General features: G+C 43.4%; 4 protein-coding genes across 8 annotated transcripts in view; 1 reads left to right on the top strand and 3 right to left on the bottom strand.

The window, feature by feature from the left end:
• The window catches only part of LOC125485907 (baculoviral IAP repeat-containing protein 7-B-like), a 22989-nt gene extending 3277 nt beyond the window's left edge, over positions 1 to 19712 (bottom strand). Inside the window, exons 1-4 of the mRNA XM_048611148.1 lie at positions 19675 to 19712; positions 15569 to 15873; positions 7519 to 7618; positions 1 to 7 (exon numbers count right to left, since the gene is read on the bottom strand). The exon at positions 1 to 7 is cut by the window's left edge and continues 75 nt beyond it. Coding sequence (XP_048467105.1) covers positions 1 to 7; positions 7519 to 7618; positions 15569 to 15873; positions 19675 to 19712 — 450 coding nt within the window. The remainder of the gene's footprint in view (positions 8 to 7518; positions 7619 to 15568; positions 15874 to 19674) is intronic.
• LOC109917340 (zinc finger protein 239-like) lies at positions 19634 to 22238 on the bottom strand. Of its 3 annotated transcripts, none has more exons than XM_048610775.1 (2): positions 22074 to 22238; positions 19634 to 20917 (listed from the first exon to the last, which is right to left on the bottom strand). In XM_048610775.1, the coding sequence occupies exon 2, from the start codon at positions 20574 to 20576 to the stop codon at positions 19902 to 19904; it is 675 nt and encodes a 224-aa protein (XP_048466732.1). In that variant the 5' UTR covers positions 20577 to 20917; positions 22074 to 22238; the 3' UTR covers positions 19634 to 19901. The 3 variants fall into 3 exon arrangements, with proteins under 3 accessions (XP_048466732.1, XP_020372735.1, XP_048466734.1); XM_020517146.2 differs by having other exon boundaries at positions 22100 to 22238; XM_048610777.1 differs by having other exon boundaries at positions 22141 to 22180.
• Positions 22239 to 24026: 1788 nt separating this feature from the next.
• LOC109917339 (zinc finger protein 239-like) lies at positions 24027 to 24953 on the top strand. Its single transcript, XM_020517145.2, has one exon. The coding sequence runs from the start codon at positions 24027 to 24029 to the stop codon at positions 24951 to 24953; it is 927 nt and encodes a 308-aa protein (XP_020372734.1).
• Positions 24954 to 34850: 9897 nt separating this feature from the next.
• nat9 (N-acetyltransferase 9 (GCN5-related, putative)) lies at positions 34851 to 48240 on the bottom strand. 3 transcript variants are annotated; one of them, XM_020517148.2, is made up of 6 exons: positions 48075 to 48240; positions 40651 to 40760; positions 39530 to 39670; positions 38509 to 38568; positions 36953 to 37047; positions 34851 to 35666 (listed from the first exon to the last, which is right to left on the bottom strand). In XM_020517148.2, exons 1-6 carry the CDS (start codon positions 48149 to 48151, stop codon positions 35553 to 35555), a joined length of 597 nt encoding a protein of 198 aa, XP_020372737.1. In that variant the 5' UTR covers positions 48152 to 48240; the 3' UTR covers positions 34851 to 35552. The 3 variants fall into 3 exon arrangements, 2 of the variants coding, with proteins under 2 accessions (XP_020372737.1, XP_048466731.1); XM_048610774.1 differs by lacking the exon at positions 48075 to 48240 and adding an exon at positions 47706 to 47936; XR_007264554.1 differs by lacking the exon at positions 34851 to 35666 and adding an exon at positions 37765 to 37890 and having other exon boundaries at positions 36951 to 37047; positions 48075 to 48218.
• Between the last annotated feature and the right edge of the window lie 23613 nt (positions 48241 to 71853).

Genomic DNA, 71853 nt, shown 5'->3' with positions numbered 1-71853 from the left:
TTCGCATCTGGCAAAACAGGGCATTAAAATTAGTTACAAAAACATCCATCAAATATCATCTAATATTCACCCCTCTCAACCACAGCCACTTTCTTCCCCATCTCTCCTGATCAGGCAAACTCCTGACATGATGACAGTATTCAGTAACTCTCCAAAATATTGTCGAGTGATTCATCTTCACAGTGATATTATCGAATAGGCTCAGCCAGGAGAGTGAACTGAACATCACAGACCCTGTCCTCAGCCAGTGCCTAAAATGACCGAGTAGTGATCAGGAGTAATTACTTGGGCTGATTCTCCCCTTCATACCCCTCTCCATGAGGTTATCAGAGACAGGGTCATTGTAACAGCCCCCCACTACTGCCCCAGGACAGAAAAAACAGACCAAAGCCCATATCCTCTTCTTGTCGCTGGGAGACAGGACGGGGGCAGAATTAGCAAAGATCTGCAACCACTCCCAATGTACAATACCCTCAGCTGGAGGTAGATAATGACAAACTTTAGCACTCTCCCACATGTACAGTTTGAAGGGAGTTTGAGGGAGATTTTAAACCTGTATGTGGCGGGCTTCTGGAAGCTTGTAAAACCAGGAGATGCTAAAATAAGCCCAGTCTGTTATAACAGCCAAGCCTCAATGACATATTGAGCAAGGGCTTATTAACAGACCATATTAATAAGACTCTGCTTGATATATCAATGAGGCTACTTAATTGGACCCCATTAACATATACATCCCCAGGCATCATTCATCAGGATGGCTACATTTTCATTAGTTAAAATCAGGACACAATGACTGTTGAGTGATTTAGGGCAAGGGTCTCAGAGCAGGGCAGTTGAAGGTGTGAGTAGATGGCCCGAGGGGCAGAATGGTCTACTCTTGTTCCTGGTTTTGGCATCACGTTATGACATCTTGTGGACAACATCCAGCCTGAGTTGGCAACTCCTAAAGACTCCCAAATATTGAAGACAGTTATAACACACTGTTTCTTTCTTCATTTCAGCCTTGCTTTCTTAAGAAGAACTGAACCAAGGCTTTGTTTGTCACAAGATCAGAAAATCCTCTATCCTGCTCTAACTGTTCAATGTGCAAAACAAGACTGATCTCCATTTAAAACATTTGTTTCCTTTCATTTCCACCCAGGCTTCTAACAATAAATGTTACCAGCCAGGAGCTGGATTTTAAACTGGTGAATGTGGGAGATTTGGATAACTCCAGGACCACGAGCAGGTAAATTTATGGTCTTTCAACAAGAAGTTTGGTTAAATGTGCTAAGGTCACTCTAACCCTTCCTCAGGCCAGCTGGTGCTTTATTGCTCGCTGTTGTCTGACACCCTCATCAAAAGCAGCTCATGGTCACTCACTGGCAATCACTTTTCATCACCCAGAGCGTGATGAATCACCCTGGCTTCCTGCTGCTCATTGTCATTTACCCCCATAACCTTAGGGTCTACCTCACTGCCCTATCTTCTCCTACATTCAACCGCATGCCCTCACATTCTTTCTCATGCTAGTCTCCCTCTCTCCCCCCTCCATCATCATAGAATCCCTACAGCATGGGAGCAGGCCATTCGGCCCGCTGAGTTCACACCAACCCTCCGAAAATCAACCCACCCAGACCCACGCCCCTGCCCCATCCTTGTAACCCTGTATTTCCCATGGTCAATCCACCCAGCCTACACACCCTTGGACACATAGGGGCAATTTCCCACGGCCAATCCACCTGGCATGCACATCCCTGGACACTATGGGTAATTTCCCATGGCTAATCCACCCTAGCCTTGGACTATGGGAGGAAACTGGAGCACCCAGAGGAAACCCACACAGACACAGGGAGTATGTGCAAACTCCACATAGACAGTCACCCAAGGGCAGAATTGAACCTAGGTCCCTGGCACTGTGAGGCAGTAGTGCTAACCACTGAGCCACCACTCCCGCTGTTCCTGTCCAACTGTCTTCCCTGCTAGTCTCCTCCTCTGCCCTGCCTCCATTCCTCACCCCCCCCATGTTCTCCCTCCCTGCCCTCTGACTCTCTTCCCCCCTGCAAGTTTCCCTTTCACCCCCACCCCTTCCCTCCCATTGCTTCTGTCCCACTGCCCTCTCACTTTCTTCCCTGCTCATTTCCCTCCCCTGATGCCCTCCTATTCTCCCCCCACCCCTCCACAACTGCCCTCTTATTCACCCCCACTGCCCTTCTCCATAGAATCCTCCAATGGCTGAGTAGAACATTCAACTGGAATGGCCAATTGGGAACATTGAAGGAGGAACTGATGTGGGCAGGAGGAAGGTGTCCTACACAGAGACACAACTGGCTCAGGTAGCTGCTCTGGGTGCCAGTGAGAGGTTCCCTATGTGTGTGGGAGTGTCCCAGTGCAGCAGCTCAATGTTGGCTCGAATTGCAGGTGTAAGCAGTAATTGCAGGGTGTTGTTGGATAGTAACTGGAACAAGGAGGAGAGGAAGATCCCGATGCTGTGTGAAAAGACGGAAGGCTGTCAGGAATCTCCAAAATGCTTCACACGAACAGGGAAAAAGCTGCAGACAGGGTCCCGTGAGCTATTTTGAGCAATTTGTCAGGAGAGGGGGACATTTAGTCCAAACTAGGGACGTCCTGGCCAAAGCTGGAAAGTCCTGTCATCGGATCATTAATACATTCAGCTGGGACTCACTAACATGTAGCCCTGAGCATCGTTTGTGAAATGTAGTTGAGGAAAGAAAAAAACACATCATGCCATTTGGCTCCACTTTAGCTCACCGCTGGATCACTGCAGGCAGGTAGTCAATGTCCCACAATGTCCAGGTCAGTACTGTGTCTGACAGGAAGAGCTCTCATAGACGATCATATCCCTGAGACATGGGGATATGTGTGAGATAAAGGGAGGGACAACTACCTCATCGGCTGGGGCCAGGAGAGAGATTTTCCCAGAACACTGCACACCACGGGATGAGGCCTTCTCCAAAATGGAATTTGAAGAAAGCAATTGGATCCAACTGCTCCAGACAAACATCAGAAATGCAGTTCCAGTCAAAGGGTTTCCAATCATCTGGAGTTAGGCAGGGCTGTCCTCAACCTGCTGTCTTGTTCATGCAGCATGTGGGCACAAAGTGGCGTATCAAGCCCAGGTAGTGGAGGCATTCAGTACAAAGTCTCTCTGGACATGAACACCATCACGGTCTTCTCTTTGAGCTCAGTGTCAGAGCACGGGCTGGGAAGTGTCTCAGTCTCAGGCGCCACAGTAACTCGAGGCAAATGTGAGACCACATTCTTCAGGAATCTGGCCAACTGATCCAATTCATCCTCAGGCTAGAATACTGAAGATGTTGAGGATTGGTCACGCATGAAGAACTGGAAGCAGTGCGTGGCCATGGGTAAGTGAAAGTGGCACTGCAGCTAAGAACCTGATCCTTGGGTCTCTCAGTGTGGCTGGATTTGGCACAGTCTGGTCCACACATTATTCCCGCACTGGGGTGGTCACTTTTCGCTTTCCCTGGAGATTGAAAATGAAGATGATGTACAAATTTCAAGAGAGATGTCGGCGGTGGGGGGGGGGGGGTTGGTGGGGTGGAGTTGGGGAGTTGCTTGGGTGGGAAAGTGCCCAACTGAGGCTACCTTTGCGTGCTCTGAGTGCAGAGTCTTAATACACCAAATCCACTTAATACATTAAATCCAGAGCACCAAGCACTGGATTTTCACAATCAAGGAGCCTTTCAAAGTGACAGACAGGCCCCAGATTTGGAAAGTCTACTCCAATTTCTGAGAGATCCCGTTTTCACCGGGGGAGGGGGTGTGAAGGGGGTGAACTATACACAAGGGAAAGCCAAGGGCAGCCAATCACACCCCATGCTGAATTCAAACATTTCTTTATTATAGCATGGACCTCAAGCAAAGGGGCTGTACATTCAGTTTAGTTGACTGCTCAAAGAGATTCTTCAAGGTTTAGCATCTTTGACGTGAGATGATGACATAAATATTTGTTTTGTAAAGGGATTAATTGAGGTGTTTTTTAAAGTCTGAAATGGGTTTCCATAAATTGCATTTTCTTTACTATAGTGAAGTCAGTAATGGATATTTGGACCTTCATTTTATTTCATTCCATTGTGGCTCCTGAAGTTGACCAATGCGGATACTCACTGAGTTTACAAAAAAACACTGAAACCCCTTCAACCACAAGTCAATGAGGCAGTGACCACCTGTAGGAAGCGGAGATGGGGTTTCTGTCACATGATTCCGAGGGGGTGGATGGTCAAAGGTATTTGGGACGACACCATTTCACTGGAACTTTGAAACAAGCAGCAACACCTGGTTTGGCTGGTGGTGAGAAGGGCCCTCACTTTTCGATCCTTCCTACGTGTCCAGAGATCCGCACTACCACCTGCACGTGGCCGTTGGGTTGGCTGTGATGGGGGAAGAATCAAGTGATCCATGTCCTTGTGGAATGTGCCGTTATGGAGGAAGGGCAGGATTGCTTTATAAGTTTCATCGCAGGCAGCTCCCGTGACACAGAGACACACATTAACTGTACCTGGTGACCCATTAATCTGGTGAAAGGTGGTCTTGGGTCTGCCCAATACACATTGCTTTTCCAGCTCAAGGAGCCTTCGATAGGTTAGTGTGGTTTTTATTTTGTCAAGGAGAAACAAAGTATCATTAGGAATTTACACCTTATTACTTCCTCAACAACTGTTCACACAGTTTTAAGTATGTAGTTAACCTGGTAGCATGCTGCAGTGTCTGGGGACCCAAATTGTACTTCTTGCAGAAAGCTAGTTTTGAACATTCCACGTTTATCACCTGAACAGTTGGTGAAATGCTGCTCATCACGTCAGCATCCGAGGTTGTTCATAAACCAGCCAGACATAGCAGCGAAGTCCAGTTCCTCTAGGGGGGCCTGATTCGCTCCACTGTTAATGTCAATTCCTTTCAAGTTGGTTAAAATAAAGTGGAGCCACTCACTAAACTTCAGCATCTTCCTGCTTGGAGCGCCTGGGTCAGCCCAGACCAGTTAATGCCAACTGGACAGATCTGCACCTGTGTCAGGGTTGGCACTGTGCCCAAGATGTCGATCTGCACCATGACATAGCTGATATTCGGCACCTGGTCCAGCTTCTCTTCCACATTGATCAAGGCCAGATCCACCGGTCACTTATGCAGGTCGATTGACATCTCATCGTGAATGTAGACTGCCACATTCCGAGATTCGGGGGCCATGTGCTGTGGGACACGCTGACGTTTATAGGGCAGTCACTGTAAAAGTCACAGTCTTAAAGTTCCTCCTCACCACTGTACAATGAATTTCACAAATTAATTGTAAATGTAGTGATTAACAGAAAATTCTGAAACATTTTGTGCTTTATGTAATCTCAACTATGAAGTAGAATGTATCTTTATAAATTTTATGAACAAGGTAGGACATTTGAGGCTTAACCTGCATCCCCCAGACAACCTATTGAAAGGAGAGAAGGAACAGGGGGAAAGGCCCAGGCAGTACGGTGCCTCAGTGGTTAGCACTGTTGCCTCACACAGCCAGGGACCCAGGTTTGACTCCACCCTCAGGCGACTCTCAGTGTGGAGTTTGCATGTTGTCTGTGTGGGTTTCCTCCCAAAATCCAAAGGTGTGCAAGTTAGTGTGGATTGGCGATGCTATATTGCCCATAGTGTCCAGGGATTAACCGTGGGAAATGCACGTTTACAGGGATAGGGTTAGGGGTTGGGACTGGAATGGCTGATCTTTGGAGGGTCAGTGTAGACTCGATGTGCCGAATGGCCCCCTACTTCCATACTGTATAGATTCTAACAGCAGGGCAATCTGATCTTGTCCGGGAGAATCACAGAAAAACATTACTCCCACATGCAAAGATTCCAATGGCTGCTTCCCATGTGAAAACGGCACAGTGATTTCTTTGGCTTTCACTCCACGTCTTAAGCGTGGAGTTTTGGCTCACAGTGAGTGTGCAGCTGCATCAGGCTATTCAACATCGAGAGCTGCACAGCCAGGTTTCTAGGTTAGAATCTGTCTCCAATCCTAATGTTGGGATGGATTACAAAGCCTGCTAGGTGTCTCAGTGCTAGGTGCTCTGCTGACCCATCCCTCTAAAGGGGAGCAGAGGCCTCTGGAGATCCAATGCGCTGAAGAGAATTATTGGTGCAAAGTGTGCTGCCAAGATTAAAGTGAGTTTAACAGAACTTTCAAACAATCAATTGTCCAACATCTTGTGTAATGAAGTGATATTTAGAGAGCTGTGATTCTCTCTCACACAGTCTGGTGGTTTGTTTTGATCTACTTTTACTCTCCAAAATAAGATATGCCCATCAATCCTTCACAATATCACGTTTTGTGCATAATTTTGCCATTAAACTTGTTGCAGTAAGTTAGAGCTGATGATTAACAGTGTAAGTAACTTAAACTGAGATTTCTGTTCTTACTTTAGTGGTCAACCCAGAAAGGGAATGATCTATGTGTTCCAGATAGGCAATGTCTGCCACAAATGTGAATAAGATTCTTTCTTTACTTAACTTTTCTTTCTTGCTTCTCTCCCTTAATCCAATCTTTCTTTCCCTCTCATTGGGAGGAATTTTATGGAGGTGATGGGGTCTTGGCTACTAGTTGCAGAGCCATTGAGAGACCCACATTAGACTTTTGGGGAAAACAGCTGAATTATGAGCCAGACACTTGTCAGGTCACGGGTGGACGATCCCGGGATCCGGACACCACAGGCAAAAAGTCCTGATTGGCTGGCAGCTCTTTTTCTCAGCAGCACCAATATCAGGGGTTTCAGGGCAGGGGTAAAGGGGGGCTTCTTCCCAATTACAGGTGCATGGATCAGTGCTTTTGAATAGTGGACCCCACTCCGTGGCAGAATGCACTGTCATCACCATCCCACCTGAATAAGTGCCCAAGACATCATGGGGAGAGGGGAAAACTATAAGACACTTTTATTTCTCTTTCTGTGTCTGATTTGACTCCAATTCACCCAATTTCCTTCTGTCTTTATGTTTCCATTCTGCTCACAATACTCCAATGTGGTCTACAAGCCTTAGGACAGCGGAAATATGACCCTCTTCTGTTCTAGTTTGAGGTATAAAGGCCAGCATTTTATTGTGGTGAATTGTTGAGGCCGAACAGATTCCGGTGAGTCACCTCTCATCACATCCTGCCAATTAGAATAAAAACAAAATTGCTGGCAAAGCTCAGCAGGTCTGGCAGCATCTGTGAAGGAGAAAACAGAGTTAACATTTCGGGTCCAGTGACCCTTCCTCAGAACTGCCAATTAGAATACCCATCTCCACTGCTCAATGAATCTTTAAATCATGTCAACGATTTGCCTTCAGTTCCATGGGCTTCAGCTTCAGTTAATGGTCTTGTACAGGTCCCACCCCATCAACTAGACCTCTCACACAGGCCTCAAACATCCCGTGGCCTCTTAGGCCCAAAACACAAACAGTCAGAACACAGGTAACACGGAGTGTCACACCTCAAAAACACAATCTGCCGCACGCTGTTAAGCTGTTGGTAGTCAGTACCGTGGAAACCATTTTGCATGCTCCATCCATGGATCATCTCCCAGCTCCCAGTTTCGGAGTTCTCCATCGCAGTGAAAACATTTCACATTGTCACGGTGACCTGTCAAGCAGGAAATCTCCAAAAAGTAACTTGAGTGGTTTAATGATGAGCCTGATCTCTAGGGTGACAGCCATGCTGGAAATACCAAACACTGCAACTCAGATCAGCAAAGTCCATCTGACCATCACTGGGACCCAGACAATGTAAAGTCAAAACCTCCATTCACACCACTGCACATCCCACTCTCCCCTCAGCCACGTCAGAGCAATGTCCCTCCCAGATGTGACCATTCTTCAGGCAGTGACTGACTCTCAGCTATTCAACCTCAGGGTGAATCACATATAAGACTGAACTGTTCTCATGCAATGTGACCCTTGTCCACCTGCCAAGGGTAAACTTGGAGCATAGTTTGGAGAGGAGGTGGGGTAAAGGAAGGGATGTTTCTTCCTTTATTTTTTCTTTCTTTATTTATTAACGGGATGAGGGTGTTGCTGGCTAAGCAGCATTTATTGCCCATCCCTAATTGCCCACAGGGCAATTCAGAGTTAACCACATTGCTGTGGTTCTGGAGTCACATGTAGGCCAGACCAGGTAAGGATGGCAATTTCCTTCCCTAAAGGACATTAGTGAACGAGATAGGTTTTCCTGACAATGGACAATGGATTCACAGTCATCATTAGGTTCTTAGTTCCAGATATTTATTCAATTCAAATTCCACCATCTGTTGTGGTGAGATAAGAACCCAGGTTCCCAGAACGTCATCTGGGTCTCTGAATTAACAGTCTAGTGTTAATACTACTAGGCCATTGCCTCCCCTAAAGCGTGGCACTTTACCCATTAAAGTTGGATTATGTAGCCAAACATAGCTGTGACAGAAGACAGAAAGAAAGAATTTCCTTCAGAGAGAAAGAGGGACTCAGAGAGCATGGGTGTGTACGCATCAGGGTGAACATTCTTTTTGAAATGGAAATGAAAAGCTGGAAAAACTCAGCAGGTCTGGTAGCTTCCATGGGAAGGAAGCAGAATTAACGAGCTCCAGTTAGCAGAGTTGCGATCCTGGTGACTCTTCATCAGAACTGGAGAGTCAGTGAAACATTGACACGCTGGAAACATGAAGTGTGCTTCCTTCCCACACATGCTGTCAGACCTGCTGAGTTTCTCCAGCTATTTGTTTTTGTTTCAGATTTCCAACATCCACTGTTCTTTATTTTATTTCTGAGAATTATTTTTGTGCTGGCAAATCTATGTTGTTTGGTCTTGTATATGTCAGCATGTTTATGTCTAAGTCTGTGCATGTGTCAGGATCATGTGAACATGTCAGGGTATTTGTGGATGAATGTGTCAGGATGTATCGGAGCATGGACATGTGCATCTCAGGTTATGTGCACGTGTATTGGTGTATACACTTATGTTAGGATGTGCGCGCACACGCACATGTGGTACATCAGGAACTATTTGTGTGCATGTCAAAGTGTGTCTGCTTCTGGCACAACTTATCTCAACTGATACACAGAGACCACATACTTTTATGTTTTGGGATTATAAACTGAAACAACAGGAGTGTTTTGCAAGTGAAAACCAGGTGCTGCACATTTATTGAGCTGCTCAAGGCAATGTTTGCTTTTTGAAGCAGTGAGGGGGAAAGATTGTTGATTTGCTCGTCGAGCTGGCTTCGTTCTCCTTCAGACATTTCATCACCATGCTAGGTAACATCATCAGTGAGACCTCCAATGACCTCCAATGAAGCGATGTTGTTCTATTCCTCTCGGAATTTATACTGTCTGGTCCAATATGGTGAGTAGTGTCATTTCCGGTTTTGATCTGTATGGGTTTGTATTTGGGGTCCAATTCTACGTGTTTGTTGATTGCATTACGGGTGGAGAACCATGCCTCTAGGAATTCCCGTGCGTGTCTATGTTTGGCTTGGGCTACTATGGTTACCTTGTCCCAGTTAAACTGATGGCCTTCATTGTCTGAGTACTAATATTAAGGAGAGTTCATCATGACGTTTTGCTGCTAGCTGATGTTCGTGTATTCTGATGGCTAGTTTCCTTCCTGTCTGTCCGATGTAATGTTTGTGGCAGTCATTGTATGGTATTTTGTAAACCATGTTGGTTCTGCATGTTTTGGGAATGGTTTCAGACAGCATAAATTCCAAGCAGAGTAGAATAACATTACTTCATCGGAGGCCTCACTGATGATGTCACCTAGCATGGTGACGAAACATCTGAACGAGAACCAACCAGCTCAGCGAACAAGTCAACAACCTCACCCATAACCCAAGCTCTGTCTTAATGCGTGTATTTGGCATTTCTGAAGGCCACTAGTTGCATAATAATAGATGAGTAATAAGACCATAAGATACGGGGGGGTTAATTAGGCCATTCAACATGTCGACTCTGCTCTGCCATTTGATCATGGCTGAAACATTTCTCAATTTGATTCTTCTGCCTTCAACCCGTAACATTTGATTTCCCCTTACCAGTCAAGAACCTATATATCTCTGACTTAAATTCACTCAATGACTTGGCCTCCACAGCTCCCTGTGGCAATGAGTTCCACAGATTCACCAACTTCTGGATGTCGAGATTCTTCCTCATCTCAGTTCTAAAGGGTCAACCTTTCTCTCCTAGGGTCCTAGTCTCTCCTATGAGTGGAAATATCTTCTCCATGTCCACTCTATCCAGGCCTCTCAGTATTCTGTAAGTTTCAATCAGATCTCTCATCATCCTTCTAAACTCCAACGAGTACAGACCAGAGTCCTCAACTGCTCCTTATATGACAAGCTGTTCATCCCCAGGATCACTTTTGTAAACCTCCTCTGGTCCCCCTCCAAGGCCACCACATCCTTCCTTAAATACAGGACCCAAAACAGCTCACAATATTCCAAATGCAGTCTGACCAGTGCCTGATACAGCCTCAGCAGTACAGCACTGCTTTTGTATTCTAGCCCTCTTGAAAGAAATGCTAACATTGCATTTGCTTTCCTGAACGCCAACTGAACCTGCATGTTAACCTTAAGGAAATCCTGAACTAGGACTCCCAAGTCCCTTTGTGTTTCAGATTTCTGAAGGCTTTCCCCATTTAGAAAATAGCTCATGCCTCTATTTTTCCTGCCATAATGCATAATCTCACACTTTCCCACGTTGTATTCCATCTACTACTTCTTTGCCACTAGTTTGTCCAAGTTCTTCTGCAACCCCCACACTTTCTCAACACTACTTATCCCTCCGCCTACCTTTGTGTTATCTGTAAACTTAGCAACACAGCCCTCAGTTGCTTTGTCCAGATCGTTAATGTATAACATAAATAGCTGTAGTCCCAACACCAACCCCTGTAGGACTCTACTAGTCGCCGGCTGGCCTCCTGAAAATGATCCCTTTATCCTCACTCTCTGTCTTCTGCCAGTCAGCCATTCCTCTATCAATCCTTGCCCCTAACACCGTGGGCTCTTTTACAGCCTCCTGTGCGGCATCTTGTCAAAGGTCTTCTTGAAATCCAAATAGACAAAGATGAGCCAGTGGATGTGGTCTAACTTGCTCGATTCTTCCTCAAAGAGTTCTAGCAGATTTGTCAGGCATGATCTACCCATGATGAAGCCCCATGCACTTCCAAATACCCCACAATCTCATCCTTAACAATGGATTTTCAAATTTTACCAACAACTGCCTCGCTCCCTTCTTAAACATGGGTATTACATTAGACATTTTCCAAGTCCTCTGGGGCCCTCCTTGACTCCAGTGATTCCTGAAAGATCACCACCAACACCTCCACAATCTCCTCAGCTATCTCCTCCACATTCTGGGGTGTAGTCCATCTGATTCTGGTGACTTATCCACCTTCAGAGCTTTCACCTTCCCCAGCATCTGCCCCCTGAAGTTCTGGTAGGTAATCCTCTCTTTTGTCTGCCATTTGTTAAAGTTAAGTGTGTTACTTTCTGATGAAGGAGAAACCTGCTGTGATTTGTGTTTGGCTCGAATGGCTGTTGATCAAGCAAACTCATCACTTTGGTGGTCTGACTGGGATCGGATTCATTTTGAGATGACTTGCGGAATACTGCAGCACCATTATTGGGGAGCACTTCCATTTAAATTGTAACAAGTTACATGTGATTCTAGCACTAACCTACCCCCTCCCCAACCATCTGTCTGCCTCCGATTTTCCTTTTCTGTTCCCATGTGCTGAGTCCTTTTCACAATCACCTCCAGCTGGCATCTTTATTCAATTTAACAACTCCGTATATATTTCCTGTAAAATGTTTTCAACATGACTCATTCACAATAATGCGTAAGTATAGGATACTCCGGTAAACTAGGCTAGCTGATGGTCTGTTTATAATTGATTGAGTCTCCTAGTAAACATTTCACTCTGCCTTACAATTTAAAACAAATTCAAACAAAGGATTTCAGTACTGCAGCCCAGAAATTATTACTGAAGCCTCAACAGAAAATAAAAGCTCAAACCAAATAGCACGTTTTTCACACTCTCGAAGTGAAATACAAAGTGTCCCATTGTTGTAATGTGGGAAATATGGGAGTTAATATACACACAGCAAACCCTCACGTATCTGATGCAATGATCAAGTTAACTGATTAAGGGATAAATATTGACCAGGACACTGGGGACAACATCCCTACTCTTCAAACAGATCCTAGTGGGACATTTATACCCCTGTGAGGGCAGCAGGGGCTGTTTAATATCTCATTTGAAAGACACAACATCAGACAGTGCAGCATTCGCTCAGTACTGCACAAGGTGAAATGTTAGGGATTTAATAGCGAGAGCAGGAGGATTTTCTTCACACAGAGACAGTTGCTGAAGTTGTAGAATTTACCTCCAGGGTCAGTGATTAAGACAGTCGTTATTAGATATTGAAGATTAGGTTGGAGACATAGATGAGACTGAAGGAATTTGAATGTACAAGGGACGAGGATAGGTGAATGTTCTCATTGAATGAGAGAGCACAGAAAGAGGCCATTCATCCAGTGCCTGTTGTCATTTTTTTTTGTTGCTGCATCTGTGCCAGATTTGGTAGCAATCCATTTAGTGCCATTTGCTTGCTCTTTCCCCACTGGCCTGCAGTATCTTCCCCTGCATTTAATTATTGGATTGTTTCCACTTAATGCAGTGATTTAGATTACAACAACTAAATGTATTAAAAAATCTTTCTTTATGTCACCTCTGGTTACACACCCTTCATCGTAGAATCCCTAGAGTGTGGAAGCAGACCATTCAGCCCATCGAGTCCACAGTATCCATCCAAAGATCATCCCATCCAGATCATCCTCGCCTGCCCCCCTGCAACCCTATTGCAGTAACCCTGCATTGCCCATGGCTAATCCACCTAACCTACACATCCCCAGACACTATGTGCAATTTCCTATGGCCAAACCACCTAACCTGCATACCTTTGGACTGTGGGAGGAAACCCACACAGACACAGGGAGATTGCCTGTGTGGAGTTTGCACTGTTGCCCGAGGGTGGAATCGAACCCGGATCCCTGGTGCTGTGAGGAGGCAGCGCTAACCATTGAGCCACTATACCGCCTTCTGCTGATCAAAACAATTTCTTCCTCTCAAAACATTGAAAAATTTGAACTCCACCCTTAAATCTCCCTCAGCTTCTCCAGTGCCTCCACATTACCAAATTGCCTCATCCCTGTACCATTCCAGTAAATCTCTTCTGTCCCCTCTCTATGGCCGTAATATCCTCCATAAAGTGTGGTCACCAGAGTAGGGACAATGGTAGCAAAGCAGCAGTATCACTGAACTAGTAATCCTGAGGGGATTGCACTGGGGGCACAGGTTTGAATCTCAACAGCTAGTGGTGATATTTCAATTCAATTAATGAACCTGAAATTGAAAGCTAATCTCATGAAACAAATTTTCTTGGGTAAAAGTCCATCTGGTTCTCTAAGGCCCTCTAGGGAAGGAAATCTGCCATCTTTACCTGGTCTGGCCTACATGTGATTGACTCTTATCTACCCCCTGAAATGGCCTAGCAAGCTGCTCAGGTCAAGGGCAATTAAGAATGGATAATAAATGCTACCCTTGCCAGCGACACCACATCCCATGATAGACTATTTAAAAGTTTATTATGCTGTTGCTTATTCTTCTCATCAAAATCCATCACTTTAAATTTATTTGCATTATATCTTGCCTGCCATGTGTTTTCCTTTTCTTTTCACTGCTTACTGTGTTTCTCAATCCTGTTCATCTGCAAACCTTACCTACCCAAGTCTAGGTCAATATTATAGATCAAAGATCATTGGCCCTAGTAATGACTCACTCATTATAGCCACCACTCACTTATACCCTTTTGCTTTCAATCCCTTGGTCAATTGCAAATCCATTCTGCCACAGTCCCTTTTAATCCCAGGGGCTTTATTTTGATAACAAATCCATTATTTGATACTGTGTTAAATGCATAAGTCTGGGCCTCTGGATTACTCAAAGTGATATTCACATGTCACCATCTCTCCATGCCAGCATTGAAAATGTGTGGCACAGGAGGACATTCATCCCATTGTATTGATGCTGGTCAATAGAACAGCTTTCCAGCTTAATCCAATTCCCTTGGTCTGTGGTCCTATAAATTATAGCACTTCAATGCATATTGAAATGTTTAACTATGGAGTTCGTGGTTATCTCTACTACCTTTTTGGGCAGTGACTTTCAGACCCCCCAAAATTCTTTATTAACTCTCCTCTAAGCTTCTGTTAACTACCTTAAATCTATAAAAACCAAAAGAACTGTGGATGCCAGAAATCAGAAAAAAAAAGAAATTGTTGAAAAGGTTCAGCAGGTCTAGCAGCATCTGTGGTGAGAAATCAGAGTTAACGTTTCAGGTCCAATGACCCTTCTTCAGAACCATTCCGAGGGAGGGTCACTGGACCCAAAACATCAAATCTGATTTCTCACCACAAATGCTGCAGAGTGTTGAGACTTTCCAAAAATTTCTGTTTTGGTTCCTTAAATCTATGCTCCACAGGTATTGACCTGTTAAGAGTGGAGAGGAGAAAACCTGTCCAGGCCCACTACAATACACCTCAATTAAATGTCCACTAGCTTCCTTTGTACCAAAGAAAATAACCTCAGCCCGTCTCATTTTCACTCTTGGCTAAAATTTCTCTATGCCTGGCAACATCCTCCAAAATCTCCTCTGCACCTTCTCTAATACAATCACATCTTTCCTGTAATGTGGAACCTGAACTATATGCAGGATCACTAATCAGCATTAATTCCCTGCTCTTATGGTGTGCTTTGTCTGATGGGAGAAAGCATCCAGTTTCATCTTAACCAGCTCATCCACCTGGTATCAACGAGGATACATTTCAAAGTCCCTCTGAACCATTACACCTCTTCGTATTCTCCCACTTGTGTATTCCTTTGCCAAGATTGTCCTCTCCAAATGCATCACCTTACATTTCTCCAGGCTGAATTCCATTTGCCACTTCTCTGTCCACCTGACCAGTTTACTGATATCTTCCTGCGCTCTACAGCTTTTCTTCTCACCAGCAACCCCACAGCCAAAGTGCATATCCTTATATAGATACATGGGAACACCACCACCCGCAAGTGCCTCTCCAATTCACTCACCATATTGATTTGGAAATATATCACTGTTCCTTCAGTGTCACTGGGTCAAATTCCTGGAACTTTTTCCCCTAACAGCACTGTGGGTCAACCCACAGTGGTTTCAAGGCAGATCACCACCCGCTTTTCAGGAACTACTAAGGATGGGCAATAAGTGCTAGTCCACCCACGTCTCACAAGTGGGGAAAAAAATCCTTCCTATTAAAATCTAGGACAGTCAAAACTGCAGATGCTGGAGTCAGAGATAACACAGTGTGGAGCTGGAGGCTACACAGATATCTAGGTTCATCTGATAATTACACATTAATTCTGCAAAATCATTAACAGTTTTCTGCACTTTGCTGTTTAGTATTGCAGTCCTTCTCTGTATCTGCCCATCCACCATCACGAACACAAAGAGGTATTGAGCCTTACCAGTGTAGAAGAAACCAGCATGGGCCAGTTGCTGTGGTTGGATCGGGATACCAGCCGGCCAGTTCTGGTAGGTTCTCAGTCTCACCTCCTCTGCATCCATCTCTGTATTGAAAGGCGGCACTGAGTCCTCCACACTTATCCGCTGGAGCTGGCTAATGATTTGCCCATCCACGGTGTCAGCCTTTTGCTGCTTTAGGCTGGGGTCAACACAATTGTTCAGGTCGCAGGCAGAGGAACAAGGGGGGCAATGCCTCCCCGGCTCTGACCCAGAGTGTCTGACTGGTAACCATTGTCTCAAGAAGGTGCTGTGGAAACACAAGTTACTACCCGGCTGCTTCCAGAATATTCTCTGGGTCTTAGCTTCTGATCTCAGAGGAATGGGGTCTTGGAGTGGATTAGGAGCCCACTCACTCTTCAAACAGTCTGCTCTTTCAGTAATGGCATGACTGTTCCCCAGAAACTGGCACGTGAGCACTCCCATGGGATCAGCCTGCACTGAGAGCTTAGAGACTGCAGGAGGCTGACCTTGATCTCCAGAGGATCCTCCACCAAAGTACCAGATACCTACAGCTGGCCTAGCTTCCAGGCAATGGAGCTGGTCAGCTGGGGAGTGTGGTCCAGCCTTGGCCAGATCATAGGACAGTGAGGGTTCACCTATGCTGGGGAATTGCTCCCAAGTCCCAATACTACAGGGGTCAGAGGGGATTGCTCTGCCTCTTTCTGTACTCATCACTGCCGCAGACCCACTCTGAGCACTCTCCCTCCCCACAGATACTTGCTCTACACTCTCCCAGACTGCAATCGCCCTACCCATTCTCCCCCTCTCCGCACCCATCGACTCCTTTTTCTCCATCTTAAATATTTGGGACAGCTCTCTGATTTCTAACTTTAAATCAACATTCTTTGCAGTAAACGAATTAGAATGAACGACTAAGAGGAAAGTGAGGCCAGCTTCAAACCACTGGACAACCTTTTAACCATGGCAAATACTTTCGATAACCTCTCCAACATTCACATCAGTATTATTGGTAACCTGCTTTTACTAGCATCACTCTAAACAAAGGCAAAACAAATTTACAGAAACCCATAAACCAAAGTCACTTAACCTAAAATATTGCACTCAATTGCGCATCATCACTGGTCAGAATGGATTCCAGTCTAGACTCAACGTTGAGTGACTTTCTTTTTCGCACAATATTCACTGTTTGAGTGTGCTGGGTAACTGTGCAGTAGATTAGTTTACTGGACTGTTCGGTCTGTCACATTCTCTTGTTCCAGTGCAGTGAGTGTGGAGCTCTGTCTGATTCCATGTGATCATAATCAGCCTGGACTGGAAAGAGCCAGTCACATTATGCTGAGCTGGTCTGTCCTCACACAATCACCACCTCAGCTCTTTACCGGGTCTTTGTTAAACCATACCACATCACAGTTGAAATGCAAACTAACTAAATGCAAACTGGATAGTTAGATACAAGTCCTCTTGATTTCAGACACTAGTTTGGTCACTCAGAAGATACACATTGAAAACAACTCTTGGCTGGTCAAAACCAGAGTGCTAGTTATGGCTGTGGTCAGCACTTTTGCTCCTGAATCAAAACCTGTAGGTTCAAGTCCCACTCCGGGCATTTGAGCAAATATCTAGGCTGACCCAAGTACAATACTGAGGGAGTCCAGCGCTGCCTTTGGAATAACAAGTTAACCTGCCCTTTTGTTATCACCGTGCTGTTTGTGGGATCTCGCTGTGTGCAAATTACTTGCTGTCTTTCTCATAAGATGACCATTAGAGTTCATGCTTCACTGGTGCTTTGGAATATACCGAGGATTGGATAATGATAAAGAAACACAAGTTCTCGCTGTTCCTTTCCTTGTTACTCTAGTCGATTGCTTTCCTCTCTTCCTGTGAGGGTGCTGACCACTTTCTACACATCAGTGACTGCTCTAAGTCCCCTTCTCTAACCACCATTTTTAGAGTGATATCTCTTATCCAATCCACCCCAGGCTGTGTTAAGCAGACCTAAGTGATGCTTGGTTATTGTGATAGTTATTTTGACCCTTAATTGACTCAATTGAGTCTGTTAACAGCATTTACTGTTAATAAACGTGTTTCTGGACTCAATTTGATTATCTACCTTTAGTCTCTGAGAGACTGGGGTCTCTGTCTCTCTCCTCCTCACTACCTTTCTCTCAGTTCACAAAGTGTTGATATATATCAGAGGTTAAATGGTTAGATATAGTCTAGACATATACTTGTTAGGTCACAGTTTTATTTCTACTTACATATCACAAAACTCTGCACTCCTCCTGACTTGCCCTTCTTCATATACATTTTAATAATTTTAATCAAACTACTCATATGTTCTGGCACAAGTGGGACTTGAACCAGAACCTTCTGGATGAGGTGGGAACACTACCCCTGGGATACGGGGTCCTTTAAAATAATTATTGAAAATGTTTAATTAACCTGTTCATGCACGTTATGACATCTCTGGTTCAGCTGGGACTTGAATCCAGACACTGATCCAGGGGTAGGGACACTACCACTGCACCACAAAAGCCTTCAAAGACCCCATTGTACAATTAACTAATTAATTTCTAACACGCATTTTTCTTACTACTTTTGACTCCTAGGTATTTAGCACTTAATTCTGCTAATAGGATCCTAAGAAGTAGGGTCTCGCTCAAGCCTTATTACTGTCAGTAAAAATTGCCATTTAAAAAGGCATGGATTAATCAAGGACAGTCAACATGGATGTGATAAGGGAAGTCATATCTGATTAATGTGATTGAATTTTCTGAGGATGCAGCGAGGAGGGCTAACATGGCTAGCAAACAAACACACATCAATTAGGAGGAAACATAAATTGCTGGGAAAACACAGCAGGTCTGACAGTATCTGTGAAGAGAAAGAGTGTTAACGTTTCAGGTCCAGTGCCACTTCTTCAGCATCCGCAGTTTTCTTTTTTATTTTTATGAATTAGGAGGAGTACGCTTCTCAGACCCTTGAGCCTGCTCTGCCATTCAGTAATATCGTGGCTGATCTGACTGTGGCTCAGTCATGCATTCCTCCACACACCTAATAAACTCTGACTCCCTCCTTCGTCAATAATCTGACACCACCTTAAAAATATTCAATGACCCCGCCTTCGATGCTGTCAGGGGGAGAGACTTTCAGAGTCCCGATTCTCAGAAAAACATAATTCTCATCGTCATCGTAGATGGAAGGCTCATTTTTGAACTTTGTTCCCTAGTTCTAGTCTCCCTCAGGGAAACATCCTTTCAGCATTCACATTCAAGTCCCTTCAGGATCTTTTTCAATAAAGTTACCTCTTTTCTAAACTCCAGTAAATGCAGCCCAGTCTGTCCAACCTGTCGTCATAAAATAACCTTCTCTGTGCCAGGAATCTGCTGAGTAGATCTTCTCAGAACTACTTTAACACATTTGTAACTCTACTTAAACAAGGAGACCAAACTGTACACATTACTCCTGATGTGGTTTCATCAATCCCTTTACAACTGTAGTAAACTTTCCAGACTTTACATTCTATTGTCCTTGCAATAAGCAGCAACATTCAATTTGCTTCCTAATCACTTGCTGTATTGGCACAGTGCAGTTTTGCGATTCATGTACCGGGATACCCAGGCCCTCTGTTCCTTAGTTCTGCAATCTCTCCTCATTTAACTAATGCTGTTTTTCTATTCTTCTCATCAGAATGTACAAGTTCCCATTTTTCCATATTAAAGATCATCTAAATTTTTTGCCCATTCACTTAAACTATCTAAAATCTTTAGCCGATTCTTTATGCACTCTAGAACAATGATCTATTAGAGATTTCTCAAGAAGCATCTTTCACAACTGAGTGGTGAAAATGTGGAGCTCACTACAAAGGTGAGTTGTTGAAAGTATTTAAGAGGAATGTCTTACAGGAGAGAGGGAGCACGAGAGTGAGACAGAGAGAGGAATATTACGATATGCTGATGGAGGAAGAAGAGGAGGGATGGGTGCAGGCTTATGTGCAGCATAAACACTGACATGGAACAATTAAGCCAACTGGTCTGGTCATGTGCTGCCGAGCTAATAGAGACAGATTTATTTGTTTCACATCTACCTGGTGTGGCAGGAAAACACACACAGCTTAGAATACATTCACAGCTTTTCTGGATGATTTCAGTGCAAATGGACACTCCCAAGTCAAACAGCATCAGTCCACTGGAAACAATATCCTGAGGTCAGCCAGTCGAGCAGAAAGAAACCCTTTAACCCTTCCAGAATGAACATGGTTCAGTCCAGGATGTGATTAGCAGCAGCAATAACAACAGAATCCAACTCCTGTAATCACTTGTGAACTCGCTGGTGTGTCTGTAGGCTGGATGACTGAGTGAATCCCTTTCCACACAGAGAGCAAGTAAATGGCCTTTCCCCAGTGTGAACTCGCTGGTGTGTCTGCAGGTGAGATGCCCGGGTGAATCCCTTCTCACACACGGAGCAGATGAATGGCCTCTCCCCAGTGTGAACTCGCTGGTGTGCCAGCAGGTTGGATGACTTTCTGAACCTCTTGGCACAGTAAGAGCAGCTGAACGGTCTCTCACCAGTGTGGATGCGCTGGTGGACCATAAGTACCTGAGAGCTTTTAAAGCCATTCCCACAATTATCACATTTGAAAGGTCTCTCATTTGTGTGACTGAAATGGTGTCTCAGTAGGCTGGAGGACTGAGTGAATCCCTTGCCACACATGGAGCAGGTGAATGGCCGTTCCCCAGTGTGGACTCGCTGGTGCTTCCTCAGGGTGGATGAATCACTGAAACCATTCCCACACTCTGAGCAGGAGAATGGCCTCTCTCCAGTGTGGACTCGCTGGTGTAACAGTAAATGGGATGACTGAGTGAATTGCTTCCCACACTCAGTACAGATGAATGGCTTCTCCCCATTGTGAACACGTCGGTGGGTTTCCAGCTCAGATGGTGAGCGGAATCCTTTCCCGCAGTCTCTACATTTCCATGGTTTCTCCATGGCGCAATGCCCTGGTGCAGGTGAACAGCTGGAGTTTTGCCCAGACACCCATGTACTATGTCTCCCACTGTAAATGGTCCCTTTTCCCAGGCTGGGTAACTAGTTAAAGCTCTTTCCACATGCAAGGCACTAGAACACCATATCTTGGACTTGTATATCAGTGCTTTTGCAATCTCACTGAGGTCTGTAATCTTTTTACTGCAGTCAGAACAGACACACACTCTTTTCTCTATATTTAAAGGCTGATGATATTCAGGTCCTGATGAACTGAATGACGGTATCAGATTTTGATGTCAGATTTGTTTCAAGTTTCCTCTCTTCAATCCTCCTCTTCTATTACCCTGGGAAAAGAGTTTACAAGAGTCAACGATGGGTACAGGATAGAAATTCAGAACAGAAAACAGCAGTCTGCGTAGAACAAGTTTTCTCTTGTTCCATCAGAGCTGTAAATCCTCCATTCCAAGCACTCTTCTCTGGGAAATGACAATTCACTGTTAAGTGTTGAGTACAGTTTTGTTCACCCTGTTATAGGAAAGACATAGTTAAACTGGAAAGTGTGCAAAGATGATTTACGAGGATGTTGCCAGGCAAGTAGGCCTGAGTTATAGGGTAAGGTTGGCCAGGATAGGACTTTATTCCTTGGAACGTAGGAGAATGAGGGGTGACCTTATTGAGGTGCATAAAATCATGAGGAGCATAGATAGGATGAATATGTTTTTCCCAGGAATGAGGAATTGAAAACTAGATGGCATCAGATAAGGTGAGACAGGAAAGATGTAAGGATCTGAGGGGCAACTTCTTCACGCAGAGAGTGGTGCTTATATGGAATGGGCTGCCAAAGAAAATGGTTGAGGCAGGTACAATAACAACATTTTAAAAAACTTTTGGATAGGTACATGGATGAAAAGGGTTTAGAAGGGCATGGACCAAGTGCAGGCAAATGGAACTAGCTGAGTGGACACAATGGTCAGCATGGACCAGTTTGGGCCATAGGGCCTGTTTCCATGCTGTATTACTCCATGACTCTCCATTATTCCTCCCTGCTCTATTGCTGGGTGTAACTATCAATGATTATTTTTATTCTTTCAGTGTTGAGGGCTTCACTAGCAATCTCAGGATCTGTTGCCAAACCCTAATGGACCTCATGGATGGAGAAACAAAATCAAGAGGGGCTTTCAAAAGGGGATTGGACATGTACTGGAGGGGAAATAATAGAGTTGGGGGGCGGGGGTAGTGGGATTAATTGATCTGGGTGCTGAAAGTTCAAATACAAGTTCGATGGGCTGATTGGCCACATTCTGTGCGGCCAGGTGAATGGACACAGGGATAATGCTATCAGGGACAGTCCTGTCACTAGGATGGAGCTGTGTCACACCTTCTTGCCCCCTCTATCCCATCACCACACCCCCCAAACCCCGCTCTCGTCTCGTCACCCCACCTCACAAACAGTTTCCCCTTGACTCACTCCCCTTATCTTTCTCTCTCCCACCCCGCTACCTCATACACTGCCGGATCAGGCCTACCGCCTCTCTCCTGCTCCCGCTTTCGGCGCCCCTCTCCCCACCGGCATTAGCGCGCCTCAGCCGCAACACCAACACCAACGGCCGGAGCTGCGCATGTGCACGACGCCGAGGGGGCGGGGCTGGCGCCGTAGCTACTGGTCCTCCAGTATCCCAACGGCGTCAGCGCCGGATCCCATTCCACCCCCGCCAAAGTCTCACGCATTGCACCAGCGTCGCCTTCATGACCAATAGGAAGGGCTGGAGGACCGGAAGTCGCTATGGTCCTCCAGCCAATCCACAGCCTGCGCTGCCTCTCCCTCAGCCGCAGCTGTGTTCACACTGAATGAAACGCTCTCCTCAGGCTGACATCTGTGAATTTAACACTTACACCTTCTTCCCAGCTGTCCTGAAATTTGGATTAAAATGTTTATTGAAGGATAGACGAATCCAGGGAGGGTATAGGTTTGATAACGTTGGCGTATGTTTCTCATTCTACATAGAACATAGAACATTACAGCGCAGTACAGGCCCTTCGGCCCTCGATGTTGCGCCGACCTGTGAAACCAATCTGAAGCCCATCTAACCTAAACTATTCCATTATCATCCATATGTTTATCCAATGACCATTTAAATGCCCTTAAAGTGGGCGAGTTTTTTGCAGGCAGGGCATTCCACGCCCTTACTACTCTCTGGTCAAAGTCTAGTTTTAAAGGCTGACTTTCTCCAGCAATTTCTCTTTTTGTTTCAGATCTCCAGCATCCGCAGTTCTTTGTTTTATTTTACTGACACGTTATTCGACTGGCTAAAAGATTGGCCTCATTCGTAATGCTCACAATTAAAGGAGTGTTTTCTCCCAGCAGATAGCCAATAATTGATAGTGCAGTAATATAGGACATAAATATGTTTGATTCAAAGATAGTGGGGACTGCCAATGCTGGAGATTCTGAGATAACAAGGTGTAGAGCTTGTCCAGCTCTACACCTTGTTATATCATAAATATGTTTGTTATTTTATACACATTAGATATTTATGGATATGGCAAAGATAAACTAAATTAATTGTTTCTAGCCTTGTAATAGTGTACTGTAGTTACATGATAAATTTTCACTCTTGGAAGTAATTACAGAACACACTGAGAATCCATTCAGCAACATAAGTCCATGCTAACACTGTTCTACAATCCAGTCAGTCCAATACCCCTCTATATCTCTGCTGCCTTTCAAGTTTATATTGTTTAATTTCCCCACTCCATTTCATTTTGAAATCATTGCGCATCCCTATTTCAACCAGGCTGATAGGCAAAGAGTCCAGATTTTGACCATTCACTGCCTAAGTAAAGTTCTTCCTCACATCTTTCTCTCTCTAATTAAGTGCCTGCATGACGATTTTCAACTCTTTGTAATCTGGACAGCAGTGAGCATGAATTTGGCTGCAGCTTCAGGAGAATTGGAAGTGCTTATATTAGAGTGAGAATGGAGGGTATATGTGTGGAATAGAGATTTACAGTTCTGGGGAATAAAGGAGCCAAGAATGTTCTGTATAACCTAGGCTTGTCTGTTCTGTATTTCTATTCCATACTGAGTGATGACTTTTGTAAACACCTTTTCCAGGCTTGGGAGGCCAGGATTTGCAAACATAAATCTCAATCCAAACATCACCTCAAGATCTGACAGAGCCTGTCAATTTACCATGACCTGAATATCTCCAACTTTTGAATCTAGAAGGAGAAATGTTTGTCTGTTATGTCCACTTCAAAAATATTTTAAACAAATTGACTGGAAAACACCACAATACAATGGTTCTGAGAGAAAGTATTCCAGGGCACTGACTGTGGAAAGAGCGTTCATGGGGATTGTATCATATACAGCAGGGTGAACTGTAAATGCATTCAGTGGGTGATTGAGGCTTCAACTGGTGAAACCTGGAGAGTCAGAAGAACGCTGACATCATGGAGAAACAGTGGAAATGTGGGGATTGTGGGAAAGGATTCCGTTCACCATCTGAGCTGGAATCTCACCAACGCTTTCACACTGGGGAGAGGCCATTCGCTTGCTCCAAATGTGGGAAGGGATTCACTCAGTCATCCCATCTGCTGAGACACCAGTTACTTCACAGTGAGGAGAGGCCATTCTGCTCCTCTCAGTGCGGGAGGGGATTTAGTGATTCATCCCACCTGCTGAGACACCAGCGGGTTCACACCGGCGAGCGGCCATTCACCTGCTTCAAGTGTGGGGTCAAATTCAGTCATTCATCCACCTTGCAGAAACACCTGCGAGTGCACACTGGGGAGAGGCCATTCACTTGCTCCAAGTGTGGTAAGGCTTTCACTCAGTCATCTCATCTGATGACACACCAGCGAGTTCACAATGGGGCGAGGAGGTTTACTTGCTGTGTGTGTGGTAAGGCATTTACTCAGTCAACACACTTGCTGTTACACCAGCGAGTTCACTCTGGGGAGAGGCCATTCAGCTGTCCTGAGTGTGGGAAGGGATTCATTGATTCGTCCACCTTGCTGACACACCAGCGAGTTCACACCGGGGAGAGGCCTTTCACCTGCTCCGTGTGTGGGAAGGGATTCACTCAATCATCCAGCCTGCAGACACATCAGCGTGTCCATACCAGAGAGAGGCCATTCCACTGCTCTTTGTGTAGGAAAGGATTCACTAGATCAACCCACCTGCTAAAGCATAAACGAATTCACGCTGGAGAGAGGCCGTTCACATGCTTCGAGTGTGGAAAGGGATTCACTCAGTCATCCTGTCTGCTGAGACACCAGCGAGTTCACACTGGGGAGAGACCATTCACCTGCTCTATGTGTGGAAAAGGATTCTCACAGTCATCGAACTTGCAGACACTCCAACGGGTTCACAAGTGATTACAGGAGTTGGATTCTGTTGTTATTGCTGCTGGTAATCATATCCTGGACTGAACCATGCTCATTCTGTTTGGAGAAGTGGAAGGGTTAGAGGGTTTCTTTCTGCTCGACTGGCTGACCTCAAAATGCTGTTTCCCTTTGAACCTGGGAATTTCCATTTACAGTGAAATGATCTGCAAAATCTGATGAAGTACATTTATTCTGAGTTGCATGTCTTTTCCTGTAATGTTTTTCCTACCACATCCAATAGATCTGAAACAAATAATTTGTCTTTCTTCCTTTGACTCTACAGCCCACAGTTACACCACTCAGCTTAATCAATCTGTCAGTGTTTGTGCCTCCACCCACCCTTCTTCATTTCCTGCCATTATCATATTTTCCATTCCTTTCATTCTCCTGCCACCTTCCCCTTAAATGCTCTTTCTTCAACCATTCACCTTTGGAGCGAGTTCCACATTATTGGGGAAGAAGGTTTCTCCTGAAATCTGAAGAACTGTGGATGCTGTAAATCAGAAGCAAAAACAGAAATTGGTGGAAAAGCACAGCAGGTCTGGCAGTTCTGAGGAAGGGTCACTCGACCAGAAACGTTAACTCTGATTTCTCTCCACAGATGCTGCCAGACCTACTGAGCTTTTCCAGCAACTTCTATTTTTGTTTCTCACGAAATCTGTTTGGTTTATTGAGCCGCTTTGTAATCTTTTTAAAAAACCTTGATCAGGTTATCCTTTAATTATCTCTTTTCTACAGAGAATTGTCCCAGTGTTTCCTGAACATTAAGTGTTTGAGGTTCTAGTATCATGCTTGTAAATCCTTGATGCAGATCCTCTGCTGCCTCAGTTTCTTTCTTTAGATGGAAATCACAAAGGTTGATAGTGCTCCTGGTGTAATCTGACCTTGGTTCTAAACATAGTAACGTGACCTCCCTGCTTTTCAATTCTATCCTTTGGGAAAGGAACCCCAGGAATGAGAGTGACTGAAGATTAATAGCTTTGAATTTTTTTTGAGACATTGATTCTTTATAGTATGATCTGTAAAGACTAGAAAGATTTCTAAGCCACTTTGTTAGATGGAATTGGTGGACTTTGAGTGGGTAGAAACATTAGTTTTCTCTTTGGTCATTGTCTTGATGATGAAATAATGCATGCATAAGAAATCACCAGAGTGACCTTAATACGGCTAGTGCTTATAAATAGTGTCATACAGCACAGAAACAGGTCCTTCAGCCCACCATGTCTGTGCCAACCAACAAACACCAAACTACACTAATCCCATTTATCTGCAGTTGATCCACCTGGCATTTTAAGTGCTCATTCAGATGCTCCTTAAATGTTGCAAGAGTACCTGTCTCCACCACCCTCAGTGGCCAGAATAATCCAGACTACTATGCCAATAAAGGAGAGTTAAGGTATACTAGGCCAGTTGCAGGACCATGGACTGACTTTCAAATATACTACGTCCATCCTTACCACCCTCTAATAATAATAAGTATTTTCTGGTCATTGTGGATATTATGAACAAATGGCTAGATGCATTCCCCACTCGAATGAGCACTGCTAAAGTTGCAGCATCACCTACCATCATCAATCCAGCGGGTTTGTACAGAGGATGAATCATACCCTGAAAGGGATGCTGCGAAAGATCGTCCAGCAACACAACATGGAATATGGCTTTACTCTTTGTCCTCGTGCTCATAAGGAACTCACCCTCCAGTTCAACTGGATTCACCCCCCACATTCTAATGAACGGATACACCATGAGAGGTATCAAACCCTTAATAAGACAGACTTGACAGAGCCTGAGGTGGAAGCCCTCTGCCATGAGAAAATGTACAGGCTGCACACAAAGCAGAGGCCATCAGAATGACACAAAGGAGAAAGTGGAGCAAGTCGTGCTTTGATGGGAAGGTGGTCCCAGTACAGTACGAGGTAGGCAGTGTATGATGTAACATTTTCTAGCCAGGAACATCCTGTCCCCCAGTTATTGAGACCCCTACTCAGTGTTGGACAGGACCAGCCTGTCCATGTGCAGGATTTTACCGGGTACAGGAAAAATTGGGTGGTGTCATGTTAATCAGTTAAAGGTCTACAGAGCGCAAAGCAACAGTCAGCAAGTGAAGATGGTTATCTAAGATTACAAAGAGACCTTGATCACTTCGGTCAGTGGACTGAGGAGTGGCAGATGGAGTTTAATTTGGGTAAATGTAAGCTGTTGCATTTTGGTAAAACAAACAAGGGCAGGGCTTATACAATTAATGTTTGGGTCCTGGGCCGTGTTGTAGGACAGAGACCTAGGGGTTCATAATTTTTCGAAATTTGCATCACACGTAGACAGGGTGATGAAGAAGGCATTTAGCATGCTTGCTTTCATTGCTCGGACCTTTGAGTATAGGAATTGGGAAGTCATGTTGAGGTTGTACAGGACATTGGCGACGCCTCTTCTGGATTATTGTGTGCTGTTCTGGTCACCCTGTTATATTAAGGATATTATAAACTAGAGAGGGCTTAGAAAAGATTTACCAGAATATTGGCGGGAATGGAGGGTTTGAGTTTAAAGGAGAGACTGGATAGGCTGGGACTTCTTTCACTGGAGGTTGAGTGGTGACTTTATAGAGATTTATAAAATCATGGAGGGCATAGATAAGGTGAACAGCAAAGGTCTTTTCCCTAAGTTGGGGGAGTTTAAAATTAGGGGCCATATTTTTAAGGTGAGAGGGGAAAGATTTAAAATGGACATGAGAGGCAACGTTTTTTCCCACCAGAGTTGTTTGTGTGTGGTTTGAACTGCCAAAGGAGCTGGTGGATGCAGGTACAATTACAATGTTTATCAGACATTTGGATAAGTTCATTAGTAGGAAAGGTTTGGAGGGATATGAGCCAAAAGCAGGGAGTTGAGACTAGTTTAGTTTGAGAATATGATCAGCATGGAATATTTGGACTGAAGGGTCTGTTTCCATGCCAAATGACCCTATAACTCCACATGCTTCCAGGGGAACTGGGGGAATGTGGAGTTTAATTTGGATAAATGCAAGGTATTGCATTTTGGTAAAACAAACAAGGGCAGGGCTTAACCCAAGCCCTGATCGGTCAGATCCTAGACCAGTAGTTGATCCAGACCCAATGCAGATTCCTGATCCCAATCCAGGCCAGCGTTCTGGACCAGCTCTGGACACTGTCCCTCCTGAGGCCTTAACCTCAGGATTTGAATTATAGCTGGCTGTACCACTGCCGGTCAGAAGAAGCAGCGCTTGGTGTGCAGCAGCCCTGAAGTGAAAGGGGTGGTTAGAAACTTTCCCCCAACAAAGTGTCCTAGGCGGTGCTCTGGCTCAGAGACAGAGAGAATCCCTTTCTGAAGGCACTCGTTCCAATGCTCCCACCAAGACATGATGGAGGAACCCTACCACCACATACATACCAACACCATTACACCCCAATTGTGGATTTCCGCTAATCCATTCTGCTCATAGAACATCGTCATAAACCTCAGCTCCCACTATGGCCCAAATCTGCTAATTTGTCCTGGTCGTACAGGGCTACAGCACCATAGAGTATGATAGGTAGCCACCTTTAGCATTTACGTCTTTTGGGCATTTCTCATCGTCTCATCTTTACCTTACTCAAATCAAAGGTTAATTTGTCTGTTATAACAAGGTGTAGAGCTGGATGAACACAGCAGGCCAAGCAGCATCAGAGGAGCAGGAAAGCTGACGTATCAGGTTGGGACCCTTCAGAAATGGGGAGGGGGAAGGGAGCTCAGAAATAAACAGAGAGAAGGGAGGTGGGTCTGGGGAAGGTAGGTGGGATGATGATAGGTCAGTGCAGGTAGGGAGTGGTGGGGATTGGTCAGTGAGGCGGGAGGGGCGGCTGGGTGGGAGAGAAGACAGACAGGTTGTGTCAAGTCAAGGAGGTGGGGATGAGAGGGAAGGTTGGCCATGGGATGAGGTTGGGGGTGGGGAGATTTTAAAACTGGTGAAGTCCATGTTTAGCACATTGGTCTGTAGACTCCTGAGGCAGAATATGCTGCTCTTCCAGTTTGCGGGTGGCATTATTGTGACACTGGAGGAGGCCCAATGGCAGGACCATAAACAAGATCATCCGCGGAAAGACAAACAATGACACTAGGCAGCGAAATAAGAGCCTGTGCAGCATCTATGGCCAGTGGACGATCGAACAGTTTAGGAAGAACTTTATGCAGGCTAGGAGAGGCCAGGTCCTGTCCTGGATCAGGGCCGAGCAGATAGAGCACTTGTTTCATGGGAAGACATACCCCAATATTTCAAATTGTAAATTATGGAAACTGACCAAGGTCTGGTTTAATGACAATTGTGAGGGGATTCCAGGAATGGCTGTGGGGATGGTATCATTAATCCAATCATAACACCAAATCAAAATGGGTTATAAGTCTTCAAGGTGTATCAGACAGGGAATGTGATTAGAATATGACAATACTTTTCATACGCTGTTGATAAAGAGAGAAGGCTTGTAGGTGCCACTCTAGATAAATCTCAGCAGACAAGTAATTGTGTGGCCCCACCCAAATGAATGTGCCCTGTGTCGTATTCAGAAAAACACCATTCTAAATTGTATTGTAGAGATCTGGAGCCTGAACACAGACATCACCAGGGTAGAGTATAGGGGAAGGGAGAACACTGCATCACAACTTCCCGAAAACACTACCAGTGCAGAACCTTCATGTGTAAATTCCAAAACACAACCTTTTAGTAATAGGTCACACATACCAGCTGGGGTTGGCCTAATCGAGCTCACGGACATCCACATGAGGAATGTCAGTGACAACCTCTGACAAACTTTAGGGATTATTGGGAGAATGCAACACTGGCATTGAATTCTTGCCAGAAAAAAATTACAGTAGTTCCAGTTACTAAACAGCAAATGTACAATAGGTTTTTGCTGTTGTTTGCTACTTCGTCAGAAGACAGAGCAAATGTAGAAGGGTGTCAGGAGAATCAAAGTGACTAATTAGTGGGATGCTGTTTGGGACTGGGGCTCAAATGTACAGTAGGAAAGAACTTAAACAAAGAATTGGAAGGGCTAAAAGTGGTCATGAAACCTTGTTAGCAGACAGGATTAAGGAGAATCCCAACAAGGTAGCAAGGGAAAGCGTTGGCCCACTCAGGGATAAAGGAGGAATCTACATGGGGAGCCAGAAGAGGTAGGTGACGTCCTCAATGAATACTTTGTGTCGGTATTAACCAAAGAGAAGGAATTAGTGGAGAATGATCTCAGGGAGGAGAGTGTCAAATTTCTGAGCCAAGTTGCTATTAAAATGTTGTGTGTCTTAAAAAGTATTAAGGTAGATAAGTCCCTGGGTCCTGAATGGATCTATCCCAGAATATTGAGGGAGGCAAGAGATCAAATTGCTGGAGCATTGACAGACATTTTTGAATCCTCTTTGGCCGCAGGTGAGGTCCCAGAGGACTGGATAATAGCCAATGTTGTCCCATTGTTTAAGAAGGGTAGCAGGGATAATCCTGGAAATTACAGCCCAGTGAACCTCGCGATGGTGATAGGGAAATTAATGGAAAAGATCCTCAGGGACAAGATCTACACACATTTAAAAGTAAATGGACTTATTATTGATAGACAGCTTGATTTTGTGCGGGGAACTTGATTAGTTTTTTGAGGAGGTGATAAAGATGATTGATGAGGGAAAAGTTGATGATGTTGTCTACATGGACTTCAGTAAAGCCTTTGACAAGGTCCCTCGTGGCAGACTGGTACAAAAGGTGAAATCACATGGTATCAGGGCTGAGCTGACAAGATGGATACAAAACTGGCTTATTCATAGGAGACAGAGGATAGCGATGGAAGGATGCTTTTTGGAATGGAGGACTGTGACTAGTGGTGTTCCACAGGGATCAGTGCTGGGAGGAAAATGTAGCTGGTCTAATTCGTAAGTTTGTGGATGATACAAAGATTGGTGGAGTTGCAGATAGTGAGGAGGATTGTCAGAGGATACAGCAGGATATAGATCGGTCAGAGGCATGGGCAGAAAAATGGCAGATGGAATTTATTCTGGACGAATGAGAGGTGATGCATTTTGGAAGGTCAAGTACAGGTGGAAATTATACAGTGAATGGCAGAATGCTTAGGAGCATTGATATGCAGAGGGATCTGGATGTACAGGTCCACAGATCACTGAAAGTGGCAGCTCAGGTAGATAAGGTAGTTAAAAAGGCCTATGGCATGCTTGCCTTCATTGGAAGGGGCATTGAGTATAAGGATAGACAAGTTATGCTGCAGCTTTATAGAACTTTAGTTAGGCCACATTTGGACTATTGTGCACAGTTCTGGTCACCACATTCGCAGAATGATGTGGATGCTTTGGAGAGGGTAAACCAGAAAAGGTTTACCAGGATGTTGCCTGGTATGGGAGACTTTAGCTATGAAGAAAGGTTGGATAGACTGGGTTTGTTTTCTCTGGAATACAGGAGATTGAGGGGGGACTTCATAGAAGTTTATAAGAATGTGAATGGCATGGATAGAGTGGAAAGTATGAGGCTTTTTTCCAGGATGGAGGGGTCAATTACTAGGGGACACAGGTTCAAGATGCGGGTGGGGGGGTGCTAGTTTAAAAGAGATCTGCGAGGCATGTTTTCATGTTTTTCACATGTGGTGAGTACCTGGAACGCTTTTGCCAGAGGAGATGGTGTAAGCAGACACAATAGCAGGATTCAATGAACACCTGGGCAAATACATGAATAGGGAGGGAATAGAGGGATATGGATCCTTTAAGTGAAGGCAGTTTTAGTATGGAAGGGCAAATTGTGTAGGGCGCGGGCTGGGAGGGCCGAAAGGCCTGTTCCTGTGCTGTTTTGTTCTTTGTTTATACACCCATGGGTACATGTCCTATCACACCTGGCTGTGTTGTTCATCCTGTTTACTTTGATCCACCTCATGGTTAAATGCATTCACTGGAAGAAGGAACTTATCCAGAAACTAACAACGGACTCTGTGTTCCTACAGCAGAAGCCAAGAAACTAATGAATGTGGACTGTGTCACGAAAAGACTATATAAATTGCTGTGTGATATGAAATTCACTGTATATAATCTCTGCAGTGCAGATAGAGGCCATTCAGCCCATCAAATCTGTATCGACCCTCCAAAGAATATCCCACCCAAACCCACTTCCTCACCCTATCCACATTTCCCATAGCTAATCCACCTAGCCTGAACACTACGGAGCAATTTAGCATGGCCAATCCACCAAACCTGCACATTCTAGGTCTGTGGGAGGAAACTGGAGCACCCGGAAGAAACGCACGCGGAAATGGGCAGAATGTGCAAACTCCAGACAGACAGTAACCCAAGGGTGGAATTTAACCCGAGTCCCTGGTGTGTGAGGCAACAGTGCTAACCACTGTGTCACTCTGCTGCCTGAGGCTATCACCAGAGGTTTGAGCTTAAAAAAGCTCCAAATACTAAATTATGGCAGTTCTGAGGAAGGGTCACTGGACCTGAGATGTTAACGCTATTTTTTCCTTCACAGATGCTGCCAGACCTGCTGAGCTTTCCCAGTAACTTTGTTTTTGTTCCTGACTTACAGCATCCACAGTTCTTTTGGTTTTTAGATGGGAAGGCAAGTTGTGAGGATGACAGTGTCTACAGAGATACAGATAGTTAAATGAATGGGCAAAAACATGGCAGATGAATATAATGTTGGTAATTGTGAGGTTATGCTCTTTCATAGAAAGAAGAACTGAATATTATTTAACAGGGGGATTTGTGAGTCCTTGTGCACAAATCACAAAAACTAGTGGATGATAAGGAAGGCAAATGGAATATTTGTCTTTATTTCAAAATGAATGGAGTACAAAAATACAGTTCTATACATGTCATTAATAAGATCACACCTGGAATACTATGAACAGTTTTAATCCTCTTATCTAAGGAAAGATATACGGACATTGAAGGCAGTCCATTGAAGTCCACCACATTGATTCCGGGTTAAGGAGAGATTTTCTTGATAGAATGAGAAGTGACCTTATTGAACATTCTTCGGGAGCTTGACAGGATAGATTGAGAGAGATTGTTTTCCTTCAAGTGTCTAGGACCAGACAGCATCATCTCTGAATGGGTCATCAATTTAAAACAGAGATGAGGAATTTCTTTTCTCAGAGTAGTGAATCTGTGGAATTCTTTAGTGCAAAGGGCTGTATAGACTGTGTCACTAAGTGTATTTAAGGCTGGGATAGACAGGATTTTAATCAGTAAGCAAATCAAGGTAGTGGTGAAAAGGCTGGACGGTGGTGTTGAGGATTATTGGATCAGCCACAACCTCAACGAATGTCAGAGACTATTCGATGGGCTGAATGGTTTCCTTCTCCTATCTTTTATGGTGATGAATTGTTTAGTAGTGGGGTATGTGTCTGGGAATAAATAAGGTCACAATCAAAAGCATGAATGTGACATAAAAATGAATTCCATGTAGGGAGAGGCTTGAAATTGCACTCGTTGTGAATTTCAGCTACACTCTCATTTGCCTGTGCTCTTTTCCTTTGCGCATGCAGTTATAAAATTCTCAACTTTCAAACTTTTTCAAATTCTTCACATGCACAGAATCTGTTTTCATTTGGATTACCAAGACTTCCATCCTGTACATGGGCAGCTATGAAGGCATCACAACACAATGTGTTTTGATGACATCAGTGTGTGTGGTGCATGTGCTGCATCAGTGTCGTCATCAATCTCTGATACATGTGTGTTTCTCATCAGGTAGTCACACCATGAGTTACATCACTGCTTTACTGGTTGTATTAGTGCACACGTGCATTTCATGCAGACACAATGAGACTGTAGTGATGTAATCACACCATGAGGGTACAATATGTTGGCCAGGGGCTGCTCACACATTAAAAACAGTAGCTTGTGAATTCAAGTTACCCGATCCCCAGCCACAGTCTTGTGCTCAGAGATAGTAGAAACTGCCAATGTTGGAGTCTGAGATAACAAGGTGTTGGAGCTGGATGAACACAGCAGGCCAGGCAGCATCAGAGGAGCAGGAAAGCGGACGTTTTGGGTCTGGACTCTTCTTCAGAAATGGGGGAGGGGAAGGGGCCTCTGAGAGAGGGGGAGGCAGTGATAGAAGGTGGATAGTGGAGCAGATAGGTGGAGAGAAGATAGACAGTCGTCTTATGCTGGCTAGAACCAGGTCAGCTCAGAGGTAAACAAGGGAAGTGACGAAAGGTATAAATCCTTATTTGGTGGGAGATGATGAGGTAATGCTACCACTGTCCTTGGGCCGGAGCCAATAAAGAAAAGACACAGGCTGGCCAGATGAGCCAGAACCAATGAGGAAAAGACACCACAGTTCAGGAAGATAAGGTAAAAGGATAAAAATGAAGGATTTCAGGCAGGCTAGCACCGAAAACTCTGGAGATCAACCTTCAAAGGACCCTACGCTTAGAAGCGTGGAGACTACACCAGAGAACTGAGGGATCACCTGGCCATTGGGAACTCTTACTTTCGGGTATTAGCCTTTATTTTCATTGACTGTTCAAGGAACGTCCAAGAAACCTAGTGCATGCGCGCATAGATTTTAGTCTTGTATAAACTGCATGCCTGCTTTTAACCCTTTCGTAACCAAACAGTGTGAATTTCTGAAGAAGGGTCTTGACCCGAAACGTCAGCTTTCCTGCTCCTCTGATGCTGCTTGGCCTGCTGTGTTCATCCAGCTCTACACCGTGTTATCCTAGTGTGAACTGTATGTCTGTTGTAACTAAACGAATAAAGTTAGTTGATACAGATTTGACTCTTTTCCTCTTTGTGCCAAGCCAATAACTGTTGTCGAGGGAGGGAACCAGGCAACAAATGAAAACCTTTCAGTTTTGTCAGCAGAGACAACTTACAATAGATGGATATAATAATTACAAATTCAAGTTTAAAAGCAATGAATTTATTGTGATTAAACTTGTACTGGCAGCTGAAAAAGCGTCCTCTGCTTCAGACGTCCCAAATTGTTCTTCAGGTTCTCACAGAAGCAGATTTACAGTGTTCTCCCAGTAAAACCTGCGTAAATAAGACGGTGGAATATCCTTTCATACAGCTGTGGATCTTAATATAGAAAAAAAACACTGTGCTTTCCTGCAGCCTCCAGCACATAGATGAATACACACTTAGACTCAGATGCCAGGAGCTTTCCAGTACCATGGTAACAGGCCATTCAGCTTTTTGATTGAGCTATGTACAATGCAGTTCAATTCCACTGGAGTGAATCAGACCATGGAATCCAGTGTGACAGCCTACACTGCCCCTGAACATCAAAGCTCCAATCTCCCTGGTCTGTGCAGCATAACGTGGCTAATCATTACTTACAAAACCATGGCAGGTGAACTGCACAAGTCTTTTTGTACTCCTCTTAATATAGACAGTACCTGTGACTCAGCAACGAATAACAGGTTTTATTGGCCCAGTCTTAAACTATGTTGCTGGAAGTCACTTGGAACAATTTCATTTATCTCAGCCATGTTTCAACATTATATGCTTTGAACAGCAAAAATAGGCTTTTTAGATAGTCATTCCTCACTGTAAGGCTTCTCTTAATCAGTTGGCTGGTGAATCTCCCCATGGCTCCTCCAGTTGTTAACTATACTGCTTCTCCTCAATGTGACTCATTTGTTCAAGGAGCTGCTTTTTCCTGTAGTTGTCCACAGTTAACCCAAGTGTTACTTCTTGAAAGACGTCACTGACAGAAACCTCAAAACATCAGAAAACAAAACATTGTTAGGACATTTAAGATGAAACCCAGCACGATATGAATGATGCAGTGTGGGGTGCACAGTTGTTGTAGTGGGGGAGTGCTCTGCCAACTGCTCACCACAAGCCCCTTTGGTTCCTGATAACAAACCCCAACCTAAAGGTCTCAGACTAGCATCAGAATAAATGATATGCTTTTAATCTTTGTGCTGTTAATATAATAAAGATCAGTACCAAAAAGGGAACAGTTTCCATTTCTGGACTCTACAACATGTGCTTTCCACACAGAGTAAAGCTGCCATTGCACTCGCTGATCAATTCCAGGTCAGATGCAGCACTGCTGGGATACAAAGTGGAACTCCTAGGACTGGAATAGCACAGGTCTGCCATTACCCAGGGAGTGTTTAACAGGCAGTGCACCCATGCTCTTAGCTGAAGTATCGATCTCTAACTTGAGCCAGAGGTTGGAGTACTACATTCAACCCGTGGCTTACGAGAGGGGATCCAATTGCAGTTTCTATCCTTGGTCACTGCTCCACTTGAAAGCACGAGTGTGGATGCATCAGGAAAGATTTAGCTTCTGCCGTGAACTTAATCACAGTCCCAATAACCTGCTAAACTCTATTTAGTCTTACATCATTTCAAAGAAAATTAGAGACAGGCAATAAATGCCTTTAACAGTGAAGCCAATATTCCATTCACAAAAAAACACAATGGAAAATTGGATAAATCTGCGTACGGGTGTGAGGCAAAGGCCAGCACCTTTGGGAGAGAAGGGTAGAAAACTGCAGATAATGGGAAAAGAAAATTCAGTCTAGATCTATGTTATACGGATTCTAGTCACTTAGCAGAAACAAGGTTATACTGTTTGGTTGCAGACTAGGGACAGGGTATAAAACGTAGAATCAGAAACTTCAGGAGTGAAAATAGGAAATACGTTAAATACAAAGGACGGCAGAAATTTGGAATTCTCTCCCATGATCTGCAGTTGATGCACAATCAATTCTAGATTTTAAAATTGAGGTGGGTAGATTTTCATTAACGATAGGTATTAAAGGCAGATGGTGGAATTTGTTTCACAGATAAGGTGAAATCTGAGTAAATAGTGAAGCAGGTTCAAGGGCTAAAAATGGCAACTCCTATTTCTGTGATCTGAGGTTAACAGCAGAACATCTGACAACTGGTGCAATCATACAGATCTGACAGTTGAGTGCAGCAGGAATTACATGTCAGATTGTGATATCATTGGTGCTGGCATGGAAAGTTACAGGAGTAAAGTGTATTACCTCTTCAAAGTGAAAGTTTTGAAACATGGTGATGCTGATTGTATTTTCCAGGTTGATTTTTGCTTGGAATTTTTTTATCCCCAGCTTAGTGACTCCTGGGGAAAAACAAACAACTACATAAACAAATGTTAACCATATCATCAACAGGTAGAAGAACACTTGGACTTTTTTGTTACCAAGATAGAGTTCATATATTCATCTGACTGTTGTTTCCTTCGGACCTGACATCACCCGAGGTTCCCCCTGGTCCTAGTCCCAAACTCACATCTTTCTTTAATTTCTGTTCTGTCATCCCTTGTGCCCTCTTCATGATCAACTTATCCATGAGTCCCATCTCTTGCTCCCATTAATCTATTTCCACCAAACTGCTGACTACCCAATTTCCTTTTCTAGATCCCACATTAAATGTTGTTGTTCATATTTCTTTTTGCTAAGACTCTGTCCCCTGTCCTTCAATTCCACTGTCCACCCTCCCACATCAAACAAAATCCTCTTGACTTTTCTACCCTTACTTCATTCTATACTCTAAGATTGCTGTTTAAAAAAAAAAGACCTCATGGCATTACTTCTAAGAAAAATAGGAAAGGTATCCCCGGTGTCTGGCTAATATCTATCCTTCAGTCAACATCACAAAAAATAGATTATCTGTTTATCATCACAACGCTATTTGTGTGTTCTTGCTGCTTGCATATTGACTGTCAAACTTCCTACATTTCAATAGTCACAACAGTTCAAAAAGTACTTTATTACCTACAAGCTCTTTGAGATATCCGGAAATAGTGAAAAGTATTATGCAATGCAACTCAAATTACCATCCAATCTCCAACCTCTCTTTCTTCTCCAAAATCTTTGTGAGCATGCTGGTTCTGGCCAAATTCATCCACTGGCATGTTGAGTTGAGTGTAAACAACAGACATGTTTGTGCAGTGCTGGTTTACCTGAAGGGTAATGCAGATAATAAGGAGCAAAGAGTGTAACTGTAGGTCACAAGGTGGTGACTAAGTTGGGAAGTAACGAGGTCATTGGTAATGTACATTAGAGTCATCTTTTCCAGGTGCAAAGACCCTAGGAGCAGGGAAACATATACAAGAGATGGATGTGTGATCAGAATCCTGGTGACTGTGACTTTGCACATCGTCAGGAAACAGCAAGATCACGTGAGTGGCTGTGGATTTGGTAGGATAGTTTATGTGGAAAGTGCCTCTGAGAAAGACAGGGCAAGCTGGGTTCTGGATAAAGTTACCAAAGATAAAGATGCCAACAATAAGGAAAGGTTTTCTGCTGAATACATTTCCCACATAAGCATGTATTATTTTCCAGAAAAAGGTAATGTGCTCTGGAAGCTCAAATATTTTGCTGTGAATGTCTTCACTATGTCAATTGTCTTATTGTAATGATCCTTAAATTATTTATCAATTCGTCAATTTTCAGATCCCAACAATCTCAGCTGCTTTACGGAGCAGTAGTAATTTTTTTTAAATTTTAAAGAGGTACCAGTAGCATTAAATAATAAACAACCACCCAGGACATGGTAGCATTAGTGTGCACGTTCTCACCATAATACATCATCATCATCGTTGCTTCTTTGCCAAAACCCTTTCCTCTATAACTGGGCTCTGAGAAAAACAGAACACACAATATTTGATATTATTAGAGAATACAATGTATCACTAAAATTACCATGAGCAACACACACAATACATTGGGAAAACCATCACACGTTAATATTTGCAAATGTGCCCCTGGGTGTACATGAACTTGGGTAGAAGAGTCTGTAAGGGCACATCATTATGTCCAGACTCTGACATGATGCAAGGAACCTGTTTTGGAGCCATTTAAGGTTCATTTGCTTTAAGGTGCACATTTAAGTCTAAATTCTTTAAAATGTGTGCTAATTGTTAATTACTGCCAATGAAACTCGAGCAGTTAACTAGCAAGGAGATTTCATTAAAAATTTGAATTGGGATATTTAAAAATGAAAAATTTGATTTTAATTTTTTTTAATCTTTTCTATACCTCTCCACCTTAGTTCAATTGTCCTTTTCCACTCTCTATTTCTCTTTATGTACCTGATTTGATTCTGAATTCACCCACTCTAACTTATACTTCCTTCAGTGTCGCTGGGTCAAAATCCTGGACTCCCCCTCTAATGGTGTTATGAGTGTATATACAGCAAATGACTGCAGTGGTTCAAGAAGGCAACTCAGGACCATATTCTCCAGGGCAATGAGAGACGAGCAATAAATGTTGGCCCAGTCACTGATAACCGCATACCATGAATGAATTTTTAAAAACTTTCTTCTCAGTCTTTGGTCTGCTACTTTCATGATCATCCAATCTGACCAGTTAAGGAAATTATAATTTCTTGCCTTTTTTTATTTGGGTCCCAGGTGTGCAGTCCCTCAGTTTTTCAGTCTGCAATTCAAACAACTTGCAGTGAAAAGTATCACGAATGTTAAATGGACAAAGCCAAGTTTTACAAGTACCAGATGCCATTATTCACTACAACAGCACATTACGGCCCATTATGAATACTAAATTAGTGGAATCCTAGTGACAGTGTAACTCATAACTAACCTGCAATCATGATTTCAATTTCAGCGGTTGTGGGGTCTTCAGGATCCGTGAGAAACAGATTCACATCTCCTACCATGCAGTCCTCTTCTGTGCACGAATCACTCACCCATTTCAACTTATCCAATACTATGAAGGTACACTCTGCCAAAATACAAAAAATAGTGTCAGTGTTCAGATCTTTAAATACAGACTGCACCACATATTTTGGGGCGGGGTGGCACACTTGTATGTACACAATTGGTCTGCTTTACAATGTAGATTCTCAAACCATAATATGTTGCAGTAATGAAATAACACTTGTAGTTGTTAAGAGTGTGAACAGCAGTTTGAATACCAGAATTTCACTGAAATCAGCAAAGCTTTCAAATTGATATGTATTGAATTATACCAGCTGACACACATTGTCTAAGACATCAACACTGTATTTACTCCTATAGTAATGACAAATGGAAATATTTGCCCAATATAGATTGATTGATGGGGACTTTATTAGAAAAATCACTACTAATAAGTACATTTTGTTAAGTGTAGAGCTGCCAGTGGTTCAATGAAAAAAAAATCTACATTAGTGACACACGTAATAACTCGGGGTCAATGTTAATACATTAATCATTAAAGGCACTAATTAAATGCAATTTGTTGTTGTTGATACAAGTGATTTGTGCAGTGGGTTACAAACTGGCCTTCTAGCTCTGGAACCAGGTTCAAATTAGGCCAGGACTGACGGGATTCCAGTTGGTTCTAAGTATCAATGTCGATATTCCAATCTAGTTCCTCTGGGTACAACACCATAGTGGGAAAATGGTTCCAAAAGCTGGATAGCGTGGGAGATTAAAAATTTTGCTGTACTAAGTTTCTGAACCGTCCTGGTTTAGGGCTGTCACTTTCCAACAGGATGACCTCTAACCTGAGCTGACACACCCGATGTGACCAGCTGAAACGCACAGATTTACATCCCCTTGCTTCAATATTCATCGGCTTGATAAACATATTTAATGAGCATGGCCTGTATGAAGTGTCTTGGTAAATATACTGTCTCAATGAGGGGAGGTACGGCTCTGTGTTGCTGACTTGCTCCCTGATAGCTTGAGATAGCTTCAGTATTAGTAACGAGCCCTTACTGTCAGCATCCTCCTGCCAGTTTATCTGCATCTGGTATTCCTGCTCCAAGGTAAGTGGCTCAGAGGCTGTCAGCTTCTGTAACTCCTCTGATTTCATCCATTGGTGGTACCTGTAAACAATTAAACATAACTCATCAACCAAATACACTTTCTGTAGTTATAACTGACAGGGGACAAATAGTTGATAGGTTTTTCTTCAGAAAAATGTGGAAAGTGGTGCTGTTGTGGTAATGATCTTCGAGAAGCAATTCAGAACCTCAGGACAACATTCTGGGGTCACAGGTTCAAATCATGACAGCTGGTGAGATTTGAATTCAATAAAACCCTGAAATTAAGAGCAAGCCTAATGGCAACCATGTCAGTTATTGTAAAAACCCACCTGGTTCACTAACATCCTTAAGGGAAGGAAATAAGTCCTTACTTAGTCTATCCTATGCATGACTTCAGATTTACATGAAGATTGTTGACTCTTAACTACCCTCTGGGTATTAGGGATGAGCAATACTTGATGGCCTAGCCAGTAATGCTAACATCCTGTAAATGAATTAAAAATGCATTACTCTCAAAATGCATGGACCAAAAAAAAAGCATAACCTTGTTTTCAAAAATCATTCACATAGGTCATTGAACATTTTAACTTTATTGTGTTGCAAATACAGGGAGAGGGGGCTGATTTGCTTTAACTGGCTGTATCTGTTTTGTAACATTAAATGAATGTACACATCAGAAGAGCTGTAAATCTGAACGCTCACGCAACTGATTTTAATTGCTCCATATCAGCAGCTATACCTTCAGATACCAACACTCCAAGCTCAAACTGCTCTTCCTTTCTACCTTTGTCCTATTTTATAACTTTACTTAAAACCACCTCCCTCTTTCAGCAAACATTTAGCCACGTCCTGATATGTAGCTTGGTGTGAAATTTTGTTTCAGAAAGTCCCACGAGGCACCTTGAGTCATTTATCTAGTTAGAGGAGTTATGCAAAGGCAAATTGCTCAATCTGCACTGGGATTTCATCAAAATAATTTGTGACTATATTTAAACATTTTAAATGGGACAGAAAGTGCTGAAAAGACTCAGCAGATCTGCAGTGCCTGTAGATGAGTTTTTGCAGCACCAAGATTGTCAGGAAGGGGAGTGAATGTTCCTCCCTCCACACAAGCTGCTGGGATTCTCCAGCACACGCTGTTTAAGAAGGAACTGTACCTGAACCAATCTGGGACCAATAGCCTAGCAGAAAGACTAAACAGGGTGATCACAAGGACTTTAAGTAAATTTGACGGCGGGGGTGAGCTATGTCAGATATGTCTGGTAATGGCAAAACTATAAGATGTGTATTGAATAAACCTGAAGACAGAAATAATAAACAGGTATCATTGTTGAGGGACAGTTCACAGTGTAAGGCCCAAATAAGAGTTCTTTATTTGAATGCACAGAATGCAAGGAATAAATTAAGTGAGCTACAGGCAAAAATTCAAATTGGAGATTATGATATTGTAGCCATTATTGAGACATGGCTGCAGGACGGTCAGGATTGGGAACTTCATTGTTGTAAGAGAATATAATGAGGGGAAAACACTCAGTGGTGACTGTATGGGTGGAACTGAGACAGTAAGGGATCTAAAACTGTAATACATGTTGTATACAGACCCCCAGGTAGCAACTCTGAAGTGCTAGATTGTATAAATGCAGAAATTAGGTAAATACGTAGCAAAGCCAGTGTAGTATTAATGGGGGATTTTAACTTTAACACAGAGAAGCAGACAAACGACTGTCAAAAAGGTAGTGAATTTCTGGAGTCTGTCCAGGTTAGTTTCCTATGCAATATGCCCTGGATGCAACAAGAGGAAAAGCAACATTGGATTTAGTATTGAACTGGATTTAATTAGTAACCTAATTGTGCACAAACATTGATCAAATAATGATCGTAACATAATCGCATTCAATGTAGCACTTGAAAGTGAAAAGCATGAATTAGCTACCAGAGTTTTAGATTTGGTAAGGCTGACTTTAATGAGATGAGACAGAGACTATCCACAGTAAACAGGAAAAATCTGCTAATGAGTAAAGCAATTGAACAAACATTTAACACAAGACAAAACCAGATAATACCTCTGAAAGGGAAAACTTCACTCACTGTAGAAACAGCTAGGGACAACTAAGGAGATAAGGGACAGCATAAAACTAAAAAGGCTTAGAAGAATGCAAAAAACAGCACAGATCCTGCTGAATGGGAAAGATCCAAAGACCAGCAAAGAGCCACAAAGCAGCTTATTAGAGCTACTGAAAGGGATAAGGAAAGGAACAAAATCAATAAGAAGAAATGTTACAGTTACATAAACGGAAAGTGGGTGGTCAGGAGCAATATTGGCCCACTAAAGACTGAAAGTGGAGTAATGTCAATGACTATGGGGAAATGCAGATATGAAGAATAATTACATTGCCTCAGTACAAAGGATAGCTTGTCGGAAGTCCTGAGGATATTAGTAGTGGAGCAAGAAGAGGGATTGAATAAAATTAATGCAAGTAAAACATTGATAATGAAGAATTTAATGGAATTAAAGTGACAAATCCTCAGGACCTGACGGTTTCTATCCAATGGTGTTGAAGCAAGTAGGGGAGCACATTGTAGATACCTGAACTATAATCTTTCAGAGTTCCCTAGATACAGGAGTCATCCCTCTGATCTGGACAGTTGCACATGTCACTCCGCTTTTTAAGAAGGGTGAAAGAGGAAAACCATAGGATTAAAAACCAGTTGTCGAATACCTGTGCTGGGAAAGATGTTGGAGTCTATAATCAAAGGTGGGGTAAGTGAACACTTTGAAAATTTTCAGGGAATCAGGGCTAGCCAGCATTTATTCATGGCAGGTAGGTCATGCCTGACAAACCTCATTGAATTTTTTGAAGAGGTGACTAAGGTAATGTCTATGGATGTTGTGTGGTGGACTTCCAGAAGGCATTTGATAAAGTCGCATTTGATAAAGAAAGAATCTATTAACTAAGGTAGAAGCTGATAGAATTGAGGGCAAATTAAAGACATGGCTGGGAAATTGGTTGAGGGGCAAGGATCTGTGTAAGGGCCTCAATTGTTCATATTATTTATTAATGACTTAGATAATGGCATAGAAAGTCATATATCCAAATTTGCTGACGACACAAAGTTAGGTGGCATTGTAGATAGTGTAAGTAACAGCATAAAATAAAATGGATATCAATAAACTAAGTAAACGGTCAAAACAGTAGCCAATGTAGTTCAGTGTAAGCAAGTGTGAGGTTATCCATTTTGAATCATGAAAGGATAGATCACAGTCAAAAACAGAAATTGCTGGGAAAACTCAGCAGGTCTGGCAGCATCCATGGAAAGAAAGCAGAGTTAATGTTTTGGGTCCAATCACTCTTCTCAAGAACAGAGTGGATCGTGATACTTTCTAGATGGTATGAAGTTAACTACAATGGATATCCAAAGAGACGTCGGCGTTCACGTAGATGAATCTTTAAAATGTCACAAACAGATGCAGAAAACAATCAAGAAATCTAATCGAATGCTGGCCTTTACATCTAGAGGATTGGAGTACAAAGATGCGGAAGTTGTGCTGCAGTTATACAAAACCCTGGTTAGACCCTAATTGGAGTACCGTGAGCAGATCTGGGCACCACACCTTAGGAAGGATACACTGGCCTTGGAGAGAGAGTACAATGTATGTTTAAAAGAATGATACCTGGACTTCAGGGGTTAAGTTATGAGGAGAGATTATACAAATTAGGCCCATTTTCTCTAGAATTTAGAAGTGTAAGGGGTGATCTGATGGATCTTCAGATATTAACAGGAAAGCACAGAGTAGATAATGATAACTATTTCCACTGGTTAGGGATTCCAGAACTATGGGACATTGTCTGAGAAATAGGGCCAGACTGTTCATGAGAAATGTTAGGAAGCACTTAGTGTTGAACTTCAGGAGATGGGAGAGATTTTACATGAATATTTTGCATCAGCTTTTACTGTAGAGAAAGAAATAGAGGCAAGGAAATAAATATGAATGCTTTGAAAACAGATCACCTTACAGAAGAGGAAGTGCTGGTAGTCTTAGGAAACAAAAAGGTGGATAAATCTCTGGGACCTGATGAAGCGTATCTCAGGCTGTCGTGGGAACTTGGAGGAAATTGCAAGGCCCCTAGCAGAAAAATCTGTATCATCTATAACCACAGGTGAAGTGCTGGAGGATTCAAGGGTGGCTAATGTTGTGTCTTTATTTAAGAAAGGCTATAAGGAGAAGCCTGGGAAATATAGATCTGTGAGTCTGACATTGGTGGTCGGTAAGCTGTTGGAGGAGATTCTGAACGATAGGATTTATATCCATTTGGAGAGGCAAAGAATGATTAGGGATAGTCACCATAGTTTTGTGTGAGGGAAATCGTGTGTCTCAAACTTGATTTGAAATTTTTTTGAGAAAGTAACCAAAAAGATTGAGGGAAGAGTGGTAGACAGTGTTTACTGGGACTTTACTGGGCCTTTGATAAGGTTCTGCATGGTAGATTAATTAGTAAAGTTAGATCAAATGGGATTCAGGGAGAGCTTGCCAATTGGATACAAAATTGGTTTAACGGTAGGAGACAGAGGTTGATGATGGAGGGTTATTTTTGGACTGGAGACCTATGACCAGCGGCGTTCCACAGGGATCAGTATTGTGTCCACTCTTGTATGTCACTTATATAAATGATTAGAATGAGAATTTAGGAGGCATGGTTAGTAAGTTTGCGGATGACAGCAAAATTAGTGGTACAGTGGACAGTGAAAAAGGTTATCTAAGATTACAAAGACATCTTGATCAATTGGATTAATGGGCTGAAGAGTGGCAAAAGGAGTTTAATTTGGATAATGCAAAGTATTGCATTTTTGAAACAACAAACGAAGACAGGACTTACACAATTTTTCGTAGGGCCCTGAATAGTGTTGTAGAACAGAGTGACCTAGGGGTTCAGGTACATAATTCTTTGAAATTTGCATCACAGGTAGGCAGGGTGTTTAAGAAACCATCTGACATGCATGCCTTCATTGTTCAGGCCTTTGAATATAGAAATTGTTATGTCGTGCTGAGATTGTATAATGTACAGGACACTGGTGAGGTCTCTTCTGGAGTACTGTGCACTGTTCTGGTCACTCTGTTATAGGAAGGATATTACTAAACTGGAGAGGGTTCAGAGAAGATTTATCAAGATGTTGCTGGCAGTGGAAGGTTTGAGTTATAAGGAGAGGCTGGATTAGCTGGGTCTTTTTTCACTGGAGCGTAAAAGATTGAGGGTGAACTTATACGTTTATAAAATAATGAGGGACATAGATAAGGTAAATAGCACAGGTCTTTTCCTCAAGTTGTGAGATTTCAAAACTAGGGCGCATATTTTTAAGGTGAGCGGAGAAAGATTTAAAAAGGACATGAGGGCCACCTTTTTTTTTTTTTACACGGAATGTGGTCAGTGTGTGGAATGAACTGCCAGAGGAAGTTGTGGATGTAGATACACCTACAATGTTTAAAAGACATTTGGATAAGTACATGAATAGGAAAGATTTGGAGGGATGTGGGCCAAATGCAGGCAGGTGGGACTAGTTTAGTTTGGAAACATGGTCAGCATGGACTAGTGGGACTGAAGGGTCTGTTTCCATGCTGTATGACTCTATGATATACAGAGAATGGTAGATGTTTAGAAATCTCTTCCACAAACAGCAGTGGGTGTTCGATCACTTGTTAATTTGAAATCTGAGACAGATAATTTCTATAAAGCAGTTATTGGATATGAGCCAAAGGCAACTTTATGGAGAGGCCACGGATTCACCCATGATTTCATGAGAACACGGAATAATACAGCACAGGAACGGTCTCTTCAGCCCACCATATCTGAGCTGACCATGATGCTATTCTAAACTAATCCCATCTACCTGCACACGGTTCATATCCCTCTATTCTCTGCCTGTTCACGTGTTGGTCTAAATGCCTCTTAAACATTACTATTGTGTTGGCTTTTACCATCTTCTTTGACAGCACGTACCAGGCACTTGTTAAAATTATTGCCTTGCACATCTCCTTTAAAAAAAACTTTCCCCTATCATCCTTAACCTTTGCCACTTTCAGGGAGCTATGGACTTACACACCAAGATCCCACTGTAAATCAATGCTCCCAAGGGTCCTGCCTTTTACTGTATACTTTCCTCTTGCATTTCACCTCCCAAAATGCATCACCTCACTTGTCCGGATTAAACTTCACCTGCTATTTCTCCGTCCAGCTTTCCAATGGATCTATTTCAAGCTTTATCCTTTGACAACCTGCTTCACCAACCACAATTCCTCCAGTTTTCATGTCATCTGTAAACTTAGTAATCAGATCACTTGCATTTTCATCCAAATCTATATAGGTATAATACTCTATTTACATAAAACAAAAGAGGTCCCAGCACTGATTCTTGCAGAATACCACTAGTCACAGGCCTCCAATCAGAAAAAATCCCTCCATAACTACCGTGTATGGCCAAGCCAATTTTGTATTCAATTTACCAACTCACCATGAATCCCATGTGACCTAATCGTCCAGACCATTAGGTACCTTGTCAAATGCTTAGTGAAGTCTACGTAGACAACATTCACTGCCCACCCATATCAATCAACTTTGTCACTTTCTCAAAAAACTCAATCAAATAGGTGACAAGACATCTACCCACACAAAGCTATGCTGACTACCTTTAATAAGTCCATTATATTCCAAATGTGATTAAATCCTGTCCCTGGCCCATAACTTTCGGGATTATCCCTATAGCTCTTCCGAAAAAATAAACAACACTGGGTATTCTCCAGTCTTCTGGGACCTCACCTGTGACTAAAGAGAATACAAAGATCTTTATCAAGGCCCCAGCACTCTCCTCCCTCACCTCCTTCAGTATCCTGAGATAGATCCCATCAGTCCCTGGGACTTATCTACCTGAATGTTTCAAGACAACCAGCGCATCCTCCTGCTTTAATATCGACATGCCCCAAAATATTAATATACCCCTCTTTAATCTTACCATAATCCATGTTGTTCTCCTTGGTGAATACCAATATAAAGTACTCGTTAAGAACCCCAGCCAATTCCTCCGGCACCACACAAACATTCCCTCCTTTCGCCTTGTGGTGCCTTACCCTTTCCCTGGTTACCTCCTTGAATTGTGGTACAGGTTGGAGGGACTGAATGGCCTACTCCTGTTCCCATTATTACTACTGAGGCAGGAGAGGTCACCAGGGGGAATCAATGGTTCATAGGGGGGAGGGATTACTGTCACTGTTTATATCCGAAAAGCACACAATGCTCCTGCCAGCGGGATTGCGCATCGTGCCCTGTCCAACTGAGAGCGCGCTCGCGCCACAGGCCTCGCCGATTCCGCGGGATAACCGACCTGAGGACGTGCCGTGCTCTGTACGGGACGAGCGCCACCAGCCGCCCCTGCAGCGCCACCGCCTCGTTCAGCCGCATCCCACGACTCGCGGCCTACCTACTAACCGCGCAAGCGGGGTGTTGGTGGTCGGCCACGGCTGCGCACGCGCGGTGAGGGCGTTAGATCACGTGGGTGTTAGGGCGCATGCTCGGACGGAACGGTCGGCAAAGAGGTTTGTCTCTGTTGCCCTGACGACGGGTTGTTGGATGAGGTGGACCTCTTCGAGTACTCAGTGTGGCCCAGATCTGGTTTCTTTCACAGAGTCGGCCAGGTGTATCATCCAGACAATCGTATTGAGCTGGCATTCTCACCATGGTGCTGTGAGCAAAGGTGCAGTACATGTTGTGCATCATCAGAGAGCTGAGCTGAAAGCCCTCAGAGTCACAGAGCTCAGCCTGGCTGACCCTGCCCAAAGTATTTATCTTTATTGAAGTCAATCAGGTAGGACTGTGACAACAAGGTGCAGGGCTGGATGAACACAGCAGGCCAAGCAGCATCATAGGAGCAGAGAGGCTTAGGAACTGCAGATGCTGGAGAATCTGGACTGTGCCCATTTGCCCATCCTCCTGAAACTACCCTCTCGGAGAGTTTATAGCCCGAGTAAAATTTGCTTTTAAGATTGACAACGTAATGTTTTCAAATGGGATGCGTTCACTTCTGATGGGACATTGGCGGGATTACATCCTGCTGAAGTGTGCATTGAATAGCCCCTGACTACATTCACTTTGGCCATTAAAACCAACTTGATGCCAATGCTGCCATTTGCAATACAGCCATCACCACATCAGATATCATTACAGTGAACAGGTGTAAAATGTTAGAAGGTATTCCTTATCGCTGTCATGACTTAAGTAGGTTAGTTGCTAAATAATTTCTTCCGTCTGGTGTTTCACTTGCACATGCTTGAAGAGTTTTCTTATACTTTGCAAAAGCTGTAATGTTCTACAGGCAGTGGTCTGGCTGCCAATGAAGCATCTGTTCATTTAAAAACTTGCTCACCGAGCTGGCATGTTTTTGTTCAGATATTTCGGCACCATGCTAGGTGACATCATCAGTGGAGCCTCTGATGAAATGATGTTATTCTACTCCACTTGGAATTTATACTGTCCAGTCCATTATGGTGAGTACTGTCATATCCTTAATATTGGTACATTCAAACAATGAAGGCCATCAATTTAACTGGGACAAAGTAACCATAGTAGTCCAAGCCAAACATAGACACGCATGGGAATTCCTAGAGGCATGGTTCTCCACCTGTAATGCAATCATCAAACACATAGAATTGGCCCCCACGTACAAACCCATACAGATCAAAACCGGAAATGACATTACTCACCATAACGGACCGGACAGTATAAATTCCAAGCGGAATAGAATAACCGCTTCATCGGAGGCTCCACTGATGATGTCACCTAGCATGGTGACAAAACATCTGAACAAAAACAAGCCAGCTCAGCGAGCAAGTCAACAACCTCATCCACAACCCGAGCTACAGATCTTTGCCAAAACTTTAAACTTGCACTGTACCAAGATGCTGCTGGATGTGAGTGACCCAGTAGGTTTTCCTCTGGGAATCAGTCATGATTGGAAGAATGAAAAAAGATTACACAGGTGGTACAGGCTATTAGTAGTGGAAGGAGGAAGAAGAAAGGACAGGCTCTTAGTAGGAAGCAAGTGCCAACAGTAAATTTTCTAATCTCAACTTCATTGAGGACTAACTAATCAGATGTCTTTTCTATATTCAATCAAGGGATGTATTTGTCTCTGGCTGGCCAGAATTTATTGCCTGTCCCTAGCTGCCCTTGAGAAGGTGATGGTGAGCTGAGTTCTTGAATTGCTGTAGTCCATGTGCAGTAGGTAGATTCTCAAAGGTCTTTGGGTGGATTTTTCCAGGATTTTGACCTAGCGACAGGGAAGGAGTGGCAATATATTTCCAAGTCAGGATGGCGAGTGACTTGGAGAGAAACTTACAGGTGGTGGTATTTCCATGTATCTACTGCCCTTGTCCTTCCAAATGGGTTTGGAAGGTGCTGTCTAAGGATCTTTGATGAATTTCTTCAGTGCACTTTGTAAATAATACACATTGCTGCTGCTGAGTATCAGTGATGGAGCGAGTGGATGGTTGTGGATGTGGTGCCATTCAAATGGGCTGCTTTGTCCTGAATGGTGTTGAGCCTCGAGTGTTGTTGGAGCTGCACCCATCCAGGCAAGTGTGGAGTATTCTATCACACTCCTGACTTATGCCTTGTAGATGATAGACAGGCTTTGGGGAGTCAGGAGGTGAGTTACTCTCTGCAGTATTCCTAGCCTCCAACCTGCTCTTTTAGCCACTGTGATTATGAGTGCAGTTGAGTTTCTGGCGAATGATGTGCCCCAGGATGTTGTTAGTAGAGGATTCAGTGATGGTAACACCATTGAATGTCATGGGGCAGTGGTTAGGTTGTCTCTTATTGGAGATGGTCACTGCCTGGCATTTGTCTGGCATGAATGTCATTTGCCACTTGTCAGCCCAAGCCTGGATATTGTCAAGATCTTGATGCATTTGAGCATGGACTGCTTCATTATCTGAGGAGTCACAAATGGTGCTGAACATCATGCAATCATTGGCAAACATCCGCACCTTTGACTTTATGATTGAGGGAAGGTCATTGATGAAGCAGCTCAAAATGGTTGAGCCTAGGATACTACTATGAGGTGGGGGATGTACCAGGCCATGAGGTTGCAGATTGTGCTGGAGTACAATTCTGCTATTGTTGCCCACAGCACCTCATAGATCCCCCTGTCCTGAGTTGCTAGATCTGTTTGAAGTTTGTTTCATTTAGCATGGTGATAGTGCCACACAACATGGTGGGGGCTATTCTGAAATGTGAAGGTGGGTCTTTGTCTCCACAAGGACTATGTGGTGGTTACTCTTACCAATATTGTCATTGGCAAATGCATCTGCAGCCATTAGATTGTTGAAGATGAGGTCAAGTATATTCTTCCCTCTTGGCCTTCTCACCACCTGATGCAGACCCAGTCGAGAAGCCATGTTCTTTCGGATCCAACCAGCTCGATCAGTCGTGCTGCAGCCGAGCCACTCTTACTGGTAGACATTGAAATCCCTCACTCGGAGTATATTTTGCACCCTTGCCATCTTCCGTGCTTCCTCCAAGTGTTGTTCAACATAGAGAAGCACTGATTCACAAAACAGATTGCGACTGAAATCTACCAACTGCTGCAGCTACAATGTAACCTTACAGCAGGTCAGGGTGACCATTGCATATGGCTGTCAGGGTGACCATGGCCCCTATACACGCTAGGCTGTTTCCAGGATACAGCTAGAGATAGAAGCACCACCTCATGATTTCAAACACTTTTCTACATAAGAAATGTTACAGATGCTTGCTATATACCAAGAGACAGTTTATTTTTTCTTGCCAGATGTAAGCAGACAGATGAAAAGGAAGTTTACCACCTCACCACCACAGCAACTAGGGATGGGCAATAAATGCAGTCTAGCAAGCGATGTCCATATCCCAGGAGTGAATAAAAAAAAATCAAAGAAATGTCTGACAAATTGTAGGCCTCCCCATGATGTGTGGTTTTGGGGTGAGAGTTATTGATTATGTCCACATTACTTTTTGTATACCTAATGTGAACAGTTATTTTCATGAACTAAAAGGGATTCGACTCCTTCAGTTTACAACTGACAGAACATAGGAAATAGGTGCAGGAGTAGGCCATTCGGCCCTTTGAGCCTGCACCACCATTCAATATCATCATGGCTGATCATGCAATTTAAGTATCCCACTCCGGCTTTCTCTCCACACCTCTTGATCCCTTCAGCTATAGCTGCATGGGTCACGTCCAGTTCCCTCTTGAATATACCTAACGAACTGGCCCCAACAGCTTCCTGTAGGAGAGAATTCCACAGGTTCACGTTCTTCCTCATCTCAGTCCTGACTGACTTACAACTTATTTTTAAACTGTGACCCCCTAGTTCTGGACTTGCCCAACATCGGGAACATTCTTCCCGCATCTAGCCTATCCAGTCCTATCAGCATTTTATATGTTTCTATGAGATCCCCCTCATTCTTCTAAATTCCAAACCCAGTTGATCCAGTGTTTCTTCATGTGAGTCCTGCCATCCTGCGAATGAATCTGGCCAACCTTTGCTTCACTCCCTCAATAGCAAGAATGTCCTTCCTCAGACTAGGAGACCAAATCTGCACGTGATACTCAAATTGTGGTCTCACCAAGGGCCTGTGTAACTGCAGCAAGACGTCCTTACTCTGATACTCAGATCCTCTCAGTATGAAGGCCAGCATGCCATTAGCTTTCCTCACTGCCTGCTGCACTGCATCCCAACCTGCAGTGACTGTTCCACATGACACCCAGGTCTCGTTGCACCTCAACATTTTGTAAACTACCACCATTCAGATAATAATCTGCCTTCCTGTTTTTTCCACCAAAGTGGATAACCTCACATTTATCCACATTACATTGCATTTGCCAAATATTTGCCCATTCGGCCAGGCTGTCCACTCTGCAGCCTCTTAGCATCCTCCTCAGAGCACACATTGCTGTCCTGAGATAGCAAGAACTCCAGATGCTGGAGTCAGAGTCAATACAGCGTGGAGCTGGAGGAACACAGCAGGTCAGGCAGCATCATAGGAGTAGGAAAATCAACGTTTTGGGTCAGGACCCTTCTTCAGAACTGGGGAGGGGGAAGGGAGCTGGGAAATAAATAGAGGGAGGAGGGGTGGGGCTGAGGGAAGGTAGGTGGGATGGTGATAGGTGGATGCAGGTAGGGAGTGGTGGGAATTGGTCAGTGGTAAGGGTGGGATGGATAGTTGGGAAGATTGACAGGTTGTGTCACCAGAGACTGAGACAGAGAGGCCCAGGAAGGGGAGGGAGATATCGGAAATGGTCCAGGTGAATTTGAGGTTGGGGTGGAAGGTGTTAGTGAAGTTGATGAACTGTTCAAGCTCCTGAGAGCATGAGGCAGTGCCAATACAGTCAGCAATGTAACGGAGGAAGAGGTAAGGGATGATGCCGGTGTAACAGAGGATAAGGGACTGTTCTGTCTGAGATGGAGACGGAGAGGTCCAGGAAAGGGAGGGAGGTGTCAGAACCAGAGATGGAGACAAAGAGGTCCAGGAAAGGGAGGGAGATGTCAGAACCAGAGATGGAGATGGAGAGGTCCAGGAAGGGGAGGGAGATATTGGACCAGAAATGGAGACAGAGAGGTATCCTCTGCCACTTCTGCCACCTATAATCCGACCCCACGACCAAAGATATATTTCCCTCCCTACCCCTATCTGCCTTTTGTAGGGACCGCTCACTTTGTGACTCCCTCATCCGCTCCACACTCCCCACTAACTCGGCCACACCCGACACCTTTCCCTGCAACCGCAGGAAGTGCTACATCTCCCCCAACACCTCCACCCTCACCTCCATTCAAGGCCCAAAGCAAACTTTCCATATCCGACAGGGGTTCACCTGTACATCCTCCAACCTGGTCTATTGTATCCATTACTCCCGATGTGGCTTCCTCTACGTCAGTGAGACCAAGCGCAGACTCGGTGACCGATTCACGGAGCATCTGCATGCTGTACGTGATAATCAACAACACCTCCCGGTGCTAACCATTTTAACACCCCCTCCCACTCCCTTGATGACATGTCCATCCTGGGCCTCCCCCAGTGTCACAGTGATGCCACCCGCAAACTGGAGGAGCAACACCTCATATTCCACCTCACGAGTCTAAAGCCCAATGATCTAAACATGGACTTCACCAGTTTTAAAATCTCCTTATCCCATGTCCAAACCTGCTTCTCATCCCTGCCTCCTTGACCTGACACAACCAGTCTATCTTCTTCCCCACCTGTCTTTCCACTGACCAATCCCCACTACCCCTTCCTGCATCAACCTATCACCATCTCACCTCCCCTCCCCCAGCCCCACCCCTCCGTCCTCTCATCTCCTTAACCTGACACAACCTGTCCATCACATTCCCCACCTATCTGCCCCACCCTTCCCACCAACCAATCCCCAGTTCCCCCTACCTGCCTCCAGCTATCACCATCCCACCTACCTTTCCCCAGCCCCACATCCTCCCTCTCGCCTCCTTGACTTGACACAACCTATCCATCTCCTTCCCCACCTATCCGCCCCACCCTTCCCACTGACCAATCCCCCCTACCCCCTACCTGCATCCACCTATTACCATCCAACATACCTTCCCCAGCCCCATTTCTCCTCTTTCTGTTTATTTCTGAGCTTCATTCCCTCTCCCCAGTTCTGAAGAAGGATCCTGACCCTGTAAACGACACTAAGCTGGGTGGCAGTGTGTGTCAACACAGTGTGGAGCTGGAGGAATACAGCAGGCCAGGCAGCATCAGAGGAGCAGGTTGATGTTTCAGGTCGGGACCTCCTAATATTGCTTCATTGCATTTAGTAATCAAAGAGTTTTCATTCAGAACCTTCTCTTATGAAATTAAATCTGACATAATCTATGATAGGGAAGATTTTGTTTGTAAAAGGAATGAGTTTGACAAATAGGATAGCCTTTTATTCTTCTTAATTTCCAGTTTTCTTGTCAATATCTCCTGCTTTGATCAATATTCCAGAGCAATGGACAGTGACAGGAGACAAAGACACAGCTCTAATCAAATGTCTGCCAAGGACTCAGGTAGAGTATACTAGATCCTGTATGAAGAGTGTTCACAATATCCTGAGTTTGGCCAGCCAACAGAGGGCGCCTTTTACTAAGCAGTACAAGTTTTCTGCAGCAAGGACTATTGGTTTGCTGGTTTGGTGCTTTATATACAGTAACATTCCTTGTGCAGCTTTCCGCACATTAGTGCTTGAAGTTAAATTGCATTTTTACAATAATTTCAAAGCTGGTTGCCATTTTGTGAATTTTCACTGATTACAATGATCAGCAAAATTAACACAATTCATTAGATTTGTAACTTGCTCGATGTTTTCTGTAGTTCATTGCCATTGTGGGTAACTTCTTTTGCCTCTTGGGTGTGAGGTGATTCAAAGAATGGTTAACAATAACAATTTGGCGGCAGGGGGTTCAGTGGTTAGCACTGCTGCCTCACGGCACCGGGGGCCTGGGTTCAGTTCCCCCTCAGGCAACTGTTTGTGTGGAGTTTGTACATTCTCCCCGTGTCTGCGTGGGTTTCCTCCGGGTCTCCAGTTTCCTCCCACGGTCCAAAGATGTGCAGGCTAGGTGGATTGGCCATGCTAAATTGCCCATACTGTTCAGGGATGTGTAGATTAGGTGGGTTTGGGGAATAGGTCTGGGTGGGATTCTCTGAGGTTCGGTGTGGACTTGTTGGGCTGAAGGGCCTGTTTTCATACTGTAGGGATTCTATGGTTCTTAATAAAGGAGACCACATTAAGTCCATGTTAGCTTTCTGCAAGAACAAAGCAGCTAGTACCACTATCCTGCCCTTTCCACATGGACCTGCATTTTTTCTTTCCAGATAGTTATCCAGTTCTCAGTAGGAAACCATAATTCAGTCTGCATTCACCACGCATTCAGTGCAACTTAGTAAAAACATATTTTGCTCATATCACCTTGATTATATTGCTTCAGTTATACAAGGCAATTCATATTTGTTTATTTGATTGTACTGATGAGACAACAGCTGGAGTATTGCATATAGTATTGGTCTCCTTTTCAATGAAGGATCTAAATGTATTGGAAGTAGGTCAGAGAGGGTTTATTTGACTAATGCCTAAAATGAGTGATTGTCTTATGAGGAGAAGTGGACAGGCTAGGTTTCTATCAACTGGAGTTTAGAAGATCAAGAAACAACTTGATTTAAACAAACAATGATCCCAAGGAATCTTGACAGGGTAGATACGGAGATGATGTTTCTTCTTATGGGAGAATCTAGAACGAGAATCAAGTGGGGTGGCACAGTGGCTCAGTGGATAGCACTCCATAGAGTCCATAGAATCCCTACAGTGCGGAAACAGGCCAACAAGTCCACGCTGACTCTCCGAAGATTCTCCAAAGCAATTGGAAACAATGGCAGCAGTGTCTACCAGCTACATGATGTACTGTAGCAGCTTGCCAAGGCTCCTTCGACAGTATGTTCAAATACTGGGACCCCTTGAAGCTAGAGATGCAAGGGAACACCACCACCTGTAGGTTCCTTCCACAAGTCACACAGAATTCTGACTTGGAAATATATTGCTACTTCTTTCACTGTTGTCAGATAAAAAAGTCCTGAAACTCCCAGCCTGGCAACACTATGGGTCTACCTATACAACACAGACTGCTGTGATTCCAGAAGGCAGCTCACCATTTCCCTCTTAAGGCAATAAATGAGATCATAAGATGTAGGAGCAGAACTAGGTTACCTGTTGCATTGAGTCTGCTCCACCATTCAATGAAATCATGGTTGCTGTGATAATCCTCAACTCCGCTTTCCTGCTTTTTCCCCGTAACCTTTGATTCCCTTACTGATTAAAAATCTGTCTATCTCAACCTTGAGTACACTTTTGATTTTTGAGATGATTTGTAGCTCGGGTCGTGGATGAGGTTGCAGACTTGCTCGTCAAGCCGGTATGTTCGATTGAAGACCCAGCTTCAACAGCCCTTTGTGGTAAATAATTCCACAGATTCATCATTCTCTGAGAGAAGAAAGTCTCCTTTATCTCTCTTTTAAATGGGTGAACCCCTTATTCTGAGATTATGTCTTCCTGTCCAAGATTCTTCCATAAGGAGAGACTACCTTTTCATATCTACCTTTTTAAATCCTCTATGAATCTTATATATTTTAATAAGGTCTTCACTCACTCTTCCAAGCTCCAATGAGTACAAGCCTAACCTACTGAACCGCTCAGAAAATCCCTCCGTAATCAACCTGGTGAACTGCCTCCACTGCCAGTGTATCTTTCCTTAGATAAGGGGACCAACTGTTCACAGATTCTGCCAATGATGCTCAGGTACCAAAAATGAATATTAAAGAAAAAAGCAGTTCTGATCAACTTGGGGGTTTTGCCTCCTCGGTGGTGAGTTGAGAAACGAATTGTACAATGAGGTAAATTTTACAGACTTGTGCAGCTGGAGTTTATGCAGTTTATGACATTGACCGTGTGCATTTGAATTTTTAGGTGGAAATAAATAGGCTCTGAAAGATTTTTCGTCTGATCAAATTAGTTAAGGTCAAATTTGCACAATCTACCTTTCAATTAGGATGGCATGTGAATATCACCGTGAGTGAGATCAGTGCTGTTTTCTAATTGGCTCTTAAAATGTACAGTATAGTCTAATCTGAACTGCAGTGTCGTTAGGTTATTTCGTGCAGTTGTGTAAGAATGCCAAATCCCTGAGAATTTCATGCCACATTATTCATTCAGTTAGTGTTAGACATCATTTGTATAAAAAAACTAGTCTGTTAGTGACCATCCTCAGACTCTTCAACAAATTCAATTCAAATATGGCCATTACGACCAGCAGGAGAGGGTTGTTCAAGAGTTGGCTAGAGTCAGAACCAGGTCGGTTGTTAAACCCACTACATCATCCCATTCCCAATCTTTTTGAATTAATCAATGTATAACTAAGTAGTTGTAATGCTCAATCATGTTTTTTACCCTGCTCCTGAATGTGTGAGGTCAGTTACCAATAACAAAAAATTTAAAAAAGCAGTTCAGGTCAACTTGAAATTTTGCTTTTATACTGAGTTGAAAAACTCACCTTGGGCTAAATTTTGTTCTGTACTCCTCTGGCAGTAGTCTAGTCTCAGAGCTGGGGAGCTGGGAGAACTGCATTATACTGTCAGGTCCAGATTCACATTCATACAGGAATTTCAAAGCTCTGTCCACATTTGTGGTATTCCATTCAATAAAAATACCAGAAGCTGGTTTACCTTTGAATTTTTAAAGCATGCTTTGGCCTCAAGTGACTTGTACTAAGTCCAAGTACTTTGCGTCTGCTTCTTGAATGTGGTGCCAAAACCTTTTGCACAACTTTACAATCAGATCACCAAAACAACTCATCCTTAAAATTACATATTTTCTGTAGTCATAATGTCTTTTTTTACTCTGATGATAGCTGTATAAAATAATACAATTCTGATGTTCTGTTACTTATTTTCTGTGATCACAATTTCTTGTTTTTTTCCTTCTGATGATAGCTCTATAAAATAATAATTTCCAACATATACAGGCATCAAAGTAGCGCTGTCCCCTTAGAGACTGTAAATAATAGCATGACAATCACCCCTGGATTGACAAGTTGATTGCTTCATTGCAATGAAAAGGAAAGAAAATAAGAGCTGAGAGCTTTCTGCTGGGCAGATATTGGAGCTGGTTTCTTTTTTTCTATAATTTGATTATTTCAAGATAAAAATGGTTACTTGACATTTCAGAACAGTGGAGAGATGCAGAGTGTTCTGAATTATATCTGAACTGAATATCCAGCACATTATCATTTTCTCTCTGATATTTATTCTCTCTGTCCCCATTATAGAAACCTGAAATTATGCCCCCTATTTCTGCCAGCAGAGAAGATGAAGCAGAATCATGCTTGTGGCTTTTGTTGGATTTTGCTGTTACATGGGGGACATTTCCAAATATATTAGAGAAATACTTAGGTGTCTACAGAAATTAATTTGTGCTATTGGTATAGTAAGAAACTACTTTTCCAAAGAAGCTGACTCAGAGGGCTTTGCTGCCAACAGAACAGCTCTAGACATCTTAAAGATGAATTTGTTGAAGAAGAAATTAGTCTTTGTTATGCTCATTTTCCGAGCAGAGTGCAGTGTCAAGGTTACTTATTCACTGGTTTGTTGTATATTTTTTCTATCTGATTTTCGTCGGAGCAGAGCAGAAATATCACAAGTTCTAAACCTATAACAGATTTATTTACAGCACTTACAAATATCACAGCAATCACAGGATTTTTGATTTTGATTTTATTTTCACGTGTACGGAAATACAATGAAAAGCTTTGTTTACGAGCGGTACAAGCAGATCACAGCAAGCAAAGGATGTAGAGATCAAAAAGACTTCGAGACATACAGGTCACATTGCAGGTTACATTATTTGAGGCTAGAGTCCATTCAACAGTCTGATAATAGCCGGAAAGAAGCTGTTCCTGAACCTGCTCATGTTTGTGTTCAGGTTTCTGTATCTTCTGCCTGACGGAATAAGTTGTAGGAGGTCATTACCAGGGTGTGATGGGTCTTTGATGATGTTGGCCACCTTTCCGCAGCAGCAGGCCGTGCAAATAGACTCCACGGATGGAAGGTTGACTTCCATGATGGTCTGGGCTGTGCACACCACCTTCTGTAGTTTCTTACGGTCCTGGGCAAAGCAGTTGCCATACCAAGCCGTTATGCACCCAGACAGCATGCTTTCAATGGTGCATCTGTAGCAGTTGGTGAGGGACCTTATAGACATGCACTGGGCATGGATTTCAAGAGACACATGATCTCACCCAGAAACCTCACATCTGCTCCCATTTGCACGAAATATTCAAACTTGGAGTTATACTTATGAAGATGATCTGACTGTCTGTTGTTGAATACAGGTTGATGATCTGTTACTGATCTAGCTAACAATGTTGCCACCACTAGAATAGAATAGAATAGAATATCCTCTGTTATCACGTGATTGATACAAAGGGTAAATTTTCTACCAGGGAGATACATGGGCCAATGTTCACGCAGATGCAGGCTGGTGCTTCCTGCTCTTGAATAGCTCCAGCAGCAGTTCCCAATGCATCTATTGTAACATATGTTTCAGCATGTGAATTGAAATGCTCTAGAACTGGCAGTGATACTACCTCCATTCCCACTGTGCATCTTTGAGCCATAATTTCTGAAGAGACTCCACGATCTCTGTGTGGTTAAGAACTCATTTATGATAAACGCTGACACTTCCATGTTAGATGCAATCAGAAGCACATCTTTGATGTTGTCATGTATAGGCTTTAGTTAAGCTGCTGCCACTCTATGCCTCTGTGGTTAAGTGTCAAATTGTGCGATGTTGAGTGAAAAAACAGCCTTCTGGAAGATACTAGGTGCTGTACTTATTAGAATCATAGAATCCCTACAACGTGGAAGCAGGCCATTTGGCCAATCAAGTTCACACCAACCCTCCGAAGAGCATTCTACCTAGACTTTATCCCTACCCTACCCTGCCCCACCCCTGCATTTCCCATGGCTAATCCATCTAGCCTGCACATCCTGAAACACGATGGGAAATTTAGCATGGCCAATCCCACCTAACCTGCACATCTTTGGACTGTGGGAGGAAACAGGAGAACCCAAAGGAAACCTATGCAGACAAAGGGAGAACATGAAAACGCCACACAGACAGTCACCCGAGGGTGGAATCAAACCCGGATTTCTGGTGCTATGAGGTAGCAGTGCTAACCACTGAGCCACCATGCCAACCTATTGTATTATTCCTTACGGCATTCTTCTGTACTGAAACAACCTTCATGAGTAATAAAACCTCTAAGATGTGTGACGATACTGTGCCTTTAAGAAATGTGTTCTGACCTGTTTCTCTTGCAAACGGGTGTTGTCACTGTGGTGTCAAAATGTCTCCTTCAGACAGGCAGTTGGTGAGTGGATGGGGTCAGGCTCACACAGACCCAGGAAAAAAGGACTTCAGTTTTGCTTTTGGTTAATTGGTGGTTTTTACTGGCTGCTGAAACTGAAAGCTTGAGTTCTCTGCTACTAGAGTGAAGTCTTAGACGGAGAGGCTTCCTCTTAAAAATCAAAAGGAGCAGGTTGTTTCTTTCAGTGTTTTTTTCCACTCAACTGGAGAGAGCACGTGAGAATAAAGACTGTTATACGGAATTCTCTTTGCTATATTGGAACAGTTGATGATTACATTAATACATTAGCTTGTTAAATATTTCAATAGAGTAAAGTTATGCTAATTTCTTTTTCATATTTTAACTGTGTTGAAAGAATAAAGTGTGTTTTGATTAAATCTTAGTGGTGGACCAATCAAATCACATCTGGAACACTTGCCTTTTAAAAAAATATAAAAGTTAGAGTCTAGGCTATCTCCACAATATACACTGGGGTCTCTGGTCTGGACTATAATAAATATCAACTTTGTTCCACTAGAGGTGTCTAAAGATCGCGGTCTGTTGCATGTCAAACTTGATGAAGACTGTGGAGTCGTGGAAATGATGCTGACAGTTCTTAGATTGTATGGCCTGGATACTGTTCTAGAATGATTGCTTTGTTGATTGCGATAAGGTCTGAATTCAACTATTTTTCATCATGCAGTTCTTGGATTTGATATCCGTGATGTTTCAATTTGCTCAGTGATACCTTTAGCTCTTATTTGCTTCAGTTCTTGTCACACTTCAGCATAGATTTCAAATGGCAACCATCCCAAATTTTGTGAAACTGGTGGAATTGATGTGTCAACGCAGAGTATGACAGTATCCCTTAATCTTCCCGAATCCAATAAATAAGGAAGGATACTAGAGTACATAATCTTTATTGTCACTCACATTAATGTGTGCTATGTTGGAGTCTTCAAGTTTGAATCAAAGCTTATCAAACAATTTTACCCAATAAGGCTTCTGCAGTCTTGCTAGATCAAAGGTGAACTTGTCTAGGACATTTTTGCACCAGACTGGAATCATGATTGTTCCCAAAATGGAAATGATTGAGTTGGCAGAAGCTTGAAGAGTGTATGTTGCAGGAGTAAGAGCTGTCCTTATTTGGTCTGGTCTAGATATGACTCGAGTCCCACAGCAATGAGTTGACTCTTAATTGCATTCTGAAGTGGCCTGAGGAAGCCACTGAGTTCAAGGCAGTTAAGGATGGGGCACCAATTGCCAGGAACATCCATATACCATGAAAGAGATATTTAAAAGTACTGTATTGATGCAATCTAGACATGGGAATCCAGTATCTTGGAGGCTTCATCTCCAGTTGTCTTGCTTTCTCTTTGATGATCTCCTTTGCCTTCTCCTTAAGGTCACGATGACTGTTGGGACACTTCTGGTTCTTTAATTTAATATTGTGTGTTATCTATTCCTACCTTAGGTATCCATGGTGGTAAGGTCCTGCAGAGAAGTACTCTTCATGGTGGACAAGCCTCTGAAAGTAAGCAGGCAGAGCTAGAAGTCAGAGAGCAGCTGAAGAACAGGATTATGGCTCTCTGCTCACAGATAGTGTTGGCACTGGTGACTGGCATGATACATTCAAGTAACAACTCCCTAATTCTTACATCCCCAGAATTCCCCTGCACAGCTGCCTCAGGCCAACATGCCTCGCAGCTCCATTCATTCCTGTATCTCGCAGCACCTCCTCACAATCTCACTTGAACTCATTCTTACCATCTGCCTCATTTTATTGCCTTTTCACATCCTTCCCTCACAGTAACCTTCCATGGGTGGTGTCATTCCATCTTTATAAAACAATTCCTCAGAGTCATAATTCTCTTCTTCCTCTTCTTTGAGGCAGAGAGGCGGATGACCAAGGTGCCTGTCCAGTCATTGCCACCCTAACACAGCAGAGGGGTGATGGTGGACTGGGAGCTATGTTCCAGCTTGGTGAAGTACACACCACAAGGAGTAGGAACAGGTCAGAGAGTCCTGGTGATAGAACCATCTGCAGAAGACCCCCGTCAGAGGGATTGGATTCTCCCAGCTCTGCAGAGCTCAATGAAGGAGTTGAGCCTTTGAGGCTCATCGAGGAGGACTAGTCTGACATCATCAATGGCTTGCACATTTACTCTTGACAGTTTGGAAGAAGGACACTTTGGACATTTAAATGCAGCAAGTGCATTCCAGCCCCAGATTGGCAAGAAATTGTAGGTGGTCAAGAAAAGGAAGGTGGAGAAAGGGCTCAAGGCAGTAGGGACTCTTGCTGAATGCACTCCCACACCTCACACCTTACCCTATCCCTCAGTCAGAGTCATACATACTGACTCCTGTTGTGATGTTCAAATCTAGAGGTGGGGCAATTTTTAGTGGGTCCCTCACAAATTCCAAAACAAAGAGGACCTTGAACACAAAGCCAGTCTGCTTTGTTTCTTTTCTTTTCCTTTTTATGGTGAAACCAACAATGCGGCAGGTGCAGGTCAGCGGCAAGAATCCTCTTGGGCAAACCAGAAGACTCGGCATCAAGGACAAACACTTTTCGAAGGCCAGAGGAAATGTGTTTCTGGTACTTTGATAAGGATGATCATAAAAAAGGACAAGATGAAAGGGATTGGCACAGCAATCAAGAAAGAGGCTCAGGAATGGCCAACCTGGCTCATCTACCTACAGTTCTCGCAGAGAAGACCAATTGTATCGAAGATTGTAAATTATCAGTCAATCCAAGGGGTATTGGGGCTGGGAGCTTAAAGACTGAAAGCTGCCATGTGGTATTCCTCACACTACACCAACCAGGCCCCTCCTAGGAAAAAGTATTGTGGCAGCAGATCTACCAGATTTATCTTCAACCAAGATGGGCTGTGGAAAGGATCCATATAAAATATAGACCAGCTTCGTCAGAAAATTCATTGTACTGCATAACTTAAGAGTAGCATGCGTTCATGGTCTCATGGAAGTTAAGGACATCACTTTCTTGTGGAAGAAACAGTATTATGTCTTTGCATTCATCTTTGTTAAATGTTCATGTTGGTGTTGTACTCATCACACTGTGTAAAACATGTGCAATTGGCCCTCCCTTCTTTGCTTTGTAAAGGAAATGATCCAAGATCGCTTTCAGCAGGGATAATTGAAATTTTGCAGGTGAATTCAAAGTCCTGTAGGGATTCTGCCAGCTAACTACACGAGGTGGACATGCATAAGGACTGTACTGATATCACCCCTATGGCTCTCATTTTCTTACCTTGTTTGACTGTTCCCATCACTCACACACCCACCACACTCGGGAAGCAGCTACTTCCCATTTCATTTCTTCATGTCCCTGATCTAATCCTTCACCCTGCCCCGATCCTCCTCCACTCATCCATATCACCAACCCTATTCCCCATTCTTCCACTGAGTTACCATTGATGGTTCTGAGTTTCTACGCAAGCTGCTGTTCTCCTGTTCCCCTCCTTTAGTGATGCAAGAAAGGAAAATCACTGACCTCAGACCCAACTGCACAAAACTGGCACAGCACAGCTCCTTTAAACAGACGTGAATTGGGTATCAGTGGATGCACTGCTGTCTTCATCATGCAAGTAGGGTGTAATTGGAAGAAGTATCAGGACATTGGCATATAAATGTTTTAAAGAAGGAACCCACCACAGGACAGCAAGAGGTCTGACTTTCGCAAAAATGCTACTGAGTTAATTTCCTAATTTGAACACATTGTCAAGAAAGCAAAATTTCAATTTCACCTCCTGCTTAAGTCACCTGCCCACTGCATTGTATACCTGCAGAAGCCCCACAAAATCCACTCCCTTTTTATTTCAGGCCTCCATTGTCGAGTCAGCTTCATCCTTGTGCTGCCACTTGGTCGTCAACTCAGACGTCCAAAGTGGAGCTTCTCCCAGGCTACAGTGAGGGCCTTCAGGCAAAGGATGCAATCTAGCACATGTCCTAACCAATGCATTGCCAAACAATCACTTCACAAGACTGCTTGTCAGCCTGTCTCTTTGGTAGGCTTGTTTAATTTCAGTCCCACTGTTGTTTTGTCACACTTGGTGCCTGTCTCTGGGTTGCAAGCCATCAACCTCAATTTAAGGGGTTTCTGATGATGCTGTGGCTTCATAAGAACATAAGAACCAGGAGCAGGAGTGGGCCATCTGGTCCTTTGAGCCTGCTCCACCATTCAATAAGATCATGGCTGATCTTTTTGAGACTCAGCTCCACTTACCCACCCTCTCACCATAACCCTTAATTCCTTTACTATTCAAAAAATTATCTATCTTAACTTTAAAAACATTCAAAGGAAGCCTCAGCTGCTTCACTGGACAGGGAATTCCACAAATTCATAACCCTTTGGGTGAAGACGTTCCTCCTCAATTCAGTTCTCCCCCTAATTTTGAGGCTATGCCCTTTTGTTGTAGTTTCACCTGCCAGTGGAAACATCCTTCCTGCTTCTATCTTATCTATTCCCTTCGTAATTTTATATGTTTCTATAAGATCCCCCCTCATTCTTCTAGATTCCAATGAATATAATCCTAGTCCAGTCAGAATCCTTGTCCTCATAACCCAAACCTCTCAACTCCAGAATCAACCTAGTGAACCTCCTCTGCATCCCCTCCAGTGCCAGTACATCCTTTCTCAAGTAAGGAGACCAAAACTGCATGCAGTACTCCAGCTGTGGCCTCACCAGCACCCAATACAGCTGTAACATAACTTCCCCGCTTCTAAGTTCAATCCCTCTAGCAATGAAGGACAAAATTCCATTTGCCTTCTTAATTACCTGTTGTACCTGCAAACCAACCTTTTGTGATTCATGCACAGGACACCCAAGTCCCTCTGCACAGCAGCATGCTGCAATTTTTTACCGTTCAAATAATAGCCGTTTTTACCGTTACTGCTACCAAAATGGATGACTTCACATTTATCAACATTGTATTCCATCTGCCAGGTCTTTGCCCACTCACTTTTATTCAGCAAGATGGTGGCAGAGTAGAACACTACTGCCAGAGCTCCTCTGCTCCACCTGTTCTTTTTCCTCTTTTTCCCCTTTATTTTCTTCTCTCCCCTGAGCACTGGAGCCTGTGGCAAGTCCAGAGCAGTGGGCCCTCGTGCCCCGGAACACCGCGTGCAGCGAGCCCTACAACAGCATGTGGGGAAGCAGCCCTGGAGCATCGTACAGGCAGCAAGTGGGAGCAGATGGGAGCAGGCAGCCCAAGGCGGCCAATGGTTAGTGTGGGAGCAGGCAGCCTGATGTGGTGACGGACGGGCTGAGTCCCTGGAGCATCGGGGCGCCGAATCCCGGAGTCATGGAGGAGCCGATGTATGAATCCTGGTACAGCGTGACTTACCTGGTTGCTGCTGAGTGCTGGTGAGGAGCGGACTGAAGGCTGGAGCGATGCGGGACAGTTGCCAGACTTGGCCCTGGCAACACATGCTGAGCTGCTGTTAACGGACTCTAATTTAAAACCTTTTCACTATGTTGTAATTACCTCTGTAAATAATGCTTATGCTTTCCTTTAATTCTCTTTGTGTAAGGCCACTTCTTTTTTAGTCTGCAAGATTTGTATCTAGGTACTTGTACCTAAGATGGTGCCTTTAAAAGACAGCCATTGTAAATACTTTTCACTGTACTCCTATACTTCTGTATGGTAGTATAAGTAACAATAAAGGATATGCTATTCTTAAACTATCTATATCCCTCTGCAAACTTTCAGAGTCCTCAGCACACTTTGCTCTACCACTCATCTTACTGTCATCCGCAAACTTTGACACATTCCATGTGGTCCCCAACTCCAAATCATCTTTGTAAATTGTAAACAGTCGTGGTCCTAACACTGATCCCTGAGGCACATCACTAGTCACTGATCGCCAACTGGAAAAGTACTCATTTATCCCCACTCTTTGCTTCCTGTTAGTTAACCAATCCTCTACCCATAATAATACATTGCCTGTAATGCCATGCACCTTAATTTTATGCAGCAGCCTTTTGTGCGGCACCTTGTCAAATGCCTTTTGGAAATCTAGATACACAACATCTACTGGGTGCCCGTTGTCAACCGTGCTCGTAATGTCTTCATAGAATTCCAGTAAATTAATTAAACATGACCTGCCCCTCATGAACCCATGCTGCATTTGCCTAATAGGACAATTTCTATCTAGATGTCTTGCTATTTTTTCCTTGATGATAGCTTCAAGCATTTTCCCACTACAGAAGTTAGGCTAACCGGCCTATAATTCCCCATCTTTTGTCTACCTCCTTTTTTAAACAGTGGCGTCACATTTGCCAATATGCTGGAACTGTCCCACAGCCCAGCAAGTTTTGGAAAATTATCTTGATGGCATTTGTTATTTCTCCCACCATCTCGTTTAGTACCCTGGGATGCATTCCATCAGGGCCAGGAGACTTGTCTACCTTTAGATCCATTAGTTTGCCCAACACTGCCTCTTTTGTGATAAGATCATTTCTAGGTCCTCACCTACCTTAGTCTCCTTGTCATCAATTACTTGCATGTTATTCCTGTCCTCCACTGTGAAGACCGACACAAAATACCTGTTCAATACCTCAGCTATTTCCTCATTTCCCATTGTTAAATTCCCCCTTCTCATCAACTAAAGGACCAATATTTACCTTAGCCACTCTTTTTCATTTTATATGTTTATAGAAAACTTTGCTATCTGTCTTTATATTCTGAGCTAGTTTTCTCTCATAATCTGTCTTACTTTTCTTTATAGCTTTTTTGTGCTTTCTGTTGACGTTTAAAGTTTTCCCAATCTTTTAGTTTCCCACTGGTTTTTGCCACTTTGTCTGCTTATCTTTCAATATGATAGCCTCCCTTATTTCCTTAGACATCCATAACTAATTGTCCCTTTTTATACAGTCCTTCCTTTTCATTGGTATATACTTTTGCTGAGAACTTTGAAAAACTGCTTTGAAAGTCCTCAACCGTTCCTCAACTGTCGCACCATAAAGTCTTTGCTTCCAGTCTAGCCAAATCCTGCCTCATCCTATTACAGTCTCCTTTGTTTAGGCACAGGACCCTGGTATTGGATTTTATCTTCTCATTTTCCATCTGTATTCTAAATTCAACCATACTGTGATCACTCCTTCCAAGAGGCCCCCTAACTATGAGATATTAATTATTCCTGTCTTGTTACACAGGATCAGGTCTAGGATAGTTTCCTCCATCGTCGGTTCCATTGCATACTGTTCAAGAAAACTATCATGGGTACATTCAGTTGAACTCCTCCTGAAGGCTTCCTTGACCGACCTGGTTCGACCAATCGACATGTAGATTAAAATCCCCCGTGATAATTGCTGTACCATTTTTACAGGCATTAGTTATTTCTTTGTTTATTGCCTGCCCCAGAGTGATGTTCAGGAAGTTATTTTGTCTTGTTTTTTTTAGAGAGAGATTGAATGAGAGGCTGTGAGTTGGCTAGTGAAGACCACTTGAGTAAACAGCTTGGGAGGCCTTGGGATTTTTTTTTTAACAGCCTGAATGGGTGTGGCCAGCTTTCACAGATTAGGACTTCTGGGTTTTGGTTTTTCAGTAGCATCAGAAGATTTTGGGGTCTCAACAGAGTTGGAAGCTTCGGTGAATGTCTGCTGGCTGCAACTCTCTGAATTTTCTCTTGATGCTTCTTCCCTCCTGGATTGGAGAACTGCGTGTGAGAATCTGTGTCTGAATTTGCCTTTTTGCCAAGGGGTGTGTTTATAGAATGTTACTATAGTAGAACAGTTAATTAGTAATAGGTGCTGTATCTAATATTCTGTTAAATTTTCTAGTAGTTAAGTAATTCTAAATTCTTCTTTCTTTGCTTGTATTTTAACTACAGTGTTTAAATAAGTTGTGTTTTGCTTAACATCAAGTAGTTTGACCAGTTGCATTACATCTGGAACATGGCACTTCACTTTTACCTTTAACATAAGAAAAAGTTAGGGTCTAAGCTACCCTCTTAAAATATTTTGAGAGGGTCTGATCTGGCCCATAACGGGTTGTTTGTTAAATATCTCAGTCTTAAGGCTGCTGTTCGTCAGTTTCAGCCCTGGGCCTACTTGTTGGTCAGTGGTCACTGAGTTTTTGGCTCCCTTGTTGCCTGTTGTGTTGCGGCACAATCCAGGATGCACTTATCTCAGCATAGTCACAATTCACAAGAATCAAATCACACCCACTGCGATGGAACAAGGCATGTATGACGCAATCAAATTAGTCAACAATCTTAAACGCCTTACCCAGATGGATTTAACCAATCAACAATTTAAGGGTCATGCAGTATAGCATCTTAGGGATGGTGCAATTCCCCTTTATTGATACACCAGGCAAGTGCAGTGTGTATGTTCAGGAGAAGCTTCAAGCAGCACACAGGAGAGATAACGTGAAATGAGATCAACCATCACACACATGGTGTAACTCCATCATGTGTTTTAGAGAAAGTGGCACTATGCCTAGCTCCCAGGTGCCTCAGTTTAAAAGGTGTCCACACAAAAATGCATAATGCGGAGGTGCTGGTATTGGACTGGGGTGGACAAGGTCAGAAATCACACCACACCAGTTTACATGAAATCACAAGCTTTTGGAGTGCTGTTCCTTTATCAGGTGAAGTGATTCTCCCACATTTTCCAGTGCAAGAATCTTGTCCAAGCTAGATACATAGCCTGAATAATGGTTTGTCTATTTAACAGAAGAATCCCAAGAGCCCTCAAAATTTAGGATTTCATTTGAACAGAGTTGCCTCTAATGGTTACCTCTCAGTTACCCAAGGCATATTCCAGCCTCACATGGATCAGAATTTTGAGAAATATCTGGTTGTATTTGCATAGCTGACAATATATAGTTATGGATGAGACCCAGGCAGAACACGACCACAAACCGATAGCAGCAGCAGGCCAACAACGGTCAGGGTTCAACAGCCTGACGTGCCATGTCAATCAACATCAGCCAGATCAATATCTTTGGATCCATTTACTCCACCCATGGTGTCTGTTCCAAGCCAGGTAGGATCAAGGATGTTAAATGCTAACTCCACAAGATAAAGAGGATCTCTATGAGATCTGATTTCTAAAAAATCTATGTCTTCTTCATGGTGAAAATATCTCCACTGAGAAATTTACTCCAGAAGAACATCCCCGATGTGTGGCAAGATTACCACAAATATATCGTCAATTCTCTCAAGCAGGCTGTGTCAGCAAAATCTTGCTGGCTGCAATGCTCTGACCCCAGGAAAATCACTAGTCTTCAATTGGACACATTGCAAAACAGCCTTAGTAAGATGACAAGCCATTGGTGCAAAAACCCTGTCATCTGTGCAAGCCAAATGTTCCAATATAAAGCAAGGGACATTAGCTCTAGTATTTGGCATTGTGTGGGTTTGCACATACTTGGGAAAAAAATTCATTGTTGAAACTGATCATGTCACTGGAAATGATCTGCTGCAAACCATATATGACACATGCATCACGTTTGCAGTATCCACTTGTTAAGGTTCAAGGATATGACTTTGAAGTGAGATATCAGCCAGGTGTCAGGATGATTACCTCTGACATGCCAAGCAGATTACCCAACCACACAAAGATCAAGATAGTTCTCATGATCTACACGTGATGCTCTTGACTCTGCAGCTGAAGTTATTTTTAAGGTTGATCTGTTTCACCCTGGTCAAAGCCAGTATCAACAACTGCAATTCACAAATGCTGAAGATGAGCAAACACAAGAGTTCAAAAGGTAATTGTGGAAGAGTGGCCTCACAGTATTAAAGAAGTATTGAAATAAAACCAAAAATATGCTAAGGCTGGAAATCTGAAATAAAAACAAAGTGGTGAGAGAAACAGAGTTAACATTTTCACCCTAATGTATCACTTCTTCAGAACGCTGAAGAAATTCTGAGGGACAGTCATCTCGGACTTAAAATGTAAACTCTGTTTCTCTCTCCACAGATGCTGCCAGACCTGCTGAGTTTCTCCAGCGTTTCTTGTTTTTATTCCCAAGAATGTTCATTCATTTTGGCCATACAGGGATGCACTTGGTATATCACAAGTCATCTTCGAGGCAAACAAGTTCTAATACCAAAAGCACAATGTCAAGATATTATGTCCATGTAACACCATTGGTGTTAAATTCACGAGTCAGCTAACGTGTGACTCTGTGTGCTGATCAGGATTAATATTTCAATCCCAGAGTTGTTGTGTCACTATCAGTGCTTGTGCCTACATTGAAAACCAGTCTCAATTTCAGGAGCTGCCATTTGATTATCCCAGTTTAAAGTCTACCATCCGGTCAGCCTCAGGATTAAGCTTGCTTGTTGATCACCTGTCAATTTAGTCGGAGTTTCAGACTTTGCTGATCACTGTGAGGGTGCAGCTTATCAGTCCAAAGTCCAGTCTTTGCTGGACAACTATTAGGCTGCCTGCAAGGTCAGTCTGAGTCCACTCAATACATTGCTTCACTCATTCTTTTGAAGGTTAACATTGTCTTTTGTTGCCTCCCTCAGTGAAATTGATGTTAAAGAAATGTACATAAACATGTTGATGAGTAAATTTACATATTATAAGATCTCTCCTCAAAGGTACCTTTTACGAATGATGCGAAATATTAAATGCACAAGTTACGTGGTGTCAGTCACTAATTAGTAGATCAGAGAGACATAATGAAACTTCATAAAACCCCAACTCTTTCAGAAAATGTATGCTTCTTCTCAACATCTCATGAATTGAAATGGAAATAAGTTGAACCATGCGTTTTATGTGCCAGAAATATATTCTTTAATTAAATCATTGCATTTTAATTTCTGAAAGGAATGATGATGAATTAGTCCAAGAGCTCTTATTCTTCCGCATGACTCAAATGGCAGTTAATCAAGTAGCTTCACACCTAGCGCTCCCAGAGTGGCCCTATTATCTATGTTTGTCATCAGAGTACAGTCTATGCATCAAAGTATTTTCATTGAGAATACTCACTTCCCCCACCATCAGTGTACCATGACTCCAGTATATACTACCTATAGAATGCACTGCAGCAATGGAAGCATATGAGATTGGAAGATCAGCTGAGGGGTGAATAAAATATCAGAGTCTGGATCAGCCTCATACAATGAATAGGCAATGAGAATTTGTAGTTGGGGCCCTGAACTGTGGTTTCAGTCAACCTCATATTTAATTACAGGAAT

Source organism: Rhincodon typus, chromosome 23 (assembly GCF_021869965.1).
Source record: "Rhincodon typus isolate 14 chromosome 23, sRhiTyp1.1, whole genome shotgun sequence".
NCBI lineage: Eukaryota > Metazoa > Chordata > Chondrichthyes > Orectolobiformes > Rhincodontidae > Rhincodon > Rhincodon typus.
This window is presented reverse-complemented; position numbering and strand designations above follow the sequence as displayed.

Excerpts from the sequence above, each read along its gene's own strand:
- nat9 (XM_020517148.2), bottom strand. The coding sequence starts at position 48,151 with ATGCGGCTGAACGAGGCGGTGGCGCTGCAGGGGCGGCTGGTGGCGCTC. Across the intron at positions 40,761-48,074 it reads AGAGCACGGCACGTCCTCAG|GTACCACCAATGGATGAAAT; the intron begins GTCGGTTATCCC and ends AATTGTTTACAG. Across the intron at positions 35,667-36,952 it reads AAAACTTTCACTTTGAAGAG|GTTTCTGTCAGTGACGTCTT; the intron begins GTAATACACTTT and ends TGATGTTTTGAG.
- LOC109917340 (XM_048610775.1), bottom strand. The coding sequence starts at position 20,576 with ATGGAGAAACCATGGAAATGTAGAGACTGCGGGAAAGGATTCCGCTCA.
- LOC109917339 (XM_020517145.2), top strand. The coding sequence starts at position 24,027 with ATGGAGAAACAGTGGAAATGTGGGGATTGTGGGAAAGGATTCCGTTCA.